Source organism: Anser brachyrhynchus (assembly GCF_964034855.1).
Source record: "Anser brachyrhynchus genome assembly, contig: SCAFFOLD_200, whole genome shotgun sequence".
NCBI lineage: Eukaryota > Metazoa > Chordata > Aves > Anseriformes > Anatidae > Anser > Anser brachyrhynchus.
In genome coordinates, this window is record NW_027663484.1 from 31,240 (window position 1) to 103,328 (window position 72,089).

General features: G+C 53.9%; 1 protein-coding gene and 2 long non-coding RNA genes across 3 annotated transcripts; all 3 read right to left on the reverse strand.

Annotated features, from left to right (window-relative positions):
* Positions 1 to 4,817: 4,817 nt before the first annotated feature.
* Positions 4,818 to 6,685, reverse strand: LOC308187416. Its single transcript, XR_013944675.1, has 4 exons — positions 6,518 to 6,685; positions 5,926 to 6,045; positions 5,337 to 5,417; positions 4,818 to 4,922 (listed from the first exon to the last, which is right to left on the reverse strand). It is a non-coding gene; the product is annotated as an uncharacterized lncRNA (long non-coding RNA).
* An 11,008-nt stretch (positions 6,686 to 17,693) lies between these two features.
* On the reverse strand, positions 17,694 to 18,755 carry LOC308187418 (small nuclear ribonucleoprotein E-like; the record flags this gene model as incomplete). Its single annotated transcript, XM_080609562.1, has 3 exons — positions 17,694 to 17,749; positions 18,372 to 18,450; positions 18,657 to 18,755. Coding segments are annotated over 3 exons (234 nt in total), but the record flags the coding sequence as incomplete, so codon positions are not given.
* Positions 18,756 to 39,289: 20,534 nt separating this feature from the next.
* LOC308187417 lies at positions 39,290 to 42,332 on the reverse strand. The gene is made up of 2 exons (XR_013944676.1): positions 39,547 to 42,332; positions 39,290 to 39,511 (listed from the first exon to the last, which is right to left on the reverse strand). It is a non-coding gene; the product is annotated as an uncharacterized lncRNA (long non-coding RNA).
* Positions 42,333 to 72,089: the final 29,757 nt, after the last annotated feature.

Below are 72,089 nucleotides of genomic sequence, written 5' to 3' on the forward strand. Positions count from 1 at the left end.
GATGTAACTGGACTCTCTTTTGTCACCGGGGTGGGTCCCCAGTGGTGCCAGGAGACTCTCTGGAGTCAACAGGGTGGGTCCCTCGTGATGCAACTGGACTCTCTGGAGTCACCTGTGTGGGTCCATCGTGATGCAAGTGGACTCTCTGGAGTCACCTGGGTGGGTCCCCAGTGGTGCAAGTGGACTCTCTGGAGTCACCGGGGTGGGTCCGCAGTGGTGCCAGTCGACTCTCTGGAGTCACCGTGGCCGGTCCCCAGTGGTTCAAGTGGATTCTCTGAAGTCACCGGGGTGGGTCCCAAGTGGTGGCAGTGGACTCTCTGGAGTCACCGTGGTGGGTCCCCAGTGGTGCCAGTGGACTCTCTGGAGTCAACACGGTGGGTCCCCAGTGGTGCCAATGGACTGTCTGGAGTCACCGGGGTGCGTCCCTCGTGACGCAAGTGGACTCTCTGGAGTGACCTGGGTGGGTCCCCAGTGGTGCAAGTGGACTCTCTGGAGCCACCGGGGTGGGTCCCCAGTGGTGCAAGTGGACTCTCTGAAGTCACCGGGGTGGGTCCCCTTTGGTGCTAGTGCACTCTCTTTTGTCACCAGGGTGGGTCCCCCGTGGTGCCAGTGGACTCTCTGGAGTCACCGGGGTGGGTCCCCAGAGGTGCCAGTGGACTCTCTGGAGTAAACGGGGTGGGTACCCTGTGGTGCCAGTGCACTCTCTGGGGTCACATGGGTGGGTCCCCAGTGGTGCAAGTGGACTCTCTGGAGTCACCGGGGTGGGTCCACATAGGTTCCAGATGTCTCTCTGGAGTCACCGGGGTGGGTCCGCAGTGGTGCCTGTAGACTCTCTGGAGTGTCCGGGGTGGGTCCCCAGTGCTGCCAGTGGACTCTCTGGGGTCACCGGGGTGGGTCCCCAGTGGTGCCAGTGGATTCTCTGGAGTCACCGGGAACCACCCCGGTGACCCCAGGCAAGCCCCCGGGCACCTCCGTGGGCCCACCCCGGTTACCCCCGGCAATCCCCCGGGCGTCCCCGAGGACCCATCCCAGTGACCCCCGGCAAGCCCCTGGACGCCCCAGAGGACCTACCCTGGTGACCCCCGGCAAACCCCGGGCGCCCCTGAGGACCTATCCCGGTGACCCCCGGAGGGACCCCGGGCGCCCCCGAGGACCCACACCGGTGACCCCCGGCGGGACCCTGGGCGCCCCGGAGGACCCACCCCGGTGACCCATGGCAAGTCCCCGGGCGCCCCCGAGGACCCAACAAGGTGACCCCCGGAGGGACCCCTGGCGCCTCCGAGGACCCACCCCGGAGACCCCCGACAAGCCCCTGGGTGCCCCCGAGGACCCACCCCGGGGACCCCCGACATGCCCGCGGGCGCCCCCTAGAACCCACCCCGGTAACCACGGGCAAGCCCCCGGGCGCCCCCGAGGACCCACCCCGGTGACCCCCGGCAGGCCCCCGGGAGCCCCCAAGGACCCACCCCGGTGACCCCCGGGGGCACCCCGGGCGCCCCCGAGGACCCACTCCGGTGACCCCCGCCAAGCCCCCGGGCGCCTTAGAGGACCCACCCCGGTGACCCCCTGCAAACCCCCAGCTGCCTCCGAGGACCCACCCCGGTGACCCCCGGCGGGACCCCAGGCGCCCCCGTCGACCCACACCAGTGACCACCGGCAAGCCCCCGGGCGACCCCGAGTACCCTCCCCGGTGACCCCTGGCAAGCCCCCGGGCGCCCCCGAGGACCCTCCCCGGTGACCTATGGCAAGCCCCCGGGCGCCCCCGAGTACCCACCCTGGAGACCCCCGGCGGGACCCCGGGCGCCCCCGAGGACCCACCCCGTTGACCCCTGGCAAGCCTCCGGGCGCCCCCGAGGGCCCACCCCAGTGACCCCCTTGAAGCCCCTGGGCGCCTCCGAGGACTCACCCCAGTGACCCCCGGCGGGACCCCGGTGACCCCAAGGACCCACCCTGGTGACCCCCGGTGGGACCCCGGGCGCCCCCGAGGACCCACCACAGTCACCCCCCAAGCCCCCAGGCGAACCCGAGTACCAACCCCAGTGACCCCCGGTGGGACCCCGAGCGCCCCGGAGGACCCTCCCCCGCTGACATCTGGTGGGACCCTGGGCGCCCCCGAGGACCCACCCCGCTGACCCCCAGCAAGCCCCTGGGAGCCCCCGAGAACCCACCCCAGTGACCCACGGCAAGCCCCCAGGTGCCCCCGAGGACCCACCCCGGTGACCCCCGGCAAGCCCCGGGCGCCCCCAAGGACCCACCCCAGTGAACCCTGGTGGGACCCCGGGAGCCCCTGAGGACCCACCCCGGTGACACCCGGGAAGCCCCCGGGCGCCCCGGATGATCCACCCCCGTGACCCCCGGGAAGCCCCCGGGCGCCCCCGAGGACCCACCCCGGTGACCCCCGGCAAGCCCCGGGTGCCCCCAAGGACCCACCCCGGTGACCCCCGGTGGGACCCCGGGGGCCCCCGAGGACCCACCCCAGTCACCCCCAGCAAGCCCCCAGGCGCCGCCGAATACCAACCCCGGTGACCCCCGGCGGGACCGCGAGCGCCCCCGAGGACCCACTCCTGCTGACATCTGGTGGGACCCTGGGCACCCCCGAGGACCCACCCCGGTGACCCCCGGCAAGCCCCCGGGCACCTCTGTGGACCCACCCCGGTTACCCCCGGCAATCCCCCGGGCGCCCCCGAGGACCCACCCCGGTGACCCCCGGCAAGCACCCGGACGCCCCAGAGGACCTACCCTGGTGACCCCCGGCAAACCCCAGGCGCCCCTGAGGACCTATCCAGGTGACCCCCGGAGGGACCCCGGGCGCCCCCGAGGACCCACCCCGGTGACCCCCGGCGGGACCCTGGGCGCCCCGGAGGACCCACCCCGGTGACCCATGGCAAGTCCCCGGGCGCCCCCGAGGACCCACCCCGGTGACCCCCGGAGGGACCCCTGGCGCCCCCGAGGACCCACCCCGGTGACCCCCGGAGGGACCCCTGGTGCCCCCGAGGACCCACCCCGGAGACCCCCAACAAGCCCCGGGGCGCCCCCGAGGACATACCCCGGTGACCGCCGACAAGGCCCCGAGAGCCCCCGAGGACCCACCCCGGTGACCCCCGGCAGGCCCCCGGGAGCCCCCAAGGACGCACCCCGGTGACCCCCGGCGGCACCCCAGGAGCCCCGAGGACCCACCCCGGTGACCCCCGGCAAGCCCCCGGGCGCCCCCGAGGACCCACCCCGGTGACCCCCGGCAAGCCCCGGGTGCCCCCGAGGACCCACCCCGGTGACCCCCGGTGGGACCCCGGGGGCCCCCGAGGACCCACCCCAGTCACCCCCGGCAAGCCCCCAGGCGCCGCCGAATACCAACCCCGGTGACCCCCGGCGGGACCGCGAGCGCCCCCGAGGACCCACTCCTGCTGACATCTGGTGGGACCCTGGGCACCCCCGAGGACCCACCCCGGTGACCCCCGGCAAGCCCCCGGGCACCTCTGTGGACCCACCCCGGTTACCCCCGGCAATCCCCCGGGCGCCCCCGAGGACCCACCCCGGTGACCCCCGGCAAGCACCCGGACGCCCCAGAGGACCTACCCTGGTGACCCCCGGCAAACCCCAGGCGCCCCTGAGGACCTATCCAGGTGACCCCCGGAGGGACCCCGGGCGCCCCCGAGGACCCACCCCGGTGACCCCCGGCGGGACCCTGGGCGCCCCGGAGGACCCACCCCGGTGACCCATGGCAAGTCCCCGGGCGCCCCCGAGGACCCACCCCGGTGACCCCCGGAGGGACCCCTGGCGCCCCCGAGGACCCACCCCGGTGACCCCCAGAGGGACCCCTGGTGCCCCCGAGGACCCACCCCGGAGACCCCCAACAAGCCCCGGGGCGCCCCCGAGGACATACCCCGGTGACCGCCGACAAGGCCCCGAGAGCCCCCGAGGACCCACCCCGGTGACCCCCGGCAGGCCCCCGGGAGCCCCCAAGGACGCACCCCGGTGACCCCCGGCGGCACCCCAGGAGCCCCGAGGACCCACCCCGGTGACCCCCGGCAAGCCCCCGGGCGCCCCCGAGGACCCAATCCCGGTGACCCCCGGCAAGCCCCCGGGCGCCTCCGAGGACCCTCCCCGGTGACCCCCGCCAAGCCCCCGGGCGCCTCTGAGGACCCACCCCGGTGAGCCCCGCCAAGCCCCAGGTGCCCCCTAGGACCCACTCCGGTAAACCCCGGCGGGACCCTGGGCGCCCCCGAGTACCCTCCCCGGTGACCTATGGCAAGCCCCCGGGCGTCTCCGAGGACCCACCCCGGTGACCCCCGGCGGGACCATGGGCGCCCCCGAGGACCCACCCCGGTGACCCCCGGCAAGCCCCCGGCCGCCTCCAATGACCCACCCCGGTGACCCCCGGCAAGCACCCGGGCACCCCCTTGGATCCACGCTGGTGACCCGCGGCAAGCCCACGTGCGTCCCCGAGGACCCACCCCGGTGACCCCCGGCAAGCCCCCGGGCACCCCCAAGGACCCATACCGGTGACCCCTGGAAAACCCCGGGCGCCCCCTAGGACCCACCCCAGTAACCACGGGCAAGCCCCCGGGCGCCCCCGAGGACCCACCCCGGTGACCCCCGCCGGGACCCCAGGCGCCCCCGAGCACCCACCCCGGTGACCCCCGGCAAGCCCCAGGCGCCCCCGAGTACAAACCCCGGTGACCCCCGGCAAGCCCCCAGGTGCCCCCGAGGACCCACCCCGGTGACCCCTGGCGGGACCCCGGGAGCTCCGGAGCTCCTGTTTTAACCTTCCAGTTTAGGAGGAATGAAATCAAAACAAAAGCATTAATTATTACCTTCCTCTGTAGACGGCGTCACAGTTCTCACCCCTGCCCGGACATTTTCCTTTTCCGGAGCAGGAAAAATCATAGAATCGACGGGAGGAAGAGAAGATCTTGAAGGACCTTCTGTTCAGAGCAAGCAAAACATAAGGAAGTTTACCAAACATAACAAACTATCGCAAAGAACACAGAACTTTAATTATCCGTTACTGTCAAACATACAGTGACCAGAGCATGTAAATAAGAGAGGTGACTAATTTGCCTCTGGTTGCCCTTGCAATTCCCATCTAGAATACCAGCTGGCTGAGAATCAGGTTGCTCGATGCCCCCAGCTAAAAATGGAAGTCTCTCCCTCAAGCAGCTCCCAGCCACCATCACCTGCCATTCTGAAGCCAATCAAATTTCACTTCTTTGGCAAATAGTTGGATTCACCAAAGCATAGCCAGCTACCCGGTATTACTGGAAGAATTTCTTTTTTAAAAAAGAACGTCAAACGGGATGAAGGTGAACAGGGTAAGAAAGTAGGGAATATTAACTCACCACCGTGTCTCTTAGTTTTTTCCTTCATTTTCTGCGATTTGATTTCTTCAAGTGTTTTTATTCCAAAATTCAGACCGTCCTCTGAAAACAGAAAACACTTAATGAGACTAAGGCTTAGAGGCACTCACTGAGGACCACAGATCCTCAGGCTTCTTAGTGCTCAGGAACTTTCAGAAGCATTTACAATAAACCCCGTCAACACTCCTCACAACTGAAAGAACCGTAGAATCAATGGCATTTTGCCCCTCCTTTCCCCCTTCAGGGTAAAAATTGTAGTTTTAATTTTAATCCATTGACACGATATTAGATCCCTCTATCGTTAGATATGGCTTTCAACAGTGGTTGCCAGGCTGCACGTGCAGCCATTTAAACTCCATGCTGTGGCCCTGTTTTGTTCTCCAAAAGGAAAGAAAAGCAGTTCAACTTTCTGACCCAATGGGCACATGATGCTATTAGGGAGAAATGAGATCATGGAAATAACCGAGTCCATTCAGCACCCCTACATTCTGTTGTGTTTTTACGCCACATTGCTTTCGAGTTCATTGGCAAGTTCTCCTTCCGATTTATCCTACTACAGGTGCCGGAATACCTTGCTTAGCAGTAGTAGCACTGGCTTTCCGAGTGGAAATCATCCGTAATCCATTTTGGCCTTCCTCAGCTGGTTGCTGGATGGGAGTTTTAGTTTCTTCTCCTGCCTCAGAAAGCTGGTCTGAAGGGGAAAAATCTGTTCAGCTATGCATAGACCAGATTGTTCATGATTATGTAGCTCATGCGATGACACTCCAGTCCATGGCTCATATAAAAAAGCTTTTTTTTTCTTTTTTTTTAATACAGCTACGCTGACCTGATGAACTCGTAAGGAGACTACACTAGGACAAAACATCTCGGACTCTAGATTCTCTCTGCAGCTTTAACTACTACACAACATATTACTCTTCAGACAGAAGAAAAAGGAATTTCCCTCCTACTTTCACATAGAGCTTTACACAACAGACCAGCTAAAGCCAAGAGTGGTTCTAAGCTTTCCTCCAGCATTTCAGGTTCTGTCCACTGACCGCCAGACAAAGCCACCAGCGAGCTGACCAGACTGCCTGCCCTATCGCTAGTCAGACCTCAGCTCATCTGTGATTTATACATTCATTTACAGCACAAAGTCCTTCCAAGAACCAAAGCATGCTCACCATCGTCATCTTCATCATCATCTGCAGCATTGATTACAACTGGAGGGTGTGTAGGGCTTGGGACATTTTCCGAGTTTTCCACTTTCGTCACCCCCCTTAGCTATGGAGAGGCATTGGACTGGACAGAAAGTTTGTTTTGCTGCAGTGACATCTGAGCCACTTTCAAATCATCGTGATTTGATACACTTGGCAGTGTAGCTAGAGGAAGAGGAGGATCATCAGTAACATGGCAGTTTAAAACTTTGGCCACAATGCACGAAGAGCATTGGTAGGTAAGGCAGATAACCTGCACAGGCAATGAATGCAGCATCTCCTTTTGCCCATCCCGCCACTGTTTACACCGTGAACAATGACTTGCCTTCAAACAACAACACATCTCCCTGCCACCCAGCAGAAGATGAAACAACAGAAAGCAAACTGCAAGGCAAATATCACACAAAGCAGAGAGAAGCTGAGCATGAAAGCAGAAAACAAATACCAGCAGTACACCAGCAGGACACTCGGTTTAGCTGACCACCTAGGACTGCAGACCTTTTCCTGCACTCACAAATGAACGGGTACCTGATGTCTCCTACAGTATTGGCACCCACTAAGGAATATTCAAAATTAATTCCTCAATACTTAAAGAAAAAGGACCTAAACTCACTCTAACGAAGACTCCATCGATGTAACGTCCCTTTGCGTGATGAAAAGCACAGTTGGCTTTCTGACAGCCTACTGGCTGCTTCTCCCAGTAGCAGGGAATCTCACTGCGCTTTTTCTGAAGACAGAAAGAAAGACAAGCTCGTGATAACATGCACCTAAGGTTTGCAAAGAGATGCACAGTTCCAGGTCACGACAGCGATAGGGCTGTCACAATACAGTGCTGAAACATCATTCCAAAGGTCAGTTTATCACTCAAGTATAGTATTTCCGGGCATATTCACAAAGTTTGCAGAAGCTGTAACCACTATGCACGTTTAGCTTTGTCATCATTCAGTTTGAGAAGACAGGCACTCTCAGACATCAGTTTAGGGTGGGTTAAACTAATACACCTAGGATTATACTAGGATTATTCAGAGGGAAAAAGAACATCTTAAATTGCCTAGGTTAACTCTATCCAGAACTACTTCTTGGAGACGTCGTTCTTCTGCACCTTTAACTTTCCCCACTGCTTCCTAGCCCAGGCAGCTAGAACAGCATTATCTGAAGGACTCCGGGACACAAGAGACCTGATAGATCATTATCAAGCCTGCTCTCAGGAGGCTAGTACAGCCTGTTTATTACCCCCCTGCTCCAGCAGGTTTTAGCAGTCTAGTTAGCAGTTATTCTGCATCTGTTGAGAAAATACTGTCGGCATCTAATAAAAGAAAATCTTGCTAAGACGTACCTAAGGCATTGATTTTATTTCCCTCTCCTTCCTCCCACCCCCTCTCCTGGTAACAGAAACCAGTGTCATTTCAAAGCAAATGAATCTGTCCTGCAAAAGCACAATCAGCACACCTACGGCACTGAAAAATGCTTTTGTTGATTTATTTTGAGAACACATCTTTAGGCACTCACATCAATTTCCATGTGTCTGAATCATTCAGGCAGACATTCCTGAAACAACGACCCTCCTGCCACAGCGTGCAGACCGTCTCGTTCCCCAGAGCAGCTTCGCAGTGGCGGAAGGAACAGTTGTCTCCCTGTAACCAAAAGGAAACCAACAAGGAAAATATAGTACAGCCTCAAAAACGTCCGTGCTACTGCCTCAGGTTGCTACAATTGAATTCACAATCTAGCTGCTTATCACGTTAACCTTAAAAAAAAGAAACCTTAAAACCCTAACACCTTGTTAGAAACACTCTGTAACCAATACCATAGGCTCAGGCAAGGATCTCAGTGAAGTAGCATTTTTATTCACGATTGCAATGGCAGGCGTCCCACAAGCCACCTACTAGTTCCCTAACACAGTTTATATACATTTTTTTTTTTCCTCTTGATGACCGGGACCCTCCCCTGTTTCCCCATTGACTGGGTAATCCAGGTTCACAATCTATCCGGTGCTTCACAGAAAATACACAGCTGCTGGCCTGTTACAAGTCAATTTTCTTTTTTTCTTGACTGTTTTCCTCTTTGAGGTGGTAATGTTTCTTACACCGTGATTTCTACCCAATTGCTCTAAGGATTCTGGTTGTCTGCATTTTACAAGGTTGTCTGTTAAGCTTTCTTATCACTGTGAGCATATCTCAATACCACCTTCCTTCCCTCTAAACGATGTAACTGTGCAAAAATATTTTTATTCCCACAACCTCGATCCCCTTACCTATCCTCTTACCTATCCCCTTACCCTATCCACACCTGGATGCAGACCCCAACTGTCCACAAGCAGCTCCCAACCCCCCCCCCCCCATGAACTGGACCCCACCCCACCCAGATGCAGGCCCCAGGTCCCGGCCCCAGCCCCAACCCCCCAGACGCAGGCCCCAAAGGTGTACAACCAGCTCCCACCACCCCCCTCAAAGGGAGGCCCCAAAGCCCGCCAGAGGACCCTAGAGTGTACAAGCAGCTCCCAACCCCCCCGGCACAGACTCCAACCCCCCCCCCAAACACAGGCCCCAAAGGCATACAAGCAACTCCCCACCCTCCCCAGAGGCAGGCCCCAAAGGTGTACAAACAGCCGCAACCCCCCCCAAGACCCAGACCCTTACAGTGTACAAGCAGCTCCCAACTCCCCCAACGTGGCCACCTACAGCAGACAAGCACCTGTCACCCCCCCCCCCCCCCAGCTGCAGACCCCAAAGGTGTAGAAGCAGCTACAAACCCTGCACAAGGCAGGACCCTACAGTGTACAAGCAGCTCCGAAGCACCCCCCAGATGCAAGTCCCAAAGGTGTACAAGCAGCTCCCAACCCCCTCCAGATGCAGATCCCTATATTGTACAAGCAGCTCCCAACACCCCCCCAAATGCAAGCCCCTACTGTGTACAAGCAGCTCAGTGCACTGTGTACAAGCACCACAGGTCACCGGGGTGGGTTCTATGCTGCGCCCGGGGGCCCTCCGGGGGTCACAGGGGTGGGTCCTATGGGGCCCAGAATCTATCAGACTTCAGAATCTATCTGGTTATCACGTTAACCAAAGACCATTCTGCTTCCTCCTCCTACTCTACCCCTTCGTGAAAAAAATGGAAAAAAAAAGCCTGAAAATGGAGTCACTTCTTAAAAAAACACCTGATCATACGTGCAAGGCAATGATCAACTATGGCTACCAGTAACTGCTACAGAACGCAGTATGACGCGTTAAATAGCATGTTCCAGTCACTGTGGGTCTTCGAGTTCACCTACCTGGACAACCTCAGCAAAGTTATCGATCTTCAAAGACTTCCAGTGAACTTCTCCTGGAGGCCGAACCAACACTGAATCCGTGAATTAATGATAAAGGGGTAGGAAGAATTTGCCTCCTCACTTTGCCAAGGGAGCCTCTCATCCACAATTCAAACATAGGATGTGCTTTTAAACAGCTTATAACTAATGGAGGAAGCAAGTCCATTTGAATACTCTCTCAGACTGGAGACAGCCAGGGTTAGTTAGCTCTTCAAAAAATAAAAACCAAAAAAAAAAAACCCAACAAAACAAAACAAAAACAAAAAAAAACAGCGCATTTAGAGATGAACTCGTGATTCAAAGTGGCTGCAAAAATGAGGATCCATCTTCCACAGCCGGACAATTTAACTTTTTTTTTTTTTTTTTAATTTAAAATTCAGTATGTTCCAATCTCTGGTCTTCAAGATTTCTTCACCTATTAAGAAAAGACAAAAACCTTTCCCCGTCTTTATTACCTGTACAGCAAAAAATGCACCAGTGCATATAAATACACAAATGTGCATACGCATACACACATATGTGTTTAGACACACACGAGGAGTGAGTGATAGAAAGTTAGCGAGAGCGACAGTGGAAATCAGAATTTTTGCCTTTTTGATGCAGAGAGCGCGTAAAAACTCTCTCATTTTGAGGGAGCTAGAAAAAAATGGAGGATCTACAAAATATTTTGATGAGTATGCCTTCGAGGCCAATGCTTTATAACATGAATGATCTGGGGGCCAACACACAAATATGCATACATATGTACATGCATACAGGATAAACATATCTATACACACAAGCGTGCACAGTATATGTTGTATGGTATCCATATCGAGAACAACTCGTAGCCCTGATCAGACACGTAGAGTTGCAATCAATTAACAGCAGGAAGACAGCAGACCAAGGATACAGCAAGCTTTGAGAGGCAGGGCAATGCTCACTTTGCCAGTGGCATGGCTGCATGATACCAAGAATTTTGAATTAGTTTGATTTTTTGGAAGCAATTTGTTTTCTTTCTGCGCTGTAGCAAATACCGCAGGTTTGCCATCACGTGCTGTTCCCTAATCCATATATCCGTCATCATCCATTGCTGCAAGATCATGAAAGGTTAGAAAAGATGACTTAGGTCCAATTTAACAGCCAATGATTTTTCAATGACCAGAGCTGCAACAGATTTTATTTAGCCGCAAGCAGGTTTTTTTTTTCTGATGTGAAGTCAGATATTTTGATTTTTTTTTTTTTAAGACACTAAATGTCATAAAACCTGCAACCAGACCAGATAAAGTTCAAATTAGAGTGATTCTGAATCCTTTCATTAAAATGCTGCACATTTCTGTGCAAATTATTTCGGACTCTTCTGGACAAAAGCGGATGAAATAGTTCTTACAAATTAATAATAAAAGGTTGGAACCTTTTACTCACACAAACACTAGTGAATTTTCCAGGAAATATTTTTTTGGCAGGGAATTTTCCCAAATCTAAAGTAAAGAGAGGAAAAGTTGGGTTCTCATATTAGGTATTGGTTTTGACTGCTTGACAAAGGGAATAAAAACAGAAGTTAAGTGCAAGGTTTCCTTCTCTTCTTTAGTATCGACAGGAATCGTCACTTCTGACCTTTAGCACCTTCAGAAACACACTTAGTGCCATGCAGGTTCCTCTGCATCTACTTCTAAAAATTACTGGTGCTCCTTAGCATGGAAGTTGGACTTGAAATCTTTTCCAGACTGAGCTCTTTTGAATGCCCAAGGAGCTCATCATTTTGCTTGTTGCCTTCCATTTTCCTGAAGAGACCCAGAACGCTGTTCAGGATATGAACGGATCTGGTCTAAGGAATGGGAAGAAAGCAAAAACCAAGGATACCTCACAGCCCTAAATGCCATAAAAGCAGTCTCATTTTAAAAAAGATCTCAAAAGCTTTTTTTTTTTTTTTTTAACTGACATCTGCCAATATGGCGATCCAAGTGCTGAACAGAAACCAACTGAACTAGCCCCTGAAAGCCTGAATAAAAATGAGTAACTCTGGTGCACTCAGCAGGTCTGTAATTGAAGTTGGCAAGATTTTTAGATTTCTTTTTTCTCCAGGGTGCTAGTAAAGTTTTTGCGTTACGAGATTTTGAACTCTTTTTGTACAAAAGAATTACAGATGCACTACAGTCACGGTAGCTGGGGGTCTGGAAATACATGCCAACAAGTATCATAAACCATGCCTTTGCTGAAGGAAGATAAATAGTCCAAAGAAAATCTGTCTGGTTTGTTTTACAGGCTTGTCTTTCTCAGTATGGAACAAACTGACCTCCCTGGTCTAACTTTCCAGTTGGCTATTCTGCCTTTGTCCTGGAGAGAAGAGCAAGAAGGGAACAAAATATTTTTGCACTCCAAAGAATGCATTAGAGAAGGATTATCACACCTACCTAAGGGTACTTTCTTGTTTGTTTATAAAGCATAAAGTATTTCTCTTGGACAGTCTCTGTTGCTGGCCTGTTTTGTGCCTTCCATTTATAATAAAGATATTAAAGATGCTTACCCCGTTTCGGATTTTTTGTTTTGTTTTTTTTTAGAACAGTGTAAGCGGACAGTCGGATGACAAGCAAGAAAGAACACCATAAACTCCTTGCTCTGACCCTGCTTTTTAATCACCCAGCATCGCCCTGGCTGCAAAACAGTCCCCGCTGATTTACCTGCTTGTTAAAGCACCCCACGGGCTGAAAGTGTTGTGTGCTAGGTGTCAAATTATATTTAACGGTGCATAGGTAAACCATTCATCTTCCCATGGTCGAAGCACAGAACAGGCCAAGACGATGTGCTCAGATCTGAGCACGCCACTCTGCAGAGAATCAGTTTCAAGCCTAAGATGTTTCGCCCATCTCCCAGGCCCAGAGCGACAGCGACACCTTTACTCTGAAAGTCTGTGTTCTGCAAAGCCAGGAGGTGACCAATGACTCGACTGAGCGGTCTCCCCCAGCCACAAATGTCACAACCATGAGACACCTGGGACCACTGGAACGAGCTGCGAATAGCCCCGTTCTCCCTCCCAGGAAGAGCTGCTCCATCTTCTGCTCTTCTAAAGAGCCCTTAACATATCAAAGGAAGAGAGAGGTCCACAGAGCGGCTATTTCCTGCTTCCAGAGATCCTGTGCAAGACGGTTCTTGTGCTGCAGTTCCTGAAGAATTTCATGTGCATTAGCAGAACGAGAAAGTAAAGCTCTTAAGCAATTGCTAACCTGTTCTCAGTGCTCACAAGTCCCAAATCACTAATTTTACAGTACATATAAACCATGGCAGCTGGCACCTAGCACTGCACACGTTGGCAGTGTCGTCAGGAGCTAGAAAGTCAGGGGTGAGGGGATTAAGGGAAAACCACACATCAGTTTAGTAACTTGGCTCTCGTAGGATACTTCCTACTGCAGGAGTTTTAGCAAAGCCACTCAGAGGGACCTGCTGGTTAATTAAAATAGGACTTCTGCTGGAGCAGAAGATGGGAACCAACTGCATACTGCCAGTCTGTATCGACTTCCAATAAGACAGCGTTGGAAAAAGGTGCCTTCAACCGTCAGTAGCACAATAGCTCTGGTGATGTGTTAATTAAGGGCACTCTTACAGCTGAGTTTCTTCATAGCAGTATGTAGTTGAGAGTGTCCGAGTTTCCCAGGTAAGATTTATGTTTTCTCCTACCAAGCACCAGCTCAGTATGCAATGCTGTGTTAATAACACCCAAGCATGTAGATGTTAAACTGTAACTGCTTTTAAACCTATTTGTTGGTAAGAAAAGAGCTCAGTACACCACCTTCACAGGGCAAAAATCCACATGGAAGAGCAGAAAAACCCAGAAGAGCTTCCTGAACTTCACGTTACCAACAGCACCATCGGATTTAGATCCTGGCCTGGTGTTGTGGTTTAACCCGGCTGGCAGCTAAACACCACACAGCCGTTCGCTCACCCTCCCCCCTCCCTCTCTGGGATGGGGGAGAGAAACGGGAAAGTGAAGCCGGTGAGTTGAGATAAAGACAGTTTATTAAGACAGGAATATAATAATATAAGGAATATAAGGAATATAATAATAACAATAATAATAATAATAGTGATAATGATAATAGTATTAACAATAATAATGTGTAAGAAACAAGTGATGCACAATGCAATTGCTCACCACCCGCTGACCGATGCCCAGCCTATTCCCGAGCAGCCGGCCCCCCCACCCCGGCCAGCCACCCCTATATATTGTTTAGCATGACGCCAGATGGTATGGAATACCCCTTTGGCCGGTTTGGGTCAGCTGTCCTGGGTCTGTCCCCTCCCAGCTCCTGCTGCACCCCCAGCCTGCTCGCTGGCAGGACAGAGCGAGAAGCCGAAAAGTCCTTGGCCTGGTGTAAACACTGCTCTGCAGCAATTAAAACATCAGCATGTTATCAGCGCTCTTCTCATCCTAATCCAAAACATAGCACCCTACCAGCTACTATGAGCTACTTAACTCTGTCCTAACTGGAACCAGGACACCTGGCATCCAGGATGCACGGCCTGCAAGCACTGCTGCGATGTGGAAGTGCCAAGGCAGGTTTTTGGCCTGCCCTAAAACACTTTTTTTTTTTTTTAACCAACAATACAAAGAGTGTGCCAGGTATGCTGTAATGCCAGTGTGCCAGGTCAATAGAGGATATCCAAACAACAGAGGCGCTTGTCCTAATTTCTGGCGTGAAAACACTTTTACAGCATTCTTTTCACAAAGAAACCCCTCTCTAGCTTCTGCAATGCTCCAGGACCTGCTGCAGCTGCAGCGGCTGCGCTGGTACAACCCGCATCTTTGACAAATCTTTTCAACGGTTCTGCTTTACCTCGGCACAGTTGAGGTCACTCCTCTTCCTCTTCCAGCTGAGGAAGCAGCTTGCGGGCTCTGCCACACGGTCGGTGCAGAAGCGAAAGCTGGGAACACAGCAGTCAAACTCTCACTGCTAACGAAGCCACCAGGGCAGAGGGCTGACACAGACCCGCCAGAGGCGAACCGTACCTGCTCTCCCTCCCGGCTGCGAGGCTCGCCACAGCAGCCCCGACCCGAAGCGCTCACAATGCTTTGCTTGGTGATGTCACCGATGAGTCAGAGTCCCCAGATGAGCATCTGCCTTGCCACTCTTTAATGTTGGTGTTGTTTTTTGGTTGGTTGCTTGCTTGCTTTTGAAACTTATGTAGGTTATGGTAAACCTTCAGGTAAACCACAGATCAATGGGGAAGAAGTCCCACACGAGGGAAGGCCGTGCATTTCTTCCAGGCAATGGCGCATGCTTTAACATGCTGCATTCGACAAAGAAGCTCTCTCCATTTTGCGCAGTGGCAACAGGCACGACTGCAACACACGCACGTGTAGGCAGCACCTGCAGGTCCCAAACCGTTAACCAATTTTTAGATAGCACCAATTTTTTATGTAGTGGCTTTCCGTTCATCCATAACCCCTTTTTTCCTTTCTTTGTATCGGGTGGCTCTCCTCCATTGTTCTCTCTGTCATTTTCCTCCCCAGTGTCTGAGCAGGCACTGGGAATCGTTTCCAGAGGAAGGGTACTGCAGAAGCTACAACCTTTACTCTCAGGGAAAAGAGAGTATGTGAAAGAATACATACTTCCTTTCTTTTCCTTTTTTTTTTTTTAAGTCTCTGAAATCAACGCTGCGGCTTGGCAGCAAATAACTATGGGAGTAATGATGATTCCTCATCCTCACTGTAACGTTGTAGTTAATGTCATAAAGAAGCAATTTCCCCAGGCAGTGGCCATTTGAGATGGGAAGGGGCAGTAAGAGGAAGTTTTCCTTAGACTAGCTCTTCCCCCAGAACACCTCGCCATCCAGCAACAAATTCAATTCACCTGCTCCGCCTGATCAGTCAAACGTGCGTCCGACTCCAGGACACGCCACAGTGGTGGTTCTGACGTGCTTTGAGAATCACCTATCCGCAGAATATCTCGGGTTTGTACACTCAAATAACGCAGTCTTTTCGAAATAAGGCCCAGAGCTCACACTCCGAGTGCAGCCTAACAGCACCAGAGGGCCGGTAGGCTAAACATTCCCATCCTGGCAACAGGACTGACCCGGGCAACAGTAAGCATCCCTTCTGCACTTTCATCGTGAACATCAGCATAAGGAAACAGAGACCTCCTCGATCCAAGGTTTAAGAAACAAACACCAAGGTCACCCAAGCGGGTTGTTTTCAGCAAACTAACAGAGAAATTAAGGTGACAACCGCGTGCATCCAGAGTTAGTCAGATCCCGAAGGCAGTTCCTTTGGGAAACGCAGGAGCAGCGCGCCAGATGACGGCTACCTTACAGCGCACCCCTCAGAGGCACTGCTACGAAAGGAAGGCAGAAGGTTGGAACTCAAAATAACTCGCAAGGCGCCCGTTAAGGGGGAAGCTTTAATTTCCTGAGCAGAACCTCCCCCCTGAAGGCAGCCCAGGGACTCTTTGCTTCCCTAGGGAGACGGCAGGGACGGGGCAGGGCGGTGGGACGGAGGGACAGAGGGCCAGACGGACGGACAGACAGCCAGATGGATGGATAGACGGCCAGACGGACGGCCAGATGGCCCAAAAGGCCTGAGCAAGGGCTGAGGAGCAGCAGGGTAGGGCAGGGCAAGTGAACGTCTGCTTTGACACTCCTGACGTATTACTTCTCGGAGCGGCAGAACTGCGCTGGGTAGGCCCCACAGCAAGACTCGTATTTCTGTCCTTCCCTTTCAGGAAAGGATCTCCCACTTTGAATTTATTAATTTTCACGATGATGATACACAAATGGAAGTTTTGAAAAACTGAATGCTGATTAACAGATTTGTAGCACAGCCTGTGCATCAAAATTCATTTCTCTCCATTCAGGTAATCTTAGTTTCTGAGTTACAGTTACAGTCAAAATTTTTCTTCTTTGTTTTTTTTTTTTTTCTTTTGTGATCAGAAAATGAGGGGACTGGTTGTCCCAAGTCAGCCAGGGAACTTATCTTTGGTCGATGCACCAAGCAACTCAGCTCTCTTGGGGAAACTTAAATAGAACAGACAGATCTCCAAACGGATAAAAAAAATAAATCAAATGATAAACACCCAACCGACACATCTGATACCCCAGCTTATTGAACAGCACATGGGTTTAATCTACAGGCTCTGTCCAAAGCAGCAAGAAGTGACAGATTTAATCCAAACCAGTTGCCCGCTCTCACTCTCTGATCTGGAGATGTTATTTGACAAGCATGCATAGCAGTAACACTTGTAAACGCTGGGTTACTGCACCACAGCCCCAAATCCCTCACAGGCCCACTAAGATACTCTTACCGATTGATCCACAATAAACACTCCCAAAAAGATTCTCAACAAGCTAAACCCTGTTTAGAAAGAATCTGAGGAACCTGTCACTGCGGCAACAAAGGGCTGCAATTGCATGCAAAATCTCCAACACCCTCCTTAGCACCCTGCTAGCTCAAGGACTGTGTGGGGCTTCCGTGCCCTGAACGAGTCCACCCTGGCCACATAATGCAGATGTAATGGTCAAGAAAGCACATAGCGTTATCGAAACTTATCAGATCCACAGCTAAACGAAAAGCCCACGCTTCTATATTTCTCCTCCTTCTCCATTCACGGAAGGAAGAGACTGAAAACAAGCAGATTAGTGGTTTACATTTACAGTTAATGTGAAAAATGTTTATTTGTGAAATACATCACGTATTGTTTCAAGCTACAAAAAACTCTCTCCCACAAAGGAAGGACTTTTGTCCTCAGCATGCAACCCCAGTTACTATCTACCCCAACTTCCTATCTACCAGCGGGCCGCGTTCCCCTGGCACTCAGTCACTCCGCAGCACGGCAGCCACCTTTGTTCTAAGGATGGCAAATTCTACTTAGAAACGCTCTGTGGAAGAGTGATGTTGTCCCCTTTTAACATGATCCGGCCTGCAGCAAAGAGAAGGGAAAGAGGGGATTAGAGAGAGCCCAGAATCCGAGAATAATCTCATGTTTTCAGAAAGTATTTTGTGTGGTTGAGCAGGGTTTTGCCCATCACGCAGAGTCCTGTTCCTGCCAGCTGCCCCACACTCACAAGTCCCACGCCAGCCACCGTCCCCGTTCCAGCAGCACGCTCTCCCTGCTGAAAACCCCAGCACTGGGCGCACATCGTTGCTTCTGTCCACCAGCAGGTGGTAAATAAACACTGCCGCTACCGTGGCTCCCGGCTTTGACTCAGAGATCACAGCAAGTGTGAGAATCGCCCAGGGCCACCGGCTTTAGATGCAGCTGAAAGGAGCTGTGACCAGACTCCTCCAGCCAGTGCAGGCCGCCTGGTATTACACGTTTCAAAGACCAGAACTGGCCTCAGGCAGGGACAGATTCTCCTTCATCCAGCAAAATCAGCAGCTCAAAACTCATCAGGGACAGAGATGTAGCCAGTAATTGCTCACGGAACTTCAACATCAAGGCTCGTCACATGGTTGGTACCTCTCAGTGCTGCTACCTAGAAGGCTCACCCGGGCAGGTTTCAGACCGCGCGTCACTCGGGTTGCACAGACACACGACATACCCAGCTGTTTCCTTGATTTTGTCTTGGAGTGAATCTCCTCTGCGTCGTCCAGCACCGAATTCATGTACTCGTCAAAGCCCTAGAAAGCAGCAACAGTGGCAATTAGTTCAGCAACAACACAAACCATCATCAGCTTTGCTGACCCAGGCTGGACAATGAAGACTAATTGTTAGAGAAGTACGAATTTTTTTTCCCTTGTGCTAGTTTTTCTTGACAAGAGAAAATAGGATTGTGAATGAGGGAAAACAAACTAACGACGTAACGCGGGGTCGTGCTGATACTCATGATGATGCAGCCTTCTATCCGCATGTTCACTTGCTCGTAAAGCCACTCCTGGATCCTCGACAGTGGCAACAGGCACGACTGCAACTGTCCTGGTTCCAGTTAGGACAGAGTTAATTTTTCCTCATAGTAGCTGGTAGGGTGCTATGTTTTGGATTAGGATGAGAAGAGCGCTGATAACATGCTGATGTTTTAATTGTTGCAGAGCAGTGTTTACACCAGGCCAAGGACTTTTCGGCTTCTCGCTCTGTCCTGCCAGCGAGCAGGCTGGGGGTGCAGCAGGAGCTGGGAGGGGACAGACCCAGGACAGCTGACCCAAACCGGCCAAAGGGGTATTCCATACCATCTGGCGTCATGCTAAACAATATATAGGGGTGGCTGGCCGGGGTGGGGGGCCGGGCTGCTCGGGGATAGGCTGGGCATCGGTCAGCGGGTGGTGAGCAATTGCATTGTGCATCACTTGTTTCTTACACATTATTATTATTAATACTATTATCATTATCACTATTATTATTATTGTTATTATTATTTTCCTGTCTTAATAAACTGTCTTTATCTCAACTCACCGGCTTCACTTTCCCGTTTCTCTCCCCCATCCCAGAGAGGGAGGGGGGAGGGTGAGCGAACGGCTGTGTGGTGTTTAGCTGCCAGCCGGGTTAAACCACAACAGCCCTTTTGGCGCCCAAGGTGGGGCTCGAAGGGTTGAGATATCGACAGATTTGACCAGAGTGTGTTAAACTAAAATTGGTATAAGTACTGGACCTGCTTAATAGTTGCTAGTCACGATGTTGATTGCCTTAATCTCCAGTCTGCTGTACCTGTATTCCAAATTGAGTTTTATGGTGCGTTACTTTCTGTATGTGCTCCCTGTTGCACTGTTTATCCTTTCCGGGCCCTGGTTTAAGATTGTTATGGTACTGTGCGGTGTAGCAATGGCTTATGAAATGATGAAATATCTGGTCACGACTCTAACCTGGTATTTGTACTCAGCACTGACGTCGACTCTATACTTTGGAACCCATATCTCGGAAACTATTAGCAATTACACCTATTGCCTGTTTTCGTTAGGGAGCCAATCTGTGAAGGGGACAGGGGAAGACATGTTTCCCTACCTGTTCACTCTCCCTTTCTACTTCACCACCACCCTCTTATCCCCCGAGCTAGTTACGGTGGTTCTCCGAGATGTTGAATATCCTTGGGATACTCAGACCAGCCTGCTCTTGTTGTTATGTCTCCTGAATGCGCTTCAGATTTTGTGGAGGGTTAAACAACTACTCAGGAATCTCATCCGGAGATCTCTCTTGAGGCGGGATAGTTGCGAGTGGCAGGGAGTGTGGGAGGATATGGGCAGGTTTCTAGAGCAGTGGTCACCTCCAGTGTTTTGGACATTCACCCCTGAACAACTGCAAAATCCTAAAAAGCTGGCAGAATGCTTGAAAAAAAGGTGTCATGACTCTGGCAGTTCCAAAGTGACACAAATCACTGTAGCGTGCTGGGGTCTGGCTTGTGCCTATCGAGCTGCAATTGATGCTACTAGCAACCTAGCTCCAGCTCCTGCAGCCGCTCCAGCTCCAGCTCCTGCAGCTGCTCCAGTTCCAGCTCCTGCAGCCGCTCCAGCTCCAGCTCCTGCAGCCGCTCCAGCTCCAGCTCCTGCAGCCGTTCCGGCTCCTGCAGCCGCTCCAGCTCCAGCTCCCACAGCCACTCCAGCCCCTGCAGCCGCTCCAGCTCCAGCTCCTGCAGCAGCTCCAGCTCCTGCAGCTGCTCCCACTCCTGTGGCTGGGTCAGAGAAACGAGCTGTAGCAGTGCAAGTTGACCCCGCAGAGGGTATTCCAACCCCTGTGGCAGACCCTGTGTCTGGGTCAGAGAAACGAGCTGTAGCAGTGCAAGTTGCCCCTGTAGACAAGGTGAAAAAATGGTATAGAGGCTCAGGTCGTTTACAACGCAAACAGTCTTCTGCTAAGTCTGGGCATACTGAAGACGAGGCTGGGCCATCAAAGGTGCAGGAGACTGAAGATGAGGATGGGGATGTCGAAAAATCAACAGTAACTACCCGGACTCTATACCAGCGTGAGCTACGAGATGTGCGAAAAGATTTTGGTCGCTGTATAGGTGAGCAGCTTGTCACCTGGCTGCTCCGGTGCTGGGACACCGGAGCCAATTATGTGGAATTAGAGGGCAAGGAAGCCAGGCGGCTGGGATCCCTTGCTAGGGACGCATGCATTGACAAAGCAATTGGAGATGGAGCACAATCTCGCAGCCTCTGGAGGCGTCTCCTGTCAGCTGTGAAGGAAAGGTATCCCTTCAAGGAAGAACTTGTATGTTTACCAAGCAAATGGACCACCATGGAGAAGGGAATTCAGTACCTGAGGGAATTGTCCGTACGGGAAGTAATTTATAAGGACCTAGACGACGCACAAACATCCGCAGATCCAGATGCAGTCCGGTGTACACTACCCATGTGGCGGAAGTTTGTACAGAGTGCCCCATCATCATATGCCAGCTCATTGGCAATGCTAGCCTGGAAAACGGAGGAGAATCCCACAGTGAATGAAGTGACTAAAATACTCCGGCAGTACGAAGGAAATCTCTCCTCTTCCCTAAAGGCCTGTGTCTCAGCTGTGGAGAAACTCTCTGAAGAGGTCCACCAACTTAAAGAGAATTTATCTTCCCCTCCACCTGAACGAACCAGTGTCCACCAGCTAAAAGAGAATGCTTTAGAGAAACTTTCTGAAAAGATCCACCAACTTGAAGAAAGATTATCTTCCCCTTCACCTGAACGAACCAGTGTCCACCAGCTAAAAGAGAATGCTTTGGAGAAACTTTCTGAAAAGATCCACCAACTTGAAGAAAGATTATCTTCCCCTTCACCTGAACGAACCAGTGTCCACCAGCTAAAAGAGAATGCTTTGGAGAAACTTTCTGAAAAGATCCACCAACTTGAAGAAAGATTATCTTCCCCTTCACCTGAACGAACCAGTGTCCACCAGCTAAAAGAGAATACCTTGGAGAAACTTTCTGAAGAGATCCACCAACTTAAAGAGAGTTTATTTTCCTCCCCACCTGTACAAACCAGTGTCTCAGCTATTAGGGGTAAACGTTCATCTATGCAAGGAAGACAATATGGTGGGCACACACACCGCGCCACCCTGTTGTTTTACCTACGTGACCATGGAGAGGACATGAGAAAATGGGATGGAAAATCTACTGTGACCCTAGAGGCACGGGTACGTGAATTGCAAAGGAAAACAATTGGGAAAAAGGAGTTCTCTGAAAGGTTTGCTGCTCCAACTTCCAGCAGGCAGTCCTTTAAACACAGAAATGAAGATTCTGACCAGGACTAGAGGGGCCCTGCCTCCAGCCAGGGGGAGGAAAGGGACAATCGAGTTTATTGGACTGTGTGGATTCGATGGCCTGGCACGTCAGACGCACAGAAGTATAAGGCTTTGGTAGACACCGGTGCACAATGTACTCTAATGCCATCAAGCTATAAAGGGCCAGAGCCCATCTGTATTTATGGTGTGACGGGGGGATCCCAGCAGTTAACTGTATTGGAGGCTGAAGTGAGTCTAACCGGTAATGAGTGGCAAAAGCACCGTATTGTGACTGGCCCAGATGCTCCGTGCATCCTTGGCATAGACTATCTTAGAAGAGGATATTTCAAGGACCCAAAAGGGTTCCGCTGGGCTTTTGGCATAGCTGCTTTGGAGACAGAGGACATTAAACAGTTGTCTACCTTGCCTGGTCTCTCAGAGGACCCTTCTGTTGTGGGGTTGCTGAGGGTTGAAGAACAGCAAGTGCCGATCGCTACCACAACTGTGCACCGGCGGCAATATCGCACCAACCGAGACTCCCTGAGTCCCATCCATAAGCTAATTCGTCAACTGGAGAGCCAAGGAGTGATCAGCAAGACTCATTCACCTTTTAATAGTCCCATATGGCCAGTGCGAAAGTCTAATGGTGAGTGGAGACTAACAGTGGACTATCGTGGCCTGAACGAAGTCACGCCACCACTGAGTGCTGCAGTGCCGGACATGCTAGAACTCCAGTATGAACTGGAATCAAAGGCAGCCAAGTGGTATGCCACAATTGATATCGCTAATGCATTTTTCTCCATCCCTCTAGCAGCACAGTGCAGGCCACAGTTTGCTTTCACTTGGAGGGGAGTCCAATATACTTGGAATCGGCTGCCCCAGGGGTGGAAACACAGCCCTACCATTTGCCATGGACTGATCCAGTCTGCGCTGGAGCAGGGGGAAGCTCCTGAACACCTGCAGTACATCGATGACATCATTGTGTGGGGTGACACTGCAGAAGAAGTTTTCGAGAAAGGGAAGAAAATAGTCCAAATCCTTCTGAAGGCTGGTTTTGCCATAAAACAGAATAAAGTTAAAGGACCTGCACGAGAGATCCAGTTTTTAGGAATAAAATGGCAAGATGGACGCCGTCAAATCCCAATGGATGTGATCAACAAAATAACAGCTATGTCTCCACCAACTAGCAAAAAAGAAACACAAACTTTCCTAGGTGTCGTGGGGTTTTGGAGAATGCATATTCCAAATTACAGTCTGATTGTAAACCCGCTCTACCAAGTAACCCGTAAGAAGAATGCTTTTGAATGGGGCCCTGAGCAACGACAAGCCTTTGAACAAATTAAGCAGGAAATAGTTCATGCAGTAGCCCTCGGGCCAGTCCGAACAGGACCAGATGTAAAGAATGTGCTCTACACCGCAGCCGGAGAGAATGGTCCCACCTGGAGCCTCTGGCAGAAAGAACCTGGGGAAACTCGAGGTCGACCCCTGGGGTTTTGGAGTCGGGGATACAGAGGATCTGAAGCCCGCTATACTCCAACTGAAAAGGAGATATTGGCAGCATATGAAGGAGTTCGATCTGCTTCGGAAGTGGTCGGTACTGAAGCGCAGCTCCTCCTGGCACCCCGACTGCCGGTACTAGGCTGGATGTTCAAAGGAAGGGTCCCCTCTACGCATCATGCAACTGATGCTACATGGAGCAAGTGGGTTGCACTGATTACTCAGCGGGCTCGAATAGGAAACCCCAGTCGCCCAGGAATCTTGGAGGTGATTATGGACTGGCCAGAAGGCAAATACTTTGGGATATCACCAGAGGAGGAGGTGGTTCGTGCTGAAGAAGCCCCCCTGTACAACAAGCTACCAGAAAATGAGAAGAAATATGCCTTGTTCACTGACGGGTCCTGTCGTATTGTGGGAAAGCATCGGAGATGGAAAGCTGCTGTATGGAGTCCTACACGACGAGTTGCAGAAGCTGCTGAGGGAGAAGGTGAATCGAGTCAGTTTGCAGAAGTAAAAGCCATTCAGCTGGCTTTAGATATTGCTGAACGAGAAAAGTGGCCAGTTCTCTATCTCTATACTGATTCATGGATGGTAGCAAATGCCCTGTGGGGGTGGTTACAGCAATGGAAGCAGAACAACTGGCAGCGCAGGGGCAAGCCCATCTGGGCTGCGGCATTGTGGCAAGATATTGCTGCCCGGGTAGAGAACCTGGTTGTAAAGGTACGCCATGTAGATGCTCATGTGCCCAAGAATCGGGCTACTGAAGAACACCAAAACAACCAGCAGGTGGATCAGGCTGCTAAGATTGAAGTGGCTCAGGTGGACCTGGACTGGCAACATAAAGGTGAATTATTTATAGCCCGATGGGCCCATGACACCTCAGGCCATCAAGGTAGAGATGCAACCTACAGATGGGCTCGTGATCGAGGGGTGGACCTGACCATGGACACTACAGCACAGGTTATTCATGACTGTGAAACATGTGCTGCAATCAAGCAAGCCAAACGGTCAAAACCTCTTTGGTATGGAGGACGATGGCTGAAATATAAATATGGAGAGGCCTGGCAGATTGATTACATCACACTCCCTCAAACCCGCAACGGCAAGCGCCACGTACTTACAATGGTGGAAGCAACCACCGGATGGCTGGAAACATATCCTGTGCCCCATGCCACCGCCCGGAACACTATCCTGGGCCTTGAAAAGCAAGTCTTATGGCGACATGGCACCCCAGAGAGAATTGAGTCAGACAACGGGACTCATTTCCGAAACAACCTTATAGACACTTGGGCCAAAGAACATGGTATTGAGTGGGTGTATCACATCCCCTATCATGCACCAGCCTCTGGAAAAGTTGAACGATACAATGGACTGTTGAAGACTACACTGAAAGCAATGGGTGCTGGGACATTCAAAAATTGGGATACACATTTGGCAAAGGCCACCTGGTTAGTCAATACCAGGGGATCTGCCAACCGAGCTGGACCTGCCCAATCAAACCTGTTACGCACTGTAGAAGGGGATAAAGTTCCTGTAGTGCACGTAAGAAACATGCTGGGTAAAACAGTCTGGGCTACTCCTGCCTCAGGAAAAGGCAAACCCATTCGTGGAATTGCTTTTGCTCAGGGACCTGGATGCACTTGGTGGGTAATGCAAAAGAATGGGGAGGTCCGGTGTGTACCTCAAGGGGATTTGATACTGGGTGAGAATAGCCCATGAGTTGAATTGTAGTATGTTAATTATTATATAATAATGTATGTCATCACTACCATGATTGCTATATATCATAGATGAAAATGGTGATTAATTAGAATGTATTGGACAGAGTGTAACCTGAGCATGACATAAATGGTATGGAATAAGGGGTGGATATCTGTCCTGGTTCCAGTTAGGACAGAGTTAAGTAGCTCATAGTAGCTGGTAGGGTGCTATGTTTTGGATTAGGATGAGAAGAGCGCTGATAACATGCTGATGTTTTAATTGTTGCAGAGCAGTGTTTACACCAGGCCAAGGACTTTTCGGCTTCTTGCTCTGTCCTGCCAGCGAGCAGGCTGGGGGTGCAGCAGGAGCTGGGAGGGGACAGACCCAGGACAGCTGACCCAAACTGGCCAAAGGGGTATTCCATACCATCTGACGTCATGCTAAACAATATATAGGGGTGGCTGGCCGGGGTGGGGGGGCCGGCTGCTCGGGAATAGGCTGGGCATCGGTCAGCGGGTGGTGAGCAATTGCATTGTGCATCACTTGTTTTCTTACACATTATTATTGTTAATACTATTACCATTATCACTATTATTATTATTATTGTTATTATTATTTTCCTGTCTTAATAAACTGTCTTTATCTCAACTCACAGGCTTCACTTTCCCGTTTCTCTCCCCCATCCCAGAGAGGGAGGGGGGAGGGTGAGCGAACGGCTGTGTGGTGTTTAGCTGCCAGCCGGGTTAAACCACAACAGATTCCAAGACGCCTCATCACCCATCATAGAAGAACTCGTTGAATTCCACGACCACGCCCTAATCGTTGCCCTAGCTATCTGCAGCCTAGTTCTCTACCTTTTAGCCCACATACTAACAGAAAAACTCTCGTCCAATGCTGTAGACGCCCAAGAAGTAGAGCTGATCTGGACAATCCTACCTGCTATCGTCCTGGTACTCCTCGCCCTCCCATCCCTACAAATCCTCTACATAATGGACAAAATCGATGAACCAGACCTCACCCTAAAAGCCATCGGCCACCAATGATACTGAAGCTACGAATACACAGACTTCAAAGACCTATCATTCGACTCCTACATAGTGCCCACCCCAGACTTACCCAACGGCCACTTCCGACTGCTAGAAGTTGACCACCGCGTAGTTATCCCAATAGAATCCCCCATCCGCGTGATCATTACTGCAGGAGACGTACTCCACTCCTGAGCAGTCCCAACGCTCGGAGTTAAAACAGACGCAATCCCAGGCCGACTAAACCAAACTTCATTCATTACCACCCGGCCTGGGATTTTTTACGGACAATGCTCAGAAATTTGCGGGGCTAATCACAGCTACATACCCATTGTAGTAGAATCAACCCCACTCCCACATTTCGAGGCCTGATCGTCCCTTCTATCATCATCCTAATCATTAAGAAGCTATGCAACAGCACTAGCCTTTTAAGCTAGCCAAAGAGGGACTTCCCCCTCCTTAATGATATGCCACAGCTTAACCCCGCACCATGATTTTCAATCATAATTATAACCTGATTAACCCTAGCACTCCTCATCCAACCAAAACTACTAGCCTTCACCACAACCAACCCCCCATCAAATAAGACCTCCCTCACTACCAAACCCACACCATGATCCTGACCATGAACCTAAGCTTCTTTGACCAATTTTCCAGCCCCAATCTATTCGGCATCCCCTTAATCCTACTATCCCTACTCTTCCCAGCCCTACTATTCCCGTCCCCAAACAACCGATGAATCAACAACCGCCTTTCTACTATCCAAACATGACTCCTTCACCTAATCACAAAACAACTAATAGTCCCACTCAACAAAAATGGCCACAAATGAGCCATAATATTTACATCCCTAATAATCATACTTCTTACAATCAACCTTCTAGGCCTCCTTCCATATACATTCACCCCAACCACCCAACTATCTATGAACATAGCCCTAGCCTTCCCACTATGGCTCGCCACACTACTAACAGGCCTACGAAACCAACCATCAGCCTCTTTAGCCCACCTATTACCCGAAGGTACCCCTACACCCCTAATCCCCGCACTAATCCTGATCGAAACAACCAGCCTACTAATCCGCCCCCTAGCCCTCGGAGTCCGCCTTACAGCCAACCTTACAGCAGGACACTTACTCATCCAACTCATCTCTACAGCCTCCATTGCATTAATACCCACCCTTCCTGCAGTATCCATCCTAACAATAATCATCCTACTACTCCTAACCATCCTAGAAGTAGCAGTAGCCATAATCCAGGCCTACGTCTTCGTGCTCCTTCTAAGCCTATACTTACAAGAAAACATCTAATGGCACACCAAGCACACTCATACCACATAGTTGACCCAAGCCCTTGACCAATCTTCGGGGCAGCTGCCGCCCTACTCACAACCTCAGGATTAATCATGTGATTCCACTACAACTCATCCATACTACTAACCCTAGGCCTCATCTCAATACTCCTAGTAATACTCCAATGATGACGAGACATTGTACGAGAAAGCACCTTCCAAGGCCATCACACTCCCACAGTCCAAAAAGGCCTACGATACGGCATAATCCTTTTCATCACATCCGAAGCATTCTTCTTCTTAGGGTTCTTCTGAGCGTTCTTCCACTCGAGCCTGGCCCCAACCCCAGAACTAGGAGGCCAATGACCCCCAACAGGAATTAAACCACTCAACCCGATAGAAGTCCCCCTACTAAACACAGCCATCCTACTAGCCTCAGGCGTTACCGTAACGTGAGCCCATCACAGCATCACAGAAGGAAACCGAAAACACGCCATCCACGCCCTAACCCTAACGATCCTCATGGGATTCTACTTCACAGCCCTACAAGCAATAGAATACCACGAAGCCCCATTCTCAATCGCCGATAGCGTCTACGGATCTACCTTCTTCGTTGCCACTGGATTCCACGGACTCCACGTAATCATCGGATCCTCCTTCCTGACCGTCTGCCTCTTCCGACTGATCAAGTTCCACTTTACATCAGACCACCACTTCGGATTCGAGGCAGCAGCCTGATACTGACACTTCGTAGACATCATCTGACTATTCCTCTACATAACCATCTACTGATGAGGATCTTGCTCTTCTAGTATATTAATTACAATTGACTTCCAATCTCTAGAATCTGGTATAAACCCAGAGGAGAGCAATGAACGCACTCATGTTCATATTCGCCCTATCATCAATCCTAAGCGCCGCCCTAACCGCATTAAACTTCTGACTCGCCCAAATAAACCCCGACTCAGAGAAACTCTCACCGTACGAATGTGGATTCGACCCACTTGGATCTGCTCGATTACCATTCTCAGTCCGATTCTTCCTCAGTAGCCATCCTGTTCGTCCTATTCGACCTAGAAATCGCCCTCCTACTCCCCCTGCCATGAGCCGTCCAACTCCAATCCCCCCTAATGACCCTCACCTGAACTGTAGTGATCCTCCTTCTCCTAACACTCGGACTGGCCTACGAGTGAATTCAAGGGGGCCTAGAATGAGCAGAATAACAGAAAGTTAGTCTAACCAAAAAGATAGCTGGTTTCGACCCAGCAGATTACAGCCAACCCTGTAACTTTCTTATGTCGCCCCTACATTTAAGCTTCTACTCAGCCTTCATTTTCAGCGGACTAGGGCTAGCCTTCCACCGAACCCACCTAGTATCCGCCCTACTATGCCTTGAAAGCATAATATTATCGATATTCGTAGGCCTATCAATATGATCCATCGAAAACCAAGTCTCCTCATTCACCATGGTACCAATTCTCATGCTAACCTTCTCAGCGTGTGAGGCGGGCACAGGCCTGGCCATCCTAGTAGCCTCCACCCGCACACATGGCTCCGACCATCTACACAACCTAAACCTCCTGCAATGCTAAAAATCATCCTACCCACAATCATACTTCTTCCAACAGCCCTGCTGTCTCCACCAAAATTTCTATGGACTAACACCACCTTATACAGCCTCCTAATCGCTGCCCTAAGCCTACAGTGATTAATCCCAACCTACTACCCCTACAAATTTTTATCCAACTGAACAGGAATTGACCAAATCTCATCCCCCCTCCTAGTACTATCCTGCTGACTACTCCCACTCATAATCATAGCAAGCCAAAACCACCTGCAACAAGAACCCCTACAACGCAAACGAATCTTTATCTCAACCTTAGTCGCAGTCCAGCCATTCATCCTACTAGCCTTTTCCACCACAGAACTAGCACTATTTTACATCTCATTTGAAGCAACCCTCATTCCCACCCTAATCTTAATCACCCGATGGGGGAACCAACCAGAACGCCTAAGCGCTGGCATCTACCTGCTATTCTACACGCCAGTAAGCTCTCTACCCCTGCTAATCACAATCATACACCTATACGTGAAAATTGGCACCCTGCACCTGCCAACCCTACAACTAACCCACCCAACCCTATCCACCTCATGGACAGGAATACTATCAGGTCTAGCACTGCTCATAGCATTCATAGTAAAAGCCCCACTATACGGCCTACACCTCTGACTGCCAAAAGCCCACGTAGAAGCACCCATCGCAGGCTCAATACTCCTCGCCGCCCTACTACTAAAGCTAGGAGGATACGGAATTATACGAGTCACTCTATTTATGGGCCCACTGTCCAACCTCCTGCACTACCCCTTCCTAACCCTGGCCCTATGAGGCGCCCTAATGACTAGCTCAATCTGCCTACGACAGACAGACCTAAAATCACTAATCGCTTATTCATCCGTTAGCCACATAGGCCTAGTTATCGCCGCAGGAATAATCCAAACCCACTGATCATTCTCAGGGGCAATGATCCTAATAATTTCCCATGGACTAACTTCCTCCATACTATTCTGCCTAGCCAACACAAACTATGAACGTACGCACAGCCGAATTCTACTACTCACACGAGGCCTACAACCTCTCCTACCACTCATAGCTACCTGATGATTGCTGGCCAATCTAACAAACATAGCCTTACCCCCAACAACAAACCTCATAGCAGAGCTAACCATTATAATCACCTTATTCAACTGATCTGCCTTCACGATCATCCTAACAGGAATCGCAACCCTACTAACCGCCTCCTACACCTTATTCATACTACTAATGACCCAACGAGGCTCAATCCCCTCCCACATCACATCTATGCAAAACTCAACCACGCGAGAACACCTGCTCATAACACTCCACATTATCCCAATATTCCTCCTAATCCTCAAACCCGAACTGATCTCCGGAATCCCCTCATGCAAGTATAGTTTAAACCAAACATTAGACTGTGATTCTAAGAATAGAAGTTCAAACCTTCTTACCTGCCGAGGGGAGGGTTTAACCAACAAGAGCTGCTAACTCTTACATCTGAGCCTAAAACCTCAGCCCCCTTACTTTTAAAGGATAACAGCAATCCACTGGTCTTAGGAACCACCCATCTTGGTGCAAATCCAAGTAAAAATAGTGAACCCCACACTACTAATCAACTCCCTCACACTACTCACGCTGACAATCCTCCTAACCCCAATCATCCTGCCATTTCTATTTAAAAACTTTAAAAACACCCCACAAGCCACCACCCGCGCTGTTAAAACCGCATTCCTAATTAGCCTAGCCCCTACAACCGCATTCATCTACTCGGGAGTAGAATCTGTCACCTGCCACTGGGAGTGAAAATTCATTATAAACTTTAAAATCCCCCTGAGCCTAAAAATAGACCAATACTCAATAACATTTCTTCCAATCGCCCTATTTGTAACATGATCAATCCTACAATTCGCCATATGATACATGGCCTCAGAGCCATACGTAACAAAATTTTTCACCTACCTACTGACATTCCTAGTCGCCATACTCCTCCTAACAACCGCAAACAACATATTCCTCCTATTCGTAGGCTGGGAAGGAGTACGAATCATGTCCTTCCTTCTCATCGGCTGATGACAAGGCCGAGCAGATGCCAACACCGCCGCCCTACGAGCCGTAATCTACAACCGAATCGGAGACGTCGGACTGATCCTGAGCATAGCATGACTAGCTTCAACATTCAACACCTGAGAGATCCAACAAGCCGTACACCCCCACCAAACCCCAATCCTCCCCCTCATAGGATTAATCCTCGCAGCCGCAGGAAAATCCGCCCAATTTGGACTCCACCCATGACTGCCCGCAGCAATAGAAGGCCCCACCCCAGTATCAGCCCTACTGCACTCCAGTACCATAGTAGTAGCCGGAATCTTCCTGCTCATCCGCATGCACCCCCTGCTAGCCACCAACCAGACAGCCCTAACTGCCTGCCTATGCCTAGGTGCTCTATCAACCCTATTCACTGCCACATGCGCCCTAACCCAAAATGACATCAAAAAAATCATTGCTTTCTCAACATCCAGCCAACTAGGACTAATAATAGTCACTATCGGACTAAACCTCCCACAACTAGCCTTCCTACACATCTCAACCCATGCCTTCTTTAAAGCCATACTATTCCTATGCTCAGGGTCTATCATCCACAACCTAAACGGAGAACAAGATATCCGAAAGATAGGAGGCCTACAGAAAATACTCCCAGTCACTACTTCCTGCCTAACCATCGGAAACCTGGCGCTGATAGGAACCCCATTCCTAGCCGGATTCTACTCAAAAGACCTCATCATCGAAAGCTTAAACACATCATACCTAAATACTTGAGCCCTACTCCTAACCCTTATAGCCACAGCATTCACCGCAACCTACAGCATCCGCATAACCATCCTAGTCCAAGCTGGACAAACCCGAATCCCCCCAATAGTATCAATAAACGAAAACAACCCACTAATCACCGCCCCCCTAACCCGACTCGCCCTAGGCAGCATTACAGCAGGAATAATCATTACCTCTTTCATCACACCAACCAAAACCCCCCCAATAACCATACCCCTTATCACCAAAACTGCTGCCATCCTCATAACAATCCTAGGAATCATCCTAGCCCTAGAACTATCGAACATAACACACACCCTCACTCACCCCAAACCAAACCCCCTCATAAACTTCTCCTCTGCATTAGGGTACTTCAACCCCCTAGTACACCGATTCTTCTCCAAAAACCTACTAGAAAAGGGACAAAACATTGCCCTACACTTGATCGACCTCTCCTGACTCAAAAAAATAGGGCCAGAGGGCCTTGCTGAACTACAAGTAGCCGCAAGCAAAGCCGCAACCTCAATACACACAGGGCTAATTAAGGCCTACCTAGGATCCTTCGCCCTCTCCATCCTGGTAATAATCCTAATAACACACAGACTCACTAATGGCCCCTAACATCCGCAAATCCCATCCCCTACTAAAAATAATCAACAACTCCCTAATCGACCTACCCGCCCCCTCCAACATCTCTGCCTGATGAAACTTCGGCTCCCTTCTAGCCATCTGCTTAGCCACACAAATCCTAACAGGCCTGCTACTAGCCATACACTACACCGCAGACACTTCACTCGCCTTCTCCTCAGTAGCTCACACATGCCGAGACGTCCAGTACGGATGGCTCATCCGCAACCTCCACGCCAACGGTGCTTCGCTCTTCTTTATCTGCATCTACTTACACATCGGACGAGGCCTCTACTACGGCTCCTACCTATACAAAGAAACCTGAAACACAGGAGTAATCCTCCTACTCACCCTAATAGCAACTGCCTTCGTAGGGTATGTCCTACCATGAGGACAAATGTCATTCTGAGGGGCCACCGTAATCACCAACCTATTCTCAGCCATCCCGTACATTGGGCAAACTCTAGTAGAATGAGCCTGAGGAGGATTCTCAGTAGACAATCCAACCTTAACCCGATTCTTCGCCATCCACTTCCTACTGCCCTTCCTAATTGCAGGAATCACCCTAGTCCACCTAACCTTCCTACACGAATCAGGCTCAAATAACCCACTAGGAATCGTATCAGACTGCGACAAAATCCCATTCCACCCATACTTCTCCATTAAAGACAGCTTAGGGCTTACCCTAATAATCACCCCTCTAATAGCACTAGCCCTATTTTCACCGAAACTCCTGGTTCTTGGAATCCTAGTTGGGAGTGGTTGGCCACATGAGATGTACAGGATTTTTACCTGTGATTTAGTCTTGACAAGGCTATGTAATTGGTTTACTAACGTCTCATAAGAAAGAAGCATGAGCGGTTAATGCAGTTGGCTTGAAACCCATCCCCAGTGGTGCCAGTGCACTCTCTGAACTCACTGAAGTGCATCCCCAGTGGTGCCAGTGCACTCTCTGCACTCACTGCACTGCATTCCCAGTGGTGCCAGTGCGCTCTCTGGAGTCACAGCACTGCATCTCCAGTGGTGCCAGCGCACTGTCTGGACTCACTGCAGTGCATCCCCAGTGGTGTCAGTGCACTCTCTGGACTCACTGTACTGCATCCCCAGTGGTACCAGTGCACTCACTGGACTGACTGCACTGCATCCCCAGTGGTGCCAGTGTGCTCTCTGGAGTCACAGCACTGCATCCCCAGTGGTGCCAGTGCACTCACTGGACTCACTGCACTGCATCACAGGTGGTGCCAGTGCACTCTCTGGACTCACTGCAGTGAATCCCCGGTGGTGCCAGTGTACTCTCTGCAGTCACTGCACTGCATCCCCAGTGGTGCCAGTGCACTCACTGGACTCACTGGACTGCATCCCCAGTGGTGCCAGTGAACTCTCTGGACTCACTGCACTGCATCCCCAGTGGTGCCAGTGTACTCTCTGGACTCACTGCAGTGCATCCCCAGTGGTGTCAGTGCACTCTCTGGACTCACTGCACTGCATCCTCTGTGCTGCCAGTGCACTCTGTGGACTCACTGCAGTGCATCCCCAGTGGTGCCAGTGCACTCTCTGGACTCAGTGCACTGCATCCCCAGTGGTGCCAGTGCAATCTCTGGACTCACTGTAGTGCATCCCCAGTGGTGCCAGTGCACTCTCTGGACTCACTGCAGTGAATCCCCAGTGGTGCCAGTGCACTCTCTGGACTCACTGTACTGCATCACCAGTGGTGCCAGTGCACTCTCTGGACTCACTGCACTGCATCCCCAGTGGTGCCAGTGCACTCTCTGGACTCACTACACTGCAGCCCCGGTGGTGCCAGAGCACTCTCTGGACTCACTGCACTGCATCCCCAGTGGTGCCAGTGCACTCTCTGGACTCACTGCACTGCATCCCCAGTGGTGTCAGTGCACTCTCTGGACTCACTGCACTGCATCCTCTGTGCTGCCAGTGCACTCTCTGGACTCACTGCACTGCATCCCCAGTGGTGCCAGTGCACTCTCTGGACTCAGTGCACTGCATCCCCAGTGGTGCCAGTGCAATCTCTGGACTCACTGTAGTGCATCCCCAGTGGTGCCAGTGCACTCTCTGGACTCACTGCAGTGCATCCCCAGTGGTGCCAGTGCACTCTCTGGACTCACTGTACTGCATCACCAGTGGTGCCAGTGCACTCTCTGGACTCACTAAACTGCATCCCCAGTGGTGCCAGTGCACTCTCTGGACTCACTGCACTGCAGCCCCGGTGGTGCCAGTGCAATCTCTGGACTCACTGCACAGCATCCCCAGTGGTGCCAGTGCACTCTCTGGACTCACTGCACTGCATCCCCAGTGGTGCCAGTGCACTCTCTGGAGTCACTGAAGTGCATCCCCAGTGGTGCCAGTGCACTCTCTGGACTCACTGCACTGCATGCCCAGTGGTGCCAGTGCACTCTCTGGACTCACTGCACTGCATCCCCAGTGGTGCCAGTGCAATCTCTGGACTCACTGTAGTGCATCCCCAGTGGTGCCAGTGCACTCTCTGGACTCACTGCAGTGCATCCCAAGTGGTGCCAGTGCACTCTCTGGACTCACTGTACTGCATCCCCAGTGGTGCCAGTGCACTCTCTGGACTCACTGCACTGCATCCCCACTGGTGCCAGTGCACTCTCTGGACTCACTGCACTGCAGCCCCAGTGGTGCCAGTGCAATCTGTGGACTCACTGCACTGCATCCCCAGTGGTGCCAGTGCACTCTCTGGAGTCACTGAAGTGCATCCCCAGTGGTGCCAGTGCACTCTCTGGAGTCACTGCACTGCATGCCCAGTGGTACCAGTGCACTCTCTGGAGTCACTGAAGTGCATCCCCAGTGGTGCCAGTGCACTCTCTGGACTCACTGCAGTGCATCCCCAGTGGTGCCAGTGCACTCTCTGGACTCACTGCACTGCATCCCCACTGCTGCCAGTGCACTCTCTGGACTCACTGCAGTGCATCCACAGTGGTGCCAGTGCACTCTCTGGACTCACTGCAGTGCATCCCCGTAGGTGCCAGTGCACTCTCTGGACTCACTGCACTGCATCCCCAGTGGTGCCAGTGCACTCTCTGGACTCACTGAAGTGCATTCTCAGTGGTGCCAGTGCACTCTCTGGACTCACTGCACTGCATCCCCAGTGGTGCCAGTACACTCACAGGAATGACTGCACTGCATCCCAGTGGAGCCAGTGCGCTCTCTGGACTCACTGCACTGCATCCCCATTGGTGCCAGTGCATTCTCTGGACTCACCGCACTGCACCCTGAGTGGTGCCAGTGCACTCTCTGGACTCACTGCAGTGCATCCCCAGTGGTGCCAAAGCACTCTCTGGACTCCCGGCACCGCATCCCAAGTGGTGCCAGTGCACTCTCTGGGCTCACTGCAGTGCATCCCCAGTGGTGCCAGTGCACTCTCTTGACTCACTGCACTGCATCCCCAGTGGTGCCAGTGTACTCACTGGACTCACTGCACTGCATTCCCCAGTGGTGCTAGTGCACTCTCTGGACTCACTGCAGTGCATCCCCAGTGGTGCCAGTGCACTCTCTGGACTCACTGAAGTGCATTCTCAGTGGTTCCAGTGCACTCTGTGGACTCACTGCACTGCATCCCCAGTGGTGCCAGTGCGCTCTCTGGACTCACTGCAGTGCATCCCCAGTGGTGCCTGTGCACTCTCTGGACTCACTGCACTGCATCCCCAGTGCTGCCAGTGCACTCTCTGGACTCACTGCACTGCATCCCCAGTGGTGCCAGTGCACTCTCTGGACTCACTGCAGTGCATCCCCAGTGGTGCCAGTGCACTCTCTGGACTCACTGCACTGCATCCCCAGTGGTGCCACTGCACTCTCTGGACTCACTGCAGTGCATCCCCAGTGGTGCCAGTGCACTCTCTGGACTCACTGCAGTGCATCTCCACTGCTGCCAGTGCACTCTCTGGACTCACAGCAGTGCATCCCCAGTGGTGCCAGTGCACTCTCTGGACTCACTGCACTGCATCCCGACTGGTGCCAGTGCACTCACTGGACTCACTGCACTGCATCCCAAGTTGTACCAGTGCACTCTCTGGACTCACTGCACTGCATCCCCAGTGGTGCCAGTGCACTCTCTGGACTCACTGCACTGCATCTCCAGTGGTGCCAGTGCACTCACTGGACTCACTGTACTGCATTCCCAGTGGTGCTAGTGCACTCTCTGGACTCACTGCAGTGCATCCCCAGTGGTGCCAGTGCACTCTTTGGACTCACTGAAGTGCATTCTCAGTGGTGCCAGTGCACTCTCTGGACTCACTGCACTGCATCCCCAGTGGTGCCAGTGCACTCTCTGGACTCACTGAAGTGCATTCTCAGTGGTGCCAGTGCACTCTCTGGACTCACTGCAGTGCATCCCCAGTGGTGCCAGTACACTCACTGGACTCACTGCACTGCATCCCCAGTGGTGCCAGTGCACTCTCTGGACTCACTGCACTGCATCCCCAGTAGTGCCAGTGCACTCTCTGGACTCACTGCACTGCATCCCCAGTGCTGCCTGTGCACTCTCTGGACTCACTGCACTGCATCCCCAGTGGTGCCAGTGCAATCTCTGGACTCACTGCACTGCATCCCCAGTGGTGCCAGTGCACACTCTGGACTCACTGCACTGCATCCCCAGTGGTGCCAGTGCACTCTCTGGACTCACTGCACTGCAACCCCAGTGTTGCCAGTGCACTCTCTGGACTCACTGCACTGCATCCCCAGTGGTGCCAGTGCACTCTCTGGACTCACTGAACTGCATCCCCAGTGGTGCCAGTGCACTCTCTGGACTCACTGAAGTGCATCCCCAGTGGTGCCAGTGCACTCTCTGGACTCACTGCACTGCATCCCCAGTGGTGCTAGTGCACTCTGTGGACTCACTGCAGTGCATCCCCAGTGGTGCTAGTGCACTCTCTGGACTCACTGCAGTGCATCCCCAGTGGTGCCAGTGCACTCTCTGGACTCACTGCACTGCATCCCCAGTGGTGCCAGTGCACTCTCTGGACTCACTGCAGTGCATCCCCAGTGGTGCCAGTACACTCACTGGACTGACTGCACTGCATCCCCAGTGGTGCCAGTGCACTCTCTGGTCTCACCGCACCGCATCCCCAGTGGTGCCAGTGCACTCTCTGGAGTAACTGCAGTGCATCACCAGTGGTGCCAGTGCACTCTCTGGACTCACTGCACTGCATCCCCAGTGGTGCCAGTGCACTCTCTTGACTCACTGCACTGCATCCCCAGTGGTGCCAGAGCACTCTCTGGACTCACTGCAGTGCATCCCCAGTGGTGCCAGTGCACTCTCTGGACTCACTGCAGTGCATCCCCAGTGGTGCCAGTGCACTCTCTGGACTCACTGCACTGCATCCCCAGTGGTGCCAGTGCACTCTCTGGACTCCCGGCACCGCATCCCCAGTGGTGCCAGTGCACTCTCTGGGCTCACTGCTGTGCATCCCCAGTGGTGCCAGTGCACTCTCTTGACTCACTGCACTGCATCCCCAGTGGTGCCAGTGCACTCACTGGATTCACTGCACTGCATCCCCAGTGGTGCTAGTGCACTCTCTGGACTCACTGCACTGCATCCCCAGTGGTACCAGTGCACTCTCTGGACTCACTGAAGTGCATTCTCAGTGGTGCCAGTGCACTCTCTGGACTCACTGCACCGCATCCCCAGTGGTGCCAGTGCACTCTCTGGACTCCCGGCACCGCATCCCCAGTGGTGCCAGTGCACTCTCTGGGCTCACTGCTGTGCATCCCCAGTGGTGCCAGTGCACTCTCTTGACTCACTGCACTGCATCCCCAGTGGTGCCAGTGCACTCTCTGGACTCACTGCACTGCATCCCCAGTGGTGCCAGTGCACTCTCTGGACTCCTGGCAACACATCCCCGGTGGTGCCAGTGCACTCTCTGGACTCACTGCACTGCATCCCCAGTGGTGCCAGAGCACTCTCTGGACTCACTGCAGTGCATCCCCAGTGGTGCTAGTGCACTCTCTGGACTCACTGCACTGCATCCCCAGTGGTGCCAGTGCACTCTCTGGACTCACTGCACTGCATCCCCAGTGGTGCCAGTGCACTCTCTGGACTCCCGGCACCGCATCCCCAGTGGTGCCAGTGCACTCTCTGGGCTCACTGCAGTGCATCCCCAGTGGTGCCAGTGCACTCTCTTGACTCACTGCACTGCATCCCCATTGGTGCCAGTGTACTCACTGGACTCACTGCACTGCATTCCCCAGTGGTGCTAGTGCACTCTGTGGACTCACTGCAGTGCATCCCCAGTGGTGCCAGTGCACTCTCTGGACTCACTGAAGTGCATTCTCAGTGGTTCCAGTGCAGTCTGTGGACTCACTGCACTGCATCCCCAGTGGTGCCAGTGCACTCTCTGGACTCCCGGCAACACATCCCCGGTGGTGCCAGTGCACTCTCTGGACTCACTGCACTGCATCCCCAGTGGTGCCAGAGCACTCTCTGGACTCACTGCAGTGCATCCCCAGTGGTGCTAGTGCACTCTCTGGACTCACTGCACTGCATCCCCAGTGGTGCCAGTGCACTCTCTGGACTCACTGCACTGCATCCCCAGTGGTGCCAGTGCACTCTCTGGACTCCCGGCACCGCATCCCCAGTGGTGCCAGTGCACTCTCTGGGCTCACTGCAGTGCATCCCCAGTGGTGCCAGTGCACTCTCTTGACTCACTGCACTGCATCCCCATTGGTGCCAGTGTACTCACTGGACTCACTGCACTGCATTCCCCAGTGGTGCTAGTGCACTCTCTGGACTTGTTGTCGACGGAGGGAAGACACAAACGCTCAATATGAGTGTTAAGTATGCTTCAGCTTTAATGGATAGCTCAATTGTCTTTTATCGTGTACAGGATAATTAGCTCATACATATTGCAAAAGCCAAGCTCCTTATTGGTAAGCGTCATCTACTGCCCTATCTGTTAGTTCCGCATTCTTCTATCCGCTAGTTCCCCTTTCTAATCTAACTATAACTCCCAGGGCAGTATGCCCTCTACTATCATTGTTTCTAATTGCCTGGGATTTCTCACAAGAGTTCCCAGACAAGCTGCCTGGGATTTCTCACAAGAGTTCCCAGACAAGCCTTGCGTACGTGCCTTTGCTCTTGTTTTTCTAGACCAGCTGGGTGCGGTAATCCGCCATTTCCTTATCTTGCAGCTGCATGATATCAATGTGATTACGCGCAGCGAGCCAGTCCTCAACAATTCCCCCGTTTTTATTTTGAACCAAAAGCTTTCTATAGATTTTTCTATCAATCACCGCACACACTGCAATAAGCAAGGTACAATAAGCAACAGGGTCAAAAATCTCATGCAGAACTACGATTGTAAAGTAGTGTGCCTACTAGAATCTACATCAGTCAACAAGCCACTAAGCGCTAGGAATGTTGCTTCGCAGCGATACTGCTTCTTACTCGCACAGCACAATCACACAATCACACAATCACGCAGAGAGGCCTCTTGCACTTCTCATTCATACCACAAGACAATATCACTGAAAATAATTTGTGTGCAGCTTCAGGAGGTCCTTGTCTGCTCCCGTGGTGAGCGGCTGAGAGTGGAGACCCCTCCGAGGAAAAAATGCTCGGGGTGCACCTAGGGGCGTCCGTTCCACAGTCGATCCCACAGCCGAGCAGAGCGGCTCCTGGCGCAAGGAAGGATGCTATTATAGTTTGTATAATGACAGCAAAGAGATGCATTGCAATAAGGAGCACGTGTGGCATTGACCCCTTTTTTTTTTTTTTTTTTTTTTTTTTTTTTTTTTTTTTTTTTTCTTTTTCGAGCAATTACACCTTACACATGCTATTACTGTTGCTAGAAAAACCCTACTAGTTAACTGCTCGAGCCTTTTTATTAGGCAACTAAATACTACTCGCGCCGCTACTATAATTAGGACAATTATTAGCAGTAAGCGTAGCCCTTCTTTTATCAGACCCAATATCCAACCCCCCATGTTCCCAAACCAATTTGCAAACAGTCTATCAAGCCAATTATCTTGGACCACTATCTTCTTGGTGTGGTCTCTCAGCCATTTCAGTTGCTCGTGGATTGACTCGCCATGGTCCGAGAGATTAAAACAGCACATTCCTTCGAGCTCTTCACACCCGTGGCCCTGTGCCAGCAGTAGAAAATCAATCGCCGCTCTGTTCTGTAACACAGCGTGTCGCAAGCTGTCCAGGTCCTGGGCCATTTCTGTGAGCATCTGCGTAGTCACATTTAATGTTTTCACCACTGTACTTCAAATCTACATTTTACAAAGTGACCAGCAAGTGTGCCACATTAACTGACCAACCTCTGAGATTTTACCTTTCATACCAGTGTCTTCTTGGGCTCTTTTAATTAAACACGTTTCTCATTCAAGTGAATTGAAATGCTTCAGTTGGTTTTATTCTCAGGAGCCTCATAAAAAACAAAGATATTGCACCCTCTTTGTTCAGTCATTCAATGTTCGTCTCTTTCACAGCAAATAATTACTTCATTGAAGTTAAAACTTCCAAACATAACTTACTAATAGTCTCCAATTTCAGCTCAGATCACTCGTTGAAAATACTCTGCTAAATACAGATAACTTACAATAACTTTAACAGTTAATTGTCCATAACAAACACCATGGTTTTTCTCCAGACCAATGTTCAAATTTTAAGACCACCCTTTAATATTTCTATGTACAGGTGAAAAACAGTCTTCAATTTTCTAGTCTTGTTTTAAATATAAAAGTTGGAAGGGACATTCAAGTTTCAAGTCTCCACACTGAACTTAAAAAAAAAAAAAAATCATGTGGAGGTAAACAAACCAAGTTGTATACTCCAGGAGGTAGAGGCCTTCAATTTGTGTTCATATATACATATGCACAGAATTCAGTGTTCCAACAGAAAAAGAATTAGCCAAAAAGTAATAAAAGTTATTTACTACTGTGACATTTCAAGACTTCCACAGCTTTGCCTAAAGACACAAACACAATTAACATAATTCCCTATGTGCTTTTTTTTTTTTTTTTTTTTTTTTTTTTTTTTTCTTTCCTTTTTTTTTTTTTTCTCTCAACTGTCCAGTGCAGGAAAAAATTCTCACAAAATTTCACAGACCTAAAATGTGCAAGCTAGTTTCTCTCTCTCCCTTTTTTTTTTTTTTTTTTTTTTTTTTTTTTTTTTTTTTCAAATGTCACATTTGCTTGTTTTACAGCCCAACAAGCTAGTTTCCCTAGACTAGCCATAGCATGAGCCACAGCCACTCCAGGCACAAGTGCCGCTGAAAAGAACCTTTCAGCAGGACCCCAGAGTTCGACCTGGTTATCGCAGTCACTCCCCAAAGTTTTTGAGACTGCGTCTCGTCCGTCGTTTCCATTGTTGAGTAATGTTTCGCAATTCTTGACTGTGTAGGTCAGGGGCAAACAAAGTCAAGCGTCCCAAATAGCATGGCCCCCCGTGCGCATTTGCTGGGATTCCCTGCCAGGCTCGATCTCCACAGATCAGGAATATACCAGGTGGTAAGGCCTTAGCAGTTTGCCTTGGCCATGTGCTTGACTTGTTCCCGTATGCCCCCATGGTGGTGTTGGTGGTGTCGTTGTACCCGCAATAGCTGCTATTAGCTTCGAACCCCCTTGTGTGAGAGGTCACATTAGTCCATTGAGTCATATTTTGTTTTCCTTTATTCCACATAAAGCACGTCTGTGTCCAGTTATTACTGGTGTTCCCTACCGCCACTGATCCCAACAAATCCAGTTCCTGGGGATCCCATGGCAAGCTCGTGTTCAGAGCCACTAGCGCCGCCACAACGGCGTCGGAGAGGTTGGACGAAAGATCGAACAAATCAGTACTTGCGGAATATGGTGCTAACAGTTGTTTCAGCTCCTCCTTGTTCCCTATTGGGACCCCGAACAAACAGGTGCGGAAGGGATCAGTCGCTTTGGCAAGAGACAGGCAGAATTGAGCCAATCGAGTTCCCTTCGGTATATGTAGCGGAGGGAACATGGCTGATACCATAATTTGTATCTCCCCAGTAAAGTCCTTATCAATAAGTCCTGTTAACACTAAAGCCCCATTTAATGTCGCCGATGACCTTCCAATCAGAAGTGCTCCAACAGGCTCATTATTAATTTTTACAGGTCCCATAACGCCTGTTTTCACCCCAACAGGCTTATTGTCCATCAAAGTCACATTTACTGCGGTTGCCAAGTCCAATCCCCAGGCTCCCTCTGGTGGCTGGTTGGAGGTGAAAGGATTCGTCTCGGTTGGAGTCTCCGCAGCTGCCGCCGCTGTTGAGGGGAAAGCCGCTTTTTGTGTCATCGCGGGGCGGCGGTTCCCGCTGGTCTTCCCGTTTCCCTGGGTCTTCCGCCGGCAAGCGGTTTCATTATGCGTATCAGATCGGCAAGAGGGACACCACACATTAGCCGTCCCACATTGCCTCTTTATATGACCCGCGATGCCACACCGATAGCAGCGTAGTGCAGGTCTTCTCGACGAGTGAGGTCCTTTTCCACTTTGCAGGGGGGCAAGGGCGGCGAATACCTGCGACTGACTAGCCTGCAGTCCCTGAGTAATACTTTCCCCTACCTTTCGAATAGCGTCAACCAATAGCGCTTGAGAGCCTATCGGTATCCGCGACAATCGATCAAGAGCCTCTTCTATAGTCCAGGTACTGGGCAGCGTATTTAGAACATTTCGAGAGGTTTGATTACAATTTTGAAGGGCGCATTGTTTAAGAATAGGGCCTTTGAGATATTCGGGTAACCCAGCTACCTGTATAGCTGCGGCAACCCTATCAATAAATGTTCCAAACGCTTCGTCTCGCCCTTGCTTGATGGACATATAGGAGGGCATTCCTCCAGGCTCCCTAATTTGGTCCAGTGCTCTCCTAGCTAGCGTCATGGTCGCTTTTGCCTTATCCGGCCCCATTAGGGCCTGGGCCTCCAAGCGATTGTATGCACCGACCCCCAAAAGCTCCTCCAGCGTGACCCCGTATAATGGATCTCCGGGCTGACGCTGCACCGCGACTGCCTCCTGACAAGCTGAATGCCAATGGGCATTAAACAGCAGGATCTGATGCTGCGTCAGTATTAGTTTCATGATATTACGAATATCGCCGGGGAGCAACACGTTAGTGGACCACAGATAGTCTAACATCTGTTTCGTTGGCTCCCCACGTATTCCTGACTCATTTACCGTGGCACGCAATTGGGTCAGTATTTTCCAGTCCAGATTTGTCATAGTAACAGTTATCTGGCCCTGGGCGTCTGGTGGAGAGTACACCACGGGGAAGGCGCCTACAAGCTCTGTCGCTGCCCCCACATCACCTTCACGTAACGCCTCCCCTGCTATTTTCGCCCAGAGTCCTGCTCTCTCCGACCCCCCTGATTCGAGTCGCATATCTTTCAAAAATGGATTCTTATTTCTCCCCTCGCCTGCCGCCTCTCCCTCGGGAGTTTCCAGGGGTAGAGGAGGTGCACTGGGTCGTGCCCCCTCTCCCCATCCCCCGGGTGCCTTCATGGTGAATTGTTGGACCGACGGAGGGAGGGGGTACGGATTGGCCTCTTCATCCGCCCTCAACGTTTTGCCCAGCCGCTCTGTTGCAGCGGCTGCTACTTTCTGTTCTACCCGATGTATTGTTAAAGCATTCGTAACAGCCCGCCACGGTTTTGCCAGCTTCTTAGCCGTCTTATTCTCACTAATCATTTCCTCAAACAATATATCACCAAACTTACGCCACTCATCCTCCTCAAACAATGTGTCAGGGTTAATAAAGCAGCCCTTCGCCACCCCATAGGCCACTAACCCCTGTAATTCTTTATGACAATCTATATCTGGCGTCTTACGCTTTTCTAAAAAGCACTTAAGTAAATTAATTGCCGCTTGTTTCTCCATGCTTACTCACGGTGCCGTTGCCCCCGTGCAAAGCGTGTCTTACGCTTTTCTAAAAAGCACTTAAGTAAATCTATTGCCGCTTGTTTCTCCATGCTTACTCACGGTGCCGTTGCCCCCGTACAAAGCTTCCGTTCGCGGCGTTCCGGCGGGACCCGCTATGGGTTCGTCCCGGGCGCTCTTCCCGAGTCGTCTTCTGCTCGCCCCAATCTTATGTTCCGCGGATTCCGGGTTACGTAGTCAGAACCGGCTTTCCCCTTGTACTCCGTCGCCTAATACCGGCTTACTCGTTTCGGGTCCTCGTCCAGCAAGGGTCCCTGTTCGGGCGCCATTTGTTGTCGACGGAGGGAAGACACAAACGCTCAATATGAGTGTTAAGTATGCTTCAGCTTTAATGGATAGCTCAATTGTCTTTTATCGTGTACAGGATAATTAGCTCATACATATTGCAAAAGCCAAGCTCCTTATTGGTAAGCGTCATCTACTGCCCTATCTGTTAGTTCCGCATTCTTCTATCCGCTAGTTCCCCTTTCTAATCTAACTATAACTCCCAGGGCAGTATGCCCTCTACTATCATTGTTTCTAATTGCCTGGGATTTCTCACAAGAGTTCCCAGACAAGCTGCCTGGGATTTCTCACAAGAGTTCCCAGACAAGCCTTGCGTACGTGCCTTTGCTCTTGTTTTTCTAGACCAGCTGGGTGCGGTAATCCGCCATTTCCTTATCTTGCAGCTGCATGATATCAATGTGATTACGCGCAGCGAGCCAGTCCTCAACATGGACTCACTGCAGTGCATCCCCAGTGGTGCCAGTGCACTCTCTGGACTCACTGAAGTGCATTCTCAGTGGTTCCAGTGCACTCTGTGGACTCACTGCAGTGCATCCCCAGTGGTGCCAGTGCGCTCTCTGGACTCACTGCAGTGCATCCCCAGTGGTGCCAGTGCACTCTCTCGAGTCACTGCACTGCATCCCCAGTGCTGCCAGTGCACTCTCTGGACTCACTGCACTGCATCCCCAGTGGTGCCAGTGCACTCTCTGGACTCACAGCAGTGCATCCCCAGTGGTGCCAGTGCACTCTCTGGACTCACTGCACTGCATCCCCAGTGGTGCCACTGCACTCTCTGGACTCACTGCAGTGCATCCCCAGTGGTGCCAGTGCACTCTCTGGACTCACTGCAGTGCATCTCCACTGCTGCCAGTGCACTCTCTGGACTCACAGCAGTGCATCCCCAGTGGTGCCAGTGCACTCTCTGGACTCACTGCACTGCATCCCCAGTGGTGCCAATGCACTCTCTGGACTCACTGCACTGCATCCCCAGTGGTGCCAGTGCACTCTCTGGACTCACTGCACTGCATCCCAAGTGGTGCCAGTGCACTCTCTGGACTCACTGCAGTGCATCCCCAGTGGTGCCAGTGCACTCTCTCGAATCACTGCACTACATCCCCAGTGGTGCCAGTGCGCTCACTGGACTCACTGTACTGCATCATCAGTGGTGCCAGTGCACTCTCTGGAGTGACTGCAGTGCATCCCCAGTGGTGCCAGTGCACTCTCTGGACTCACTGCACTGCATCCCCAGTGGTGCCAGTGCACTCTCTGGACTCACTGCAGTGCATCCCCAGTGGTGCCAGTGCAATCTCTGGACTCACTGCACTGCATCCCCAGTGGTGCCAGTGCAATCTCTGGACTCACTGCACTGCATCCCCAGTGGTGCCAGTGCACACTCTGGACTCACTGCACTGCATCCCCAGTGGTGCCAGTTCACTCTCTGGACTCACTGCACTGCAACCCCAGTGTTGCCAGTGCACTCTCTGGACTCACTGCACTGCATCCCCAGTATTGCCAGTGCACTCTCTGGACTCACTGCACTGCATCCCCAGTGGTGCCAGTGCACTCTCTGGACTCACTTCAGTGCATCCCCAGTGGTGCCAGAGCACTCTCTGGACTCACTGCACTGCATCCCCAGTGGTGCCAGTGCACTCTCTGGACTCACTGCACTGCAGCCCCAGTGGTGCCAGTGCACTCTCTGGACTCACTGCACTGCATCCCCAGTATTGCCAGTGCACTCTCTGGACTCACTGCACTGCATCCCCAGTGCTGCCAGTGCACTCTCTGGACTCACTGCACTGCATCCCCAGTGGTGCCACTGCACTCTCTGGACTCACTGAACTGCATGTCCAGTGCTGCCAGTGCACTCTCTGGACTCACTGCACTGCATCCCCAGTGGTGCCAATGCACTCACTGGACTCACTGCAGTGCATTCCCTCTGGTGCCAGTGCACTCTCTGGAGTCACTGCACTGCATCCCCAGTGGTGCCAGAGCACTCTCTGGACTCACTGCAGTGCATCCCCAGTGGTGCCAGTGCACTCTCTGGACTCACTGCACTGCATCCCCAGTGGTGACAGTGCACTCTCTGGACTCACTGCAGTGCATCCCCAGTGGTGCCAGTGCACTCTCTGGACTCACTGCAGTGCATCCCCAGTGGTGCCACTGCACTCTCTGGACTCACTGCAGTGCATCCCCAGTGGTGCCAGTACACTCTCTGGACTCCCGGTACCGCATCCCCAGTGGTGCCAGTGCACTCTCTGGACTCACTGCAGTGCATCCCCTTGGTGCCAGTGTGTTGAGGACTGGCTCGCTGCGCGTGGTCACATTGATCTCGTGCAGCTGCAGGGTGGGGAGGTGGCGGATTGCCGCACCCAGCTGGTCTAGAGGAGCAAGAGCAAAGGCACGTACGCAAGGCTTGTCCGGGAACTCTTGCGAGAAATCCCAGGCAGTTAGAACCAATGACAGTAGAGGGCATACTGCCCTTGGAGTTATAGTTAGACTAGAAAAGGGAACTAGCGGCTAAAAGAATGCGGAACTAACCGGTAGGGCAGGAGATGACGCTAACCAATAAGGAGCTTGGCTTTTGCAATATGTATGAGCTAATTATCCTGTACACGATAAAAGAAAATTGAGCTATCCATTAAAGCTGAAGCATACTTAACACTCATATTGAGCGTTTGTGTCTTCCCTCCGTCGACAACAAATGGCGCCCGAACAGGGACCCTTGCTGGACGAGGACCCGAAACGAGTAAGCCGGTCTTAGGTGACGGAGAAAAAGGGAAAGCCGGTTCTGACTACGTAACCCGGATTCCGCGGAACACAAGATTGGGGCGAGCAGAAGGCGACTCGGGAAGAGCGCCCGGGACGAACCCATAGTGGGTCCCGCCGGAACGCCGCGAACAGAAGCTTTACACGGGGGCAACGGCACCGTAAGTAAGAATGGAGAAACAAGCGGCAGTTGATTTACTTAAGTGCTTTTTAGAAAAGCGTAAGACACCAGATATAGATTGTTATAAAGAGTTACCGGGGTTTCAAGAGTTGTGAAACATTACTCAACAATGGAGACGCCGGACGAGACGCAGTCTAAAAACTTTGGGGAGTGACTGTGATGACCAGGTCGAACTCTGGGGTCCTGCCGAAAGATTCTTTTCGGCGGCACTTGTGCCTGGAGTGGCGGTAGCCCATGCTATGGCTAGCCTTGGGAAACTAGCTTGTTGGACTGTAAAACAAGCAAATGTGACTACGCAGATACTCACAGAAATGGCCCAGGACCTGGATAGCCTGCGACACGCTGTATTACAGAACAGAGCGGCGATTGATTTTCTACTGCTGGCACAGGGCCACGGGTGTGAAGAGCTCGAAGGAATGTGCTGTTTTAATCTCTCGGACCATGGCGAGTCAATCCACGAGCAGCTGAAATGGCTGAGAGACCACACCAAGAAGATAGTGGTCCAGAATAATTGGCTTGATGAACTATTTGCGAGTTGGTTTGGGAACATGGGAGGCTGGATATTGGGTCTCATAAAAGAAGGGCTACGCTTACTGCTAATAATCGCACTAATCATAGTAGCGGCGCGAGTAATATTTAGTTGTCTAACAAAAAGGCTCGAGCAACTAACTAATAAGGTTTTTCTAGCACAAAATAAAAACGGGGGAATTGTTGAGGACTGGCTCGCTGCGCGTGGTCACATTGATCTCGTGCAGCTGCAGGGTGGGGAGGTGGCGGATTGCCGCACCCAGCTGGTCTAGAGGAGCAAGAGCAAAGGCACGTACGCAAGGCTTGTCCGGGAACTCTTGCGAGAAATCCCAGGCAGTTAGAACCAATGACAGTAGAGGGCATACTGCCCTTGGAGTTATAGTTAGACTAGAAAAGGGAACTAGCGGCTAAAAGAATGCGGAACTAACCGGTAGGGCAGGAGATTACGCTAACCAATAAGGAGCTTGGCTTTTGCAATATGTATGAGCTAATTATCCTGTACACGATAAAAGACAATTGAGCTATCCATTAAAGCTGAAGCATACTTAACACTCATATTGAGCGTTTGTGTCTTCCCTCCGTCGACAACACCAGTGCACTCTCTGGACTCACTGCACTGCATCCCCAGTGGTGCCAGTGCACTCTCTGGACTCACTGCACTGCATCCCCAGTGGTGCCAGCGCACTCTCTGGACTCACTGCACTGCATCCCCAGTGGTGCCAGTGCACTCTCTGGACTCACTGCAGTGCATCCCCAGTGGTGCCAGTGCACTCTCTGGACTCACTGCACTGCATCCCCAGTGGTACCAGTGCACTCTGTGGACTCACTGCAGTGCATCCCCAGTGGTGCCAGTGCACTCTCTGGACTCACTGCACTGCATCCCCAGTGGTGCCAATGCACTCTCTGGACTCACTGCACTGCATCCCCAGTGGTGCCAGTGCACTCTCTGGACTCACTGAAGTGCATCCCCAGTGGTGCCAGTGCACTCTCTAGAGTCACTGCACTGCATCCCCAGTGGTGCTAGTGCCTTCTGTGGACTCACTGCAGTGCATCCCCAGTGGTGCCAGTGCACTCTCTGGACTCACTGAAGGGCATTCTCAGTGGTGCCAGTGCACTCTCTGGACTCACTGCAGTGCATCCCCAGTGGTGCCAGTACACTCACTGGACTGACTGCACTGCATCCCCAGTGGTGCCAGTGCACTCTCTGGACTCACCGCACCGCATCCCCAGTGGTGCCAGTGCACTCTCTGGAGTAACTGCAGTGCATCACCAGTGGTGCCAGTGCACTCTCTGGACTCACTGCACTGCATCCCAGTGGTGCCAGTGCACTCTCTGGACTCACTGCACTGCATCCCCAGTGGTGCCAGAGAACTCTCTGGACTCACTGCACTGCATCCCCAGTGGTGCCAGTGCACTCTCTGGACTCACTGCACTGCATCCCCAGTGGTGCCAGTGCACTCTCTGGACTCCCGGCAACGCATCCCCAGTGGTGCCAGTGCACTCTCTGGGCTCACTGCAGTGCATCCCCAGTGGTGCCAGTGCACTCTCTTGACTCACTGCACTGCATCCCCAGTGGTGCCAGTGCACTCACTGGATTCACTGCACTGCATTCCCAGTGGTGCTAGTTCACTCTCTGGACTCACTGCAGTGCATCCCCAGTGGTGCCAGTGCACTCTCTGGACTCACTGAAGTGCATTCTCAGTGGTGCCAGTGCACTCTGTGGACTCACTGCAGTGCATCCCCAGTGGTGCCAGTGCGCTCTCTGGACTCACTGCAGTGCATCCCCAGTGGTGCCAGTGCACTCTCTGGACTCACTGCAGTGCATCCCCACTGGTGCCAGTGCACTCACTGGATTCACTGCACTACATTCCCAGTGGTGCTAGTTCACTCTCTGGACTCACTGCAGTGCATCCCCAGTGGTGCTAGTGCACTCTTTGGACTCACTGAAGTGCATTCTCAGTGGTGACAGTGCACTCTCTGGACTCACTGCAGTGCATCCCCAGTGGTGCCAGTACACTCTCTGGACTCACTGCACTGCATCCCCAGTGGTGCTAGTGCACTCTGTGGACTCAATGCAGTGCATCCCCAGTGGTGCCAGTGCACTCTCTGGACTCACTGAAGGGCATTCTCAGTGGTGCCAGTGCACTCTCTGGACTCACTGCAGTGCATCACCAGTGGTGCCAGTGCACTCTCTGGACTCACTGCACCGCATCCCCAGTGGTGCCAGTGCACTCTCTGGAGTAACTGCAGTGCATCACCAGTGGTGCCAGTGCACTCTCTGGACTCACTGCAGTGCATCCCCAGTGGTGCCAGTGCACTCTCTGGACTCACTGCACTGCATCCCCAGTGGTGCCAGAGTACTCTCTGGACTCACTGCACTGCATCCCCAGTGCTGCCTGTGCACTCTCTGGACTCACTGCACTGCATCCCCAGTGGTGCCACTGCACTCTCTGGACTCACTGCACTGCATCCCCAGTGGTGCCAGTGCACTCCCTGCACTCACTGCACTGCATCCCCAGTGGTGCCAGTGCACTCACTGGACTCACTGCAGTGCATTCCCTCTGGTGCCAGTGCACTCTCTGGACTCACTGCACTGCATCCCCAGTGGTGCCAGTGCACTCTCTTGACTCACTGCAGTGCATCGCCAGTGGTGCCAGTGCACTCTCTGGACTCACTGCACTGCATCCCCAGTGGTGCCAGTGCACTCTCTGGACTCACTGAAGTGCATCCCCCGTGGTGCCAGTGCGATCTCTGGACTCACTGCACTGCATTCCCAGTGGTGCCAGTGCACACTCTGGACTCACTGCACTGCATACCCAGTGGTGCCAGAGCACTCTCTGGACTCACTGCACTGCATCCCCAGTGGAGCCAGTGCACTCTCTGGACTCACTGCACTGCATCCCCAGTGGTGCCAGTGCACTCTGTGGACTCACTGCAGTGCATCCCCAGTGGAGCCCGTGCACTCTCTGGACTCACTGAAGTGCATCCCCAGTGGTGCCAGTGCACTCTCTGGACTCACTGCACTGCATCCCCAGTGGTGCCAGTGCACTCTCTGGACTCACTGCAGTGCATCCCCAGTGGTGCCAGTGCACTCTCTGGACTCACTGAAGTTCATTCTCAGTGGTGCCAGTGCACTCTCTGGACTCACTGCAGTGCATCCCCAGTGGTGCCAGTACACTCACTGGACTGACTGCACTGCATCCCCAGTGGTGCTAGTGCAGTCTCTGCACTCACTGCACTGCATCGCCAGTGGTGCCAGAGCACTCTCTGGACTCACTGCAGTGCATCCCCAGTGGTGCCAGTGCACTCTCTGGACTCACTGTACTGCATCCCCAGTGGTGCCAGTGCACTCTGTGGACTCACTGCTGTGCATCCCCATTGGTGCCAGTGCACTCTCTGGACTCACTGCACTGCATCCCCAGTGGTGCCAGTGCACTCTCTGGACTCACTGCACTGCATCCCCAGTGGTGCAAGTGCACTCTCTGGACTCACTGCAGTGCATCCCAAGTGGTGCCAATGCACTCTCTGGACTCACTGCAGTGCATCCCCAGTGGTGCCAGTACACTCACTGGACTTACTGCACTGCATCCCCAGTGGTGCCAGTGCAGTCTCTGCACTCACTGAAGTGCATCCCCAGTGGTGCCAGTGAACTCTCTGGACTCACTGCAGTGCGTCCCCAGTGGTGCCAGTGCACTCTCTGGACTCACTGCACTGCATCCCCAGTGGTGCCAGTGCACTCTCTGGAGTAACTGCACTGCATCCCCAGTGGTGCCAGTGCACTTTCTGGACTCACTGCACTGCATCTCCAATGGTGCCAGTGCACTCTCTGGACTCACTGCACTGCATCCCCAGTGGAGCCAGTGCACTCTCTGGACTCACTGAAGTGCATCCCCATTGGTGCCAGTGCACTCTCTGGACTCACTGCACTGCATCCCCAGTGGTGCCAGAGTACTCTCTGGACTCACTGCACTGCATCCCCAGTGCTGCCTGTGCACTCTCTGGACTCACTGCACTGCATCCCCAGTGGTGCCACTGCACTCTCTGGACTCACTGCACTGCATCCCCAGTGGTGCCAGTGCACTCCCTGCACTCACTGCACTGCATCCCCAGTGGTGCCAGTGCACTCACTGGACTCACTGCAGTGCATTCCCTCTGGTGCCAGTGCACTCTCTGGACTCACTGCAGTGCATCCCCAGTGGTGCCAGTGCACTCTCTTGACTCACTGCAGTGCATCGCCAGTGGTGCCAGTGCACTCTCTGGACTCACTGCACTGCATCCCCAGTGGTGCCAGTGCACTCTCTGGACTCACTGAAGTGCATCCCCCGTGGTGCCAGTGCGATCTCTGGACTCACTGCACTGCATTCCCAGTGGTGCCAGTGCACACTCTGGACTCACTGCACTGCATACCCAGTGGTGCCAGAGCACTCTCTGGACTCACTGCACTGCATCCCCAGTGGAGCCAGTGCACTCTCTGGACTCACTGCACTGCATCCCCAGTGGTGCCAGTGCACTCTGTGGACTCACTGCAGTGCATCCCCAGTGGAGCCCGTGCACTCTCTGGACTCACTGAAGTGCATCCCCAGTGGTGCCAGTGCACTCTCTGGACTCACTGCACTGCATCCCCAGTGGTGCCAGTGCACTCTCTGGACTCACTGCAGTGCATCCCCAGTGGTGCCAGTGCACTCTCTGGACTCACTGAAGTGCATTCTCAGTGGTGCCAGTGCACTCTCTGGACTCACTGCAGTGCATCCCCAGTGGTGCCAGTACACTCACTGGACTGACTGCACTGCATCCCCAGTGGTGCTAGTGCAGTCTCTGGACTCACTGCACTGCATCCCCAGTGGTGCCAGTGCACTCTGTGGACTCACTGCTGTGCATCCCCATTGGTGCCAGTGCACTCTCTGGACTCACTGCACTGCATCCCCAGTGGTGCCAGTGCACTCTCTGGACTCACTGCACTGCATCCCCAGTGGTGCAAGTGCACTCTCTGGACTCACTGCAGTGCATCCCAAGTGGTGCCAATGCACTCTCTGGACTCACTGCAGTGCATCCCCAGTGGTGCCAGTACACTCACTGGACTTACTGCACTGCATCCCCAGTGGTGCCAGTGCAGTCTCTGCACTCACTGAAGTGCATCCCCAGTGGTGCCAGTGAACTCTCTGGACTCACTGCAGTGCGTCCCCAGTGGTGCCAGTGCACTCTCTGGACTCACTGCACTGCATCCCCAGTGGTGCCAGTGCACTCTCTGGACTCACTGCACTGCATCCCCAGTGGTGCCAGTGCACTTTCTGGACTCACTGCACTGCATCTCCAATGGTGCCAGTGCACTCTCTGGACTCACTGCACTGCATCCCCAGTGGAGCCAGTGCACTCTCTGGACTCACTGAAGTGCATCCCCATTGGTGCCAGTGCACTCTCTGGACTCACTGCACTGCATCCCCAGTGGTGCTAGTGCAGTCTCTGCACTCACTGCACTGCATCGCCAGTGGTGCCAGAGCACTCTCTGGACTCACTGCAGTGCATCCCCAGTGGTGCAAGTGCACTCTCTGGACTCACTGCAGTGCATCCCAAGTGGTGCCAATGCACTCTCTGGACTCACTGCAGTGCATCCCCAGTGGTGCCAGTACACTCACTGGACTTACTGCACTACATCCCCAGTGGTGCCAGTGCAGTCTCTGCACTCACTGAAGTGCATCCCCAGTGGTGCCAGTGAACTCTCTGGACTCACTGCAGTGCGTCCCCAGTGGTGCCAGTGCACTCTCTGGACTCACTGCACTGCATCCCCAGTGGTGCCAGTGCACTCACTGGACTCACTATACTGCATCACCAGTGGTGCCAGTGCACTCTCTGGACTCACTGCACTGCATCCCCAGTGTTGCCAGTGCATTCACTGGACTCACTGTACTGCATCTCCAGTGGTGCCAGTGCACTCTCTGGACTCACTGCAGTGCATCCCCAGTGGTGCCAGTGCACTCTCTGGACTCACTGAAGTGCATTCTCAGTGGTGCCAGTGCACTCTGTGGACTCACTGCAGTGCATCCCCAGTGGTGCCAATGCGCTCTCTGGACTCACTGCAGTGCATCCCCAGTGGTGCCAGTGCACTCTCTGGACTCACTGCACTGCATCCCCAGTGCTGCCAGTGCACTCTGTGGACTCACTGCACTGCATCCCCAGTGGTGCCAGTGCACTCTCTGGACTCACTGCACTGCATCCCCAGTGGTGCCAGTGCACTCTCTGGACTCACTGCACTGCATCCCCAGTGGTGACAGTGCACTCTCTGGACTCACTGCACTGCATCCCCAGTGGTACCAGTGCACACTGTGGACTCACTGCAGTGCATCCCCAGTGCTGCCAGTGCACTCTCTGGACTCACTGCACTGCATCCCCAGTGGTGCCAATGCACTCTCTGGACTCACTGCACTGCATCCCCAGTGGTGCCAGTGCACTCTCTGGACTCACTGCACTGCATCCCAAGTGGTGCCAGTGCACTCTCTGGACTCACTGCACTGCATCCCCAGTGGTGCCAGTGCACTCTCTGGACGCACTGCACTGCATCCCCAGTGGTGCCAGTGCACTCTCTGGACTCACTGCACTGCATCCCAAGTGGTGCCAGTGCACTCTCTGGAGTCACTGCACTGCATCCCCAGTGGTGCCAGTGCACTCTCTGGAGTCACTGCACTACATCCCCAGTGGTGCCAGTGCACTCACTGGACTCACTGTACTGCATCATCAGTGGTGCCAGTGCACTCTCTGGACTCACTGCAGTGCATCCCCAGTGGTGCCAGTGCACTCTCTGGACTCACTGCACTGCATCCCCAGTGGTGCCAGTGCACTCTCTGGACTCACTGCACTGCATCCCCAGTGGTGCAAGTGCACTCTCTGGACTCACTGCAGTGCATCCCAAGTGGTGCCAATGCACTCTCTGGACTCACTGCAGTGCATCCCCAGTGGTGCCAGTACACTCACTGGACTCACTGCAGTGCATCCCCAGTGGTGCCAGTACACTCACTGGACTTACTGCACTGCATCCCCAGTGGTGCCAGTGCAGTCTCTGCACTCACTGAAGTGCATCCCCAGTGGTGCCAGTGAACTCTCTGGACTCACTGCAGTGCGTCCCCAGTGGTGCCAGTGCACTCTCTGGACTCACTGCACTGCATCACCAGTGGTGCCAGTGCACTCACTGGACTCACTATACTGCATCACCAGTGGTGCCAGTGCACTCTCTGGACTCACTGCACTGCATCCCCAGTGTTGCCAGTGCATTCACTGGACTCACTGTACTGCATCTCCAGTGGTGCCAGTGCACTCTCTGGACTCACTGCAGTGCATCCCCAGTGGTGCCAGTGCACTCTCTGGACTCACTGCAGTGCATCCCCACTGGTGCCAGTGCACTCACTGGATTCACTGCACTACATTCCCAGTGGTGCTAGTTCACTCTCTGGACTCACTGCAGTGCATCCCCAGTGGTGCCAGTGCACTCTTTGGACTCACTGAAGTGCATTCTCAGTGGTGCCAGTCCACTCTCTGGACTCACTGCACTGCATCCCCAGTGGTGCCAGTGCGCTCTCTGGCCTCACTGAAGTGCATTCTCAGTGGTGCCAGTGCACTCTCTGGACTCACTGCAGTGCATCCCCAGTGGTGCCAGTGCACTCTCTGGACTCACTGAAGTGCATTCTCAGTGGTGCCAGTGCACTCTCTGGACTCACTGCACTGCATGCCCAGTGGTGCCAGTACACTCACTGGACTGACTGCACTGCATCCCCAGTGGTGCTAGTGCAGTCTCTGCACTCACTGCACTGCATCGCCAGTGGTGCCAGAGCACTCTCTGGACTCACTGCAGTGCATCCCCAGTGGTGCCAGTGCACTCTCTGGACTCACGGTACTGCATCCACAGTGGTGCCAGTGCACTCTGTGGACTCACTGCTGTGCATCCCCATTGGTGCCAGTGCACTCTCTGGACTCACTGCACTGCATCCCCAGTGGTGCCAGTGCACTCTCTGGACTCACTGCACTGCATCCCCAGTGGTGCAAGTGCACTCTCTGGACTCACTGCAGTGCATCCCAAGTGGTGCCAATGCACTCTCTGGACTCACTGCAGTGCATCCCCAGTGGTGCCAGTACACTCACTGGACTTACTGCACTGCATCCCCAGTGGTGCCAGTGCAGTCTCTGCACTCACTGAAGTGCATCCCCAGTGGTGCCAGTGAACTCTCTGGACTCACTGCTGTGCGTCCCCAGTGGTGCCAGTGCACTCTCTGGACTCACTGCACTGCATCCCCAGTGGTGCCAGTGCACTCTCTGGACTCACTGCACTGCATCCCCAGTGGTGCCAGTGCACTCTCTGGACTCACTGCACTGCATCTCCAATGGTGCCAGTGCACTCTCTGGACTCACTGCACTGCATCCCCAGTGGAGCCAGTGCACTCTCTGGACTCACTGAAGTGCATCCCCATTGGTGCCAGTGCACTCTCTGGACTCACTGCACTGCATCCCCAGTGGTGCCAGTGCACTCTCTGGACTCACTGCACTGCATCCCCAGTGGTGCAAGTGCACTCTCTGGACTCACTGCAGTGCATCCCAAGTGGTGCCAATGCACTCTCTGGACTCACTGCACTGCATCCCCATTGGTGCCAGTACACTCACTGGACTCACTGCACTGCATCCCCAGTGCTGCCAGTGCAGTCTCTGCACTCACTGAAGTGCATCTCCAGTGGTGCCAGTGAACTCTCTGGACTCACTGCAGTGCATCCCCAGTGGTGCCAGTGCACTCTCTGGACTCACTGCACTGCATCCCCAGTGGTGCCAGTGCACTCTCTGGACTCACTGCACTGCATCCCCAGTGGTGCCAGTGCACTCTCTGGACTCACTGCAGTGCATCTCCAATGGTGCCAGTGCACTCTCTTCACTCACTGCACTGCATCCCCAGTGGTGTCAATGCACTCTCTGGACTCACTGCTGTGCATCCCCAGTGGTGCCAGTGCACTCTCTGGACTCACTGCACTGCATCTCCAATGGTGCCAATGCACTCTCTGGACTCACTGTACTGCATCCCCAGTGGTGCCAGTGCACTCTCTTGACTCACTGCACTGCATCCCCAGTGGTGCCAGTGCACTCACTGGATTCACTGCACTGCATCCCCAGTGGTGCTAGTGCACTCTCTGGACTCACTGCAGTGCATCCCCAGTGGTACCAGTGCACTCTCTGGACTCACTGAAGTGCATTCTCAGTGGTGCCAGTGCACTCTGTGGACTCACTGCACTGCATCCCCAGTGGTGCCAGTGCGCTCTCTGGACTCACTGCAGTGCATCCCCAGTGGTGCCAGTGCACTCTCTGGACTCACTGCACTGCATCCCCAGTGCTGCCAGTGCACTCTCTGGACTCACTGCACTGCATCCCCAGTGGTGCCAGTGCACTCTCTGGACTCACTGCACTGCATCCCCAGTGGTGCCAGTGCACTCTCTGGACTCACTGCACTGCATCCCCAGTGGTGCCAGTGCACTCTCTGGACTCACTGCACTGCATCCCCAGTGGTACCAGTGCACTCTGTGGACTCAATGCACTGTATCCCCAGTGGTGCCAGAGCACTCTCTGGACTCACTGCACTGCATCCCCAGTGGTGCCAATGCACGCTCTGGACTCACTGCACTGCATCCCCAGTGGTGCCAGTGCACTCTCTGGACTCACTGCACTGCATCCCAAGTGGTGCCAGTGCACTCTCTGGAGTCACTGCACTGCATCCCCAGTGGTGCCAGTGCACTCTCTCGAGTCACTGCACTACATCCCCAGTGGTGCCAGTGCACTCACTGGACTCACTGTACTGCATCCCCAGTGGTGCCAGTGCACTCTCTGGACTCACTGCAGTGCATCCCCAGTGGTGCCAGTGCACTCTCTGGACTCACTGCACTGCATCCCCAGTGGTGCCAGTGCACTCTCTGGACTCACTGCACTGCATCCCCAGTGGTGCCAGTGCACTCTCTGGACTCACTGCACTGCATCCCAAGTGGTGCCAGTGCACTCTCTGGAGTCACTGCACTGCATCCCCAGTGGTGCCAGTGCACTCTCTCGAGTCACTGCGCTACATCCCCAGTGGTGCCAGTGCACTCACTGGACTCACTGTACTGCATCATCAGTGGTGCCAGTGCACTCTCTGGACTCACTGCAGTGCATCCCCAGTGGTGCCAGTGCACTCTCTGGACTCACTGCACTGCATCCCCAGTGGTGCCAGTGCACTCTCTGGACTCACTGTACTGCATCCCCAGTGGTGCCAGTGCACTCTGTGGACTCACTGCTGTGCATCCCCATTGGTGCCAGTGCACTCTCTGGACTCACTGCACTGCATCCCCAGTGGTGCCAGTGCACTCTCTGGACTCACTGCACTGCATCCCCAGTGGTGCAAGTGCACTCTCTGGACTCACTGCAGTGCATCCCAAGTGGTGCCAATGCACTCTCTGGACTCACTGCAGTGCATCCCCAGTGGTGCCAGTACACTCACTGGACTTACTGCACTGCATCCCCAGTGGTGCCAGTGCAGTCTCTGCACTCACTGAAGTGCATCCCCAGTGGTGCCAGTGAACTCTCTGGACTCACTGCAGTGCGTCCCCAGTGGTGCCAGTGCACTCTCTGGACTCACTGCACTGCATCCCCAGTGGTGCCAGTGCACTCTCTGGACTCACTGCACTGCATCCCCAGTGGTGCCAGTGCACTTTCTGGACTCACTGCACTGCATCTCCAATGGTGCCAGTGCACTCTCTGGACTCACTGCACTGCATCCCCAGTGGAGCCAGTGCACTCTCTGGACTCACTGAAGTGCATCCCCATTGGTGCCAGTGCACTCTCTGGACTCACTGCACTGCATCCCCAGTGGTGCCAGTGCACTCTCTGGACTCACTGCACTGCATCCCCAGTGGTGCAAGTGCACTCTCTGGACTCACTGCAGTGCATCCCAAGTGGTGCCAATGCACTCTCTGGACTCACTGCAGTGCATCCCCAGTGGTGCCAGTACACTCACTGGACTCACTGCACTGCATCCCCAGTGCTGCCAGTGCAGTCTCTGCACTCACTGAAGTGCATCTCCAGTGGTGCCAGTGAACTCTTTGGACTCACTGCAGTGCATCCCCAGTGGTGCCAGTGCACTCTCTGGACTCACTGCACTGCATCCCCAGTGGTGCCAGTGCACTCTCTGGACTCACTGCACTGCATCCCCAGTGGTGCCAGTGCACTCTCTGGACTCACTGTACTGCATCCCCAGTGGTGCCAGTGCACTCTCTTGACTCACTGCACTGCATCCCCAGTGGTGCCAGTGCACTCACTGGATTCACTGCACTGCATCCCCAGTGGTGCTAGTGCACTCTCTGGACTCACTGCAGTGCATCCCCAGTGGTACCAGTGCACTCTCTGGACTCACTGAAGTGCATTCTCAGTGGTGCCAGTGCACTCTGTGGACTCACTGCAGTGCATCCCCAGTGGTGCCAATGCGCTCTCTGGACTCACTGCAGTGCATCCCCAGTGGTGCCAGTGCACTCTCTGGACTCACTGCACTGCATCCCCAGTGCTGCCAGTGCACTCTGTGGACTCACTGCACTGCATCCCCAGTGGTGCCAGTGCACTCTCTGGACTCACTGCACTGCATCCCCAGTGGTGCCAGTGCACTCTCTGGACTCACTGCACTGCATCCCCAGTGGTGACAGTGCACTCTCTGGACTCACTGCACTGCATCCCCAGTGGTACCAGTGCACTCTCTGGACTCACTGCACTGCATCCCCAGTGGTGCCAGTGCACTTTCTGGACTCACTGCACTGCATCTCCAATGGTGCCAGTGCACTCTCTGGACTCACTGCACTGCATCCCCAGTGGTGCCAGTGCACTTTCTGGACTCACTGCACTGCATCTCCAATGGTGCCAGTGCACTCTCTGGACTCACTGCACTGCATCCCCAGTGGTGCCAGTGCACTCTCTGGACTCACTGCACTGCATCCCCAGTGGTGCAAGTGCACTCTCTGGACTCACTGCAGTGCATCCCAAGTGGTGCCAATGCACTCTCTGGACTCACTGCAGTGCATCCCCAGTGGTGCCAGTACACTCACTGGACTCACTGCACTGCATCCCCAGTGCTGCCAGTGCAGTCTCTGCACTCACTGAAGTGCATCCCCAGTGGTGCCAGTGAACTCTCTGGACTCACTGCAGTGCATCCCCAGTGGTGCCAGTGCACTCTCTGGACTCACTGCACTGCATCCCCAGTGGTGCCAGTGCACTCTCTGGACTCACTGCACTGCATCCCCAGTGGTGCCAGTGCACTCTCTGGACTCACTGTACTGCATCCCCAGTGGTGCCAGTGCACTCTCTTGACTCACTGCACTGCATCCCCAGTGGTGCCAGTGCACTCACTGGATTCACTGCACTGCATCCCCAGTGGTGCTAGTGCACTCTCTGGACTCACTGCAGTGCATCCCCAGTGGTACCAGTGCACTCTCTGGACTCACTGAAGTGCATTCTCAGTGGTGCCAGTGCACTCTGTGGACTCACTGCAGTGCATCCCCAGTGGTGCCAATGCGCTCTCTGGACTCACTGCAGTGCATCCCCAGTGGTGCCAGTGCACTCTCTGGACTCACTGCACTGCATCCCCAGTGCTGCCAGTGCACTCTCTGGACTCACTGCACTGCATCCCCAGTGGTGCCAGTGCACTCTCTGGACTCACTGCACTGCATCCCCAGTGGTGCCAGTGCACTCTCTGGACTCACTGCAGTGCATCCCCAGTGGTGCCAGTGCACTCTCTGGACTCACTGCACTGCATCCCCAGTGGTACCAGTGCACACTGTGGACTCACTGCAGTGCATCCCCAGTGCTGCCAGTGCACTCTCTGGACTCACTGCACTGCATCCCCAGTGGTGCCAATGCACTCTCTGGACTCACTGCACTGCATCTCCAGTGGTGCCAGTGCACTCTCTGGACTCACTGCACTGCATCCCAAGTGGTGCCAGTGCACTCTCTGGACTCACTGCACTGCATCCCCAGTGGTGCCAGTGCACTCTCTCGAGTCACTGCACTACATCCCCAGTGGTGCCAGTGCACTCACTGGACTCACTGTACTGCATCATCAGTGGTGCCAGTGCACTCTCTGGACTCACTGCAGTGCATCCCCAGTGGTGCCAGTGCACTCTCTGGACTCACTGCACTGCATCCCCAGTGGTGCCAGTGCACTCTCTGGACTCACTGCACTGCATCCCCAGTGGTGCCAGTGCACTCTCTGGACTCACTGCACTGCATCCCAAGTGGTGCCAGTGCACTCTCTGGAGTCACTGCACTGCATCCCCAGTGGTGCCAGTGCACTCTCTCGAGTCACTGCACTACATCCCCAGTGGTGCCAGTGCACTCACTGGACTCACTGTACTGCATCATCAGTGGTGCCAGTGCACTCTCTGGACTCACTGCAGTGCATCCCCAGTGGTGCCAGTGCACTCTCTGGACTCACTGCACTGCATCCCCAGTGGTGCCAGTGCACTCTCTGGACTCACTGCACTGCATCCCCAGTGGTGCAAGTGCACTCTCTGGACTCACTGCAGTGCATCCCAAGTGGTGCCAATGCACTCTCTGGACTCACTGCAGTGCATCCCCAGTGGTGCCAGTACACTCACTGGACTCACTGCACTGCATCCCCAGTGGTGCCAGTGCAGTCTCTGCACTCACTGAAGTGCATCCCCAATGGTGCCAGTGAACTCTCTGGACTCACTGCAGTGCATCCCCAGTGGTGCCAGTGCACTCTCTGGACTCACTGCACTGCATCCCCAGTGGTGCCAGTGCACTCTCTGGACTCACTGCACTGCATCTCCAATGGTGCCAGTGCACTCTCTGGACTCACTGCACTGCATCCCCAGTGGTGCCAGTGCACTTTCTGGACTCACTGCACTGCATCTCCAATGGTGCCAGTGCACTCTCTGGACTCACTGCACTGCATCCCCAGTGGAGCCAGTGCACTCTCTGGACTCACTGAAGTGCATCCCCATTGGTGCCAGTGCACTCTCTGGACTCACTGCACTGCATCCCCAGTGGTGCCAGTGCACTCTCTGGACTCACTGCACTGCATCCCCAGTGGTGCAAGTGCACTCTCTGGACTCACTGCAGTGCATCCCAAGTGGTGCCAATGCACTCTCTGGACTCACTGCAGTGCATCCCCAGTGGTGCCAGTACACTCACTGGACTCACTGCACTGCATCCCCAGTGCTGCCAGTGCAGTCTCTGCACTCACTGAAGTGCATCTCCAGTGGTGCCAGTGAACTCTTTGGACTCACTGCAGTGCATCCCCAGTGGTGCCAGTGCACTCTCTGGACTCACTGCACTGCATCCCCAGTGGTGCCAGTGCACTCTCTGGACTCACTGCACTGCATCCCCAGTGGTGCCAGTGCACTCTCTGGACTCACTGTACTGCATCCCCAGTGGTGCCAGTGCACTCTCTTGACTCACTGCACTGCATCCCCAGTGGTGCCAGTGCACTCACTGGATTCACTGCACTGCATCCCCAGTGGTGCTAGTGCACTCTCTGGACTCACTGCAGTGCATCCCCAGTGGTACCAGTGCACTCTCTGGACTCACTGAAGTGCATTCTCAGTGGTGCCAGTGCACTCTGTGGACTCACTGCAGTGCATCCCCAGTGGTGCCAATGCGCTCTCTGGACTCACTGCAGTGCATCCCCAGTGGTGCCAGTGCACTCTCTGGACTCACTGCACTGCATCCCCAGTGCTGCCAGTGCACTCTGTGGACTCACTGCACTGCATCCCCAGTGGTGCCAGTGCACTCTCTGGACTCACTGCACTGCATCCCCAGTGGTGCCAGTGCACTCTCTGGACTCACTGCACTGCATCCCCAGTGGTGACAGTGCACTCTCTGGACTCACTGCACTGCATCCCCAGTGGTACCAGTGCACACTGTGGACTCACTGCAGTGCATCCCCAGTGCTGCCAGTGCACTCTCTGGACTCACTGCACTGCATCCCCAGTGGTGCCAATGCACTCTCTGGACTCACTGCACTGCATCCCCAGTGGTGCCAGTGCACTCTCTGGACTCACTGCACTGCATCCCAAGTGGTGCCAGTGCACTCTCTGGACTCACTGCACTGCATCCCCAGTGGTGCCAGTGCACTCTCTGGACGCACTGCACTGCATCCCCAGTGGTGCCAGTGCACTCTCTGGACTCACTGCACTGCATCCCAAGTGGTGCCAGTGCACTCTCTGGAGTCACTGCACTGCATCCCCAGTGGTGCCAGTGCACTCTCTGGAGTCACTGCACTACATCCCCAGTGGTGCCAGTGCACTCACTGGACTCACTGTACTGCATCATCAGTGGTGCCAGTGCACTCTCTGGACTCACTGCAGTGCATCCCCAGTGGTGCCAGTGCACTCTCTGGACTCACTGCAATGCATCCCCAGTGGTGCCAGTGCACTCTCTGGACTCACTGCACTGCATCCCCAGTGGTGCAAGTGCACTCTCTGGACTCACTGCAGTGCATCCCAAGTGGTGCCAATGCACTCTCTGGACTCACTGCAGTGCATCCCCAGTGGTGCCAGTACACTCACTGGACTCACTGCAGTGCATCCCCAGTGGTGCCAGTACACTCACTGGACTTACTGCACTGCATCCCCAGTGGTGCCAGTGCAGTCTCTGCACTCACTGAAGTGCATCCCCAGTGGTGCCAGTGAACTCTCTGGACTCACTGCAGTGCGTCCCCAGTGGTGCCAGTGCACTCTCTGGACTCACTGCACTGCATCCCCAGTGGTGCCAGTGCACTCTCTGGACTCACTGCACTGCATCCCCAGTGGTGCCAGTGCACTTTCTGGACTCACTGCACTGCATCTCCAATGGTGCCAGTGCACTCTCTGGACTCACTGCACTGCATCCCCAGTGGTGCCAGTGCACTCTCTGGACTCACTGCACTGCATCCCCAGTGGTGCAAGTGCACTCTCTGGACTCACTGCAGTGCATCCCAAGTGGTGCCAATGCACTCTCTGGACTCACTGCAGTGCATCCCCAGTGGTGCCAGTACACTCACTGGACTCACTGCACTGCATCCCCAGTGCTGCCAGTGCAGTCTCTGCACTCACTGAAGTGCATCCCCAGTGGTGCCAGTGAACTCTCTGGACTCACTGCAGTGCATCCCCAGTGGTGCCAGTGCACTCTCTGGACTCACTGCACTGCATCCCCAGTGGTGCCAGTGCACTCTCTGGACTCACTGCACTGCATCCCCAGTGGTGCCAGTGCACTCTCTGGACTCACTGTACTGCATCCCCAGTGGTGCCAGTGCACTCTCTTGACTCACTGCACTGCATCCCCAGTGGTGCCAGTGCACTCACTGGATTCACTGCACTGCATCCCCAGTGGTGCTAGTGCACTCTCTGGACTCACTGCAGTGCATCCCCAGTGGTACCAGTGCACTCTCTGGACTCACTGAAGTGCATTCTCAGTGGTGCCAGTGCACTCTGTGGACTCACTGCAGTGCATCCCCAGTGGTGCCAATGCGCTCTCTGGACTCACTGCAGTGCATCCCCAGTGGTGCCAGTGCACTCTCTGGACTCACTGCACTGCATCCCCAGTGCTGCCAGTGCACTCTCTGGACTCACTGCACTGCATCCCCAGTGGTGCCAGTGCACTCTCTGGACTCACTGCACTGCATCCCCAGTGGTGCCAGTGCACTCTCTGGACTCACTGCAGTGCATCCCCAGTGGTGCCAGTGCACTCTCTGGACTCACTGCACTGCATCCCCAGTGGTACCAGTGCACACTGTGGACTCACTGCAGTGCATCCCCAGTGCTGCCAGTGCACTCTCTGGACTCACTGCACTGCATCCCCAGTGGTGCCAATGCACTCTCTGGACTCACTGCACTGCATCCCCAGTGGTGCCAGTGCACTCTCTGGACTCACTGCACTGCATCCCAAGTGGTGCCAGTGCACTCTCTGGACTCACTGCACTGCATCCCCAGTGGTGCCAGTGCACTCTCTCGAGTCACTGCACTACATCCCCAGTGGTGCCAGTGCACTCACTGGACTCACTGTACTGCATCATCAGTGGTGCCAGTGCACTCTCTGGACTCACTGCAGTGCATCCCCAGTGGTGCCAGTGCACTCTCTGGACTCACTGCACTGCATCCCCAGTGGTGCCAGTGCACTCTCTGGACTCACTGCACTGCATCCCCAGTGGTGCCAGTGCACTCTCTGGACTCACTGCACTGCATCCCAAGTGGTGCCAGTGCACTCTCTGGAGTCACTGCACTGCATCCCCAGTGGTGCCAGTGCACTCTCTCGAGTCACTGCACTACATCCCCAGTGGTGCCAGTGCACTCACTGGACTCACTGTACTGCATCATCAGTGGTGCCAGTGCACTCTCTGGACTCACTGCAGTGCATCCCCAGTGGTGCCAGTGCACTCTCTGGACTCACTGCACTGCATCCCCAGTGGTGCCAGTGCACTCTCTGGACTCACTGCACTGCATCCCCAGTGGTGCAAGTGCACTCTCTGGACTCACTGCAGTGCATCCCAAGTGGTGCCAATGCACTCTCTGGACTCACTGCAGTGCATCCCCAGTGGTGCCAGTACACTCACTGGACTCACTGCACTGCATCCCCAGTGGTGCCAGTGCAGTCTCTGCACTCACTGAAGTTCATCCCCAATGGTGCCAGTGAACTCTCTGGACTCACTGCAGTGCATCCCCAGTGGTGCCAGTGCACTCTCTGGACTCACTGCACTGCATCCCCAGTGGTGCCAGTGCACTCTCTGGACTCACTGCACTGCATCTCCAATGGTGCCAGTGCACTCTCTGGACTCACTGCACTGCATCCCCAGTGGAGCCAGTGCACTCTCTGGACTCACTGAAGTGCATCCCCATTGGTGCCAGTGCACTCTCTGGACTCACTGCACTGCATCCCCAGTGGTGCCAGTGCACTCTCTGGACTCACTGCAGTGCATCCCCAGTGGTGCAAGTGCACTCTCTGGACTCACTGCAGTGCATCCCAAGTGGTGCCAATGCACTCTCTGGACTCACTGTACTGCATCATCAGTGGTGCCAGTACACTCACTGGACTCACTGCACTGCATCCCCAGTGGTGCCAGTGCAGTCTCTGCACTCACTGAAGTGCATCTCCAGTGGTGCCAGTGAACTCTCTGGACTCACTGCAGTGCATCCCCAGTGGTGCCAGTGCACTCTCTGGACTCACTGCACTGCATCCCCAGTGGTGCCAGTGCACTCTCTGGACTCACTGCACTGCATCCCCAGTGGTGCCAGTGCACTCTCTGGACTCACTGCAGTGCATCTCCAATGGTGCCAGTGCACTCTCTGGACTCACTGCACTGCATCCCCAGTGGTGCCAATGAACTCTCTGGACTCACTGCTGTGCATCCCCAGTGGTGCCAGTGCACTCTCTGGACTCACTGCACTGCATCTCCAATGGTGCCAATGCACTCTCTGGACTCACTGTACTGCATCCCCAGTGGTGCCAGTGCACTCTCTTGACTCACTGCACTGCATCCCCAGTGGTGCCAGTGCACTCACTGGATTCACTGCACTGCATCCCCAGTGGTGCTAGTGCACTCTCTGGACTCACTGCAGTGCATCCCCAGTGGTACCAGTGCACTCTCTGGACTCACTGAAGTGCATTCTCAGTGGTGCCAGTGCACTCTGTGGACTCACTGCACTGCATCCCCAGTGGTGCCAGTGCGCTCTCTGGACTCACTGCAGTGCATCCCCAGTGGTGCCAGTGCACTCTCTGGACTCACTGCAGTGCATCCCCAGTGCTGCCAGTGCACTCTCTGGACTCACTGCACTGCATCCCCAGTGGTGCCAGTGCACTCTCTGGACTCACTGCACTGCATCCCCAGTGGTGCCAGTGCACTCTCTGGACTCACTGCACTGCATCTCCAATGGTGCCAGTGCACTCTCTGGACTCACTGCACTGCATCCCCAGTGGAGCCAGTGCACTCTCTGGACTCACTGAAGTGCATTCTCAGTGGTGCCAGTGCACTCTGTGGACTCACTGCACTGCATCCCCAGTGGTGCCAGTGCAGTCTCTGCACTCACTGAAGTGCATCCCCAGTGGTGCCAGTGAACTCTCTGGACTCACTGCTGTGCGTCCCCAGTGGTGCCAGTGCACTCTCTGGACTCACTGCACTGCATCCCCAGTGGTGCCAGTGCACTCTCTGGACTCACTGCACTGCATCCCCAGTGGTGCCAGTGCACTCTCTGGACTCACTGCACTGCATCTCCAATGGTGCCAGTGCACTCTCTGGACTCACTGCACTGCATCCCCAGTGGAGCCAGTGCACTCTCTGGACTCACTGAAGTGCATCCCCATTGGTGCCAGTGCACTCTCTGGACTCACTGCACTGCATCCCCAGTGGTGCCAGTGCACTCTCTGGACTCACTGCACTGCATCCCCAGTGGTGCAAGTGCACTCTCTGGACTCACTGCAGTGCATCCCAAGTGGTGCCAATGCACTCTCTGGACTCACTGCAGTGCATCCCCAGTGGTGCCAGTACACTCACTGGACTCACTGCACTGCATCCCCAGTGCTGCCAGTGCAGTCTCTGCACTCACTGAAGTGCATCTCCAGTGGTGCCAGTGAACTCTCTGGACTCACTGCACTGCATCCCCAGTGCTGCCAGTGCACTCTCTGGACTCACTGCACTGCATCCCCAGTGGTGCCAGTGCACTCTCTGGACTCACTGCACTGCATCCCCAGTGGTGCCAGTGCACTCTCTGGACTCACTGCACTGCATCCCCAGTGGTGCCAGTGCACTCTCTGGACTCACTGCACTGCATCCCCAGTGGTGCCAGTGCACTCTCTGGACTCACTGCAGTGCATCCCCAGTGGTGCCAGTGCACTCTCTGGAGTCACTGCACTGCATCCCCAGTGGTGCCAGTGCACTCTCTCGAGTCACTGCACTACATCCCCAGTGGTGCCAGTGCACTCACTGGACTCACTGTACTGCATCATCAGTGGTGCCAGTGCACTCTCTGGACTCACTGCAGTGCATCCCCAGTGGTGCCAGTGCACTCTCTGGACTCACTGCACTGCATCCCCAGTGGTGCCAGTGCACTCACTGGACTCACTATACTGCATCACCAGTGGTGCCAGTGCACTCTCTGGACTCACTGCACTGCATCCCCAGTGTTGCCAGTGCATTCACTGGACTCACTGTACTGCATCTCCAGTGGTGCCAGTGCACTCTCTGGACTCACTGCAGTGCATCCCCAGTGGTGCCAGTGCACTCTCTGGACTCACTGCAGTGCATCCCCACTGGTGCCAGTGCACTCACTGGATTCACTGCACTACATTCCCAGTGGTGCTAGTTCACTCTCTGGACTCACTGCAGTGCATCCCCAGTGGTGCCAGTGCACTCTTTGGACTCACTGAAGTGCATTCTCAGTGGTGCCAGTCCACTCTCTGGACTCACTGCACTGCATCCCCAGTGGTGCCAGTGCGCTCTCTGGCCTCACTGAAGTGCATTCTCAGTGGTGCCAGTGCACTCTCTGGACTCACTGCAGTGCATCCCCAGTGGTGCCAGTGCACTCTCTGGACTCACTGAAGTGCATTCTCAGTGGTGCCAGTGCACTCTCTGGACTCACTGCACTGCATCCCCAGTGGTGCCAGTACACTCACTGGACTGACTGCACTGCATCCCCAGTGGTGCTAGTGCAGTCTCTGCACTCACTGCACTGCATCGCCAGTGGTGCCAGAGCACTCTCTGGACTCACTGCAGTGCATCCCCAGTGGTGCCAGTGCACTCTCTGGACTCACGGTACTGCATCCACAGTGGTGCCAGTGCACTCTGTGGACTCACTGCTGTGCATCCCCATTGGTGCCAGTGCACTCTCTGGACTCACTGCACTGCATCCCCAGTGGTGCCAGTGCACTCTCTGGACTCACTGCACTGCATCCCCAGTGGTGCAAGTGCACTCTCTGGACTCACTGCAGTGCATCCCAAGTGGTGCCAATGCACTCTCTGGACTCACTGCAGTGCATCCCCAGTGGTGCCAGTACACTCACTGGACTTACTGCACTGCATCCCCAGTGGTGCCAGTGCAGTCTCTGCACTCACTGAAGTGCATCCCCAGTGGTGCCAGTGAACTCTCTGGACTCACTGCTGTGCGTCCCCAGTGGTGCCAGTGCACTCTCTGGACTCACTGCACTGCATCCCCAGTGGTGCCAGTGCACTCTCTGGACTCACTGCACTGCATCCCCAGTGGTGCCAGTGCACTCTCTGGACTCACTGCACTGCATCTCCAATGGTGCCAGTGCACTCTCTGGACTCACTGCACTGCATCCCCACTGGAGCCAGTGCACTCTCTGGACTCACTGAAGTGCATCCCCATTGGTGCCAGTGCACTCTCTGGACTCACTGCACTGCATCCCCAGTGGTGCCAGTGCACTCTCTGGACTCACTGCACTGCATCCCCAGTGGTGCAAGTGCACTCTCTGGACTCACTGCAGTGCATCCCAAGTGGTGCCAATGCACTCTCTGGACTCACTGCAGTGCATCCCCATTGGTGCCAGTACACTCACTGGACTCACTGCACTGCATCCCCAGTGCTGCCAGTGCAGTCTCTGCACTCACTGAAGTGCATCTCCAGTGGTGCCAGTGAACTCTCTGGACTCACTGCAGTGCATCCCCAGTGGTGCCAGTGCACTCTCTGGACTCACTGCACTGCATCCCCAGTGGTGCCAGTGCACTCTCTGGACTCACTGCACTGCATCCCCAGTGGTGCCAGTGCACTCTCTGGACTCACTGCTGTGCATCCCCAGTGGTGCCAGTGCACTCTCTGGACTCACTGCACTGCATCTCCAATGGTGCCAATGCACTCTCTGGACTCACTGTACTGCATCCCCAGTGGTGCCAGTGCACTCTCTTGACTCACTGCACTGCATCCCCAGTGGTGCCAGTGCACTCACTGGATTCACTGCACTGCATCCCCAGTGGTGCTAGTGCACTCTCTGGACTCACTGCAGTGCATCCCCAGTGGTACCAGTGCACTCTCTGGACTCACTGAAGTGCATTCTCAGTGGTGCCAGTGCACTCTGTGGACTCACTGCACTGCATCCCCAGTGGTGCCAGTGCGCTCTCTGGACTCACTGCAGTGCATCCCCAGTGGTGCCAGTGCACTCTCTGGACTCACTGCACTGCATCCCCAGTGCTGCCAGTGCACTCTCTGGACTCACTGCACTGCATCCCCAGTGGTGCCAGTGCACTCTCTGGACTCACTGCACTGCATCCCCAGTGGTGCCAGTGCACTCTCTGGACTCACTGCACTGCATCCCCAGTGGTGCCAGTGCACTCTCTGGACTCACTGCACTGCATCCCCAGTGGTACCAGTGCACTCTGTGGACTCACTGCACTGTATCCCCAGTGGTGCCAGAGCACTCTCTGGACTCACTGCACTGCATCCCCAGTGGTGCCAATGCACGCTCTGGACTCACTGCACTGCATCCCCAGTGGTGCCAGTGCACTCTCTGGACTCACTGCACTGCATCCCAAGTGGTGCCAGTGCACTCTCTGGAGTCACTGCACTGCATCCCCAGTGGTGCCAGTGCACTCTCTCGAGTCACTGCACTACATCCCCAGTGGTGCCAGTGCACTCACTGGACTCACTGTACTGCATCATCAGTGGTGCCAGTGCACTCTCTGGACTCACTGCAGTGCATCCCCAGTGGTGCCAGTGCACTCTCTGGACTCACTGCACTGCATCCCCAGTGGTGCCAGTGCACTCTCTGGACTCACTGCACTGCATCCCCAGTGGTGCCAGTGCACTCTCTGGACTCACTGCACTGCATCCCAAGTGGTGCCAGTGCACTCTCTGGAGTCACTGCACTGCATCCCCAGTGGTGCCAGTGCACTCTCTCGAGTCACTGCGCTACATCCCCAGTGGTGCCAGTGCACTCACTGGACTCACTGTACTGCATCATCAGTGGTGCCAGTGCACTCTCTGGACTCACTGCAGTGCATCCCCAGTGGTGCCAGTGCACTCTCTGGACTCACTGCACTGCATCCCCAGTGGTGCCAGTGCACTCTCTGGACTCACTGCACTGCATCCCCAGTGGTGCAAGTGCACTCTCTGGACTCACTGCAGTGCATCCAAGTGGTGCCAATGCACTCTCTGGACTCACTGCAGTGCATCCCCAGTGGTGCCAGTACACTCACTGGACTCACTGCACTGCATCCCCAGTGGTGCCAGTGCAGTCTCTGCACTCACTGAAGTGCATCCCCAGTGGTGCCAGTGAACTCTCTGGACTCACTGCAGTGCATCCCAAGTGGTGCCAGTGCACTCTCTGGACTCACTGCACTGCATCCCCAGTGGTGCCAGTGCACTCTCTGGACTCACTGCACTGCATCCCCAGTGGTGCCAGTGCACTCTCTGGACTCACTGCACTGCATCTCCAATGGTGCCAGTGCACTCTCTGGACTCACTGCACTGCATCCCCAGTGGAGCCAGTGCACTCTCTGGACTCACTGAAGTGCATCCCCATTGGTGCCAGTGCACTCTCTGGACTCACTGCACTGCATCCCCAGTGGTGCCAGTGCACTCTCTGGACTCACTGTACTGCATCCCCAGTGGTGCAAGTGCACTCTCTGGACTCACTGCAGTGCATCCCAAGTGGTGCCAGTGCACTCTCTGGACTCACTGCAGTGCATCCCCAGTGGTGCCAGTACACTCACTGGACTCACTGCACTGCATCTCCAGTGGTGCCAGTGCAGTCTCTGCACTCACTGAAGTGCATCTCCAGTGGTGCCAGTGAACTCTCTGGACTCACTGCAGTGCATCCCCAGTGGTGCCAGTGCACTCTCTGGACTCACTGCACTGCATCCCCAGTGGTGCCAGTGCACTCTCTGGACTCACTGCACTGCATCCCCAGTGGTGCCAGTGCACTCTCTGGACTCACTGCAGTGCATCTCCAATGGTGCC